Below are 72089 nucleotides of genomic sequence, written 5' to 3'. Positions count from 1 at the left end.
CAATCTCAAATTCGAGCTGTTTTGGGCGGTGTTCGAGCCGGTCGGCGAACACGAACAATTTGAGAAAAATTCGGATGTTCGAGGTTATGTTCGATAACTGTTCGTGCACCAAAATCATAACTGGATTTTTTCTCAGTAATGATGAAAATTAATGTTAATACGCAGTTTGAGTGTACAGCGGGGCGGGGGGAGGGGCAGGGGATGGATCTCTGCAGGAACAATGAAGATCTCCATTTTTTTTTCTCTTTCCCGCATTTGCAGTGGGGAGGTGCAATCTGTCAGCCTATCAGCAGCGCACACACGGAGCGAAGTGCTTTTTTTCACACAAGCAAGGGCATGTGTGATTGGCAGTGTATGTCACATGTCCTTGCCCTATAAGACCAAGCCATTTTCCCCGTCGCCACCATTTTCTCACTGCTGCAGCTGCGTGTTAGACGGCACCGCTGTTGCTGTGTGCGCTATACCTTGTTAATTTCAAGCCAATTTTCGCACAAATATACAGATAGCTTGGGAGTAGGGAATAGTTGTGATTGCAGTCCTTTTAAGGACTAGGTTACAGCATTTCCTACGACTTTTATCAGGCAGGTCTGTGCTCTTAAATAGATAGATTGTGGGAGTAAAGACTAATTGTAATTGGAGTCCTTTTCAGGACTAGGTTACATCAGTTCCTATCAGTTTTTGCCAGGCAGGTCTGTGCCAGTGCTGTGCAAGTTTTTTTCACAGCATTTGGCTGAATCTAGCAAAGCTAATCCTTTTTGGCCTATTGCAGAGTGTGTTAGTCAGTGGAGTAGCCTATCTGTGTTGCAAGATATACCACCTGTGTATAGATTACCAATTTTTTTACTGCACCTAGTGAAGTAAAATCTTTTGGGCATAGCATCATTCTATTAGTCCATCTATACTGACCTCCATCAGGTTGCAAACTGAATATAATTTTTTTCTGCATCTAGCTCTGAAAAAATATTTGGGCTTCTAGCGGTGTGTGGGACTTGGTCTATTAGTCCATCTATACTGACCTCCATCAGGTTGCAAATTAAAAATAATTTTTTTCTGCATCTAGCTCTGAAAAAATATTTGGGCTTCTAGCAGTGTGTGGGACTTGGTCTATTAGTCCATCTATACTGACCTCCATCAGGTTGCAAATTAAAAATAATTTTTTTCTGCATCTAGCTCTGAAAAAATATTTGGGCTTCTAGCAGTGTGTGGGACTTGGTCTATTAGTCCATCTATACTGACCTCCATCAGGTTGCAAATTAAAAATAATTTTTTTCTTCATTTATCTCTGAAAAAATATTTGGGCTTCTAGCAGCGTGTGGGACTTGTTCTATTAGTCCATCTATACTGACCTCCATCAGGTTGCAAATTAAAAATAATTTTTTTCTGCATCTAGCTCTGAAAAAATATTTGGGCTTCTAGCAGTGTGTGGGACTTGGTCTATTAGTCCATCTATACTGACCTCCATCAGGTTGCAAATTGAATAAAAAAATTTTCTGCATCTAGCTCTGAAAAAATATTTGGGCTTCTAGCAGTGTGTGGGACTTGGTCTATTAGTCCATCTATACTGACCTCCATCAGGTTGCAAATTGAATAAAAAAAATTTCTGCATCTAGCTCTGAAAAAATATTTGGGCTTCTAGCGGTGTGTGGGACTTGGTCTATTAGTCCATCTATACTGACCTCCATCAGGTTGCAAATTAAAAATATTTTTTTTCTGCATCTAGCTCTGAAAAAATATTTGGGCTTCTAGCAGTGTGTGGGACTTGGTCTATTAGTCCATCTATACTGACCTCCATCAGGTTGCAAATTAAAAATATTTTTTTTCTGCATCTAGCTCTGAAAAAATATTTGGGCTTCTAGCAGTGTGTGGGACTTGGTCTATTAGTCCATCTATACTGACCTCCATCAGGTTGCAAATTAAAAATAATTTTTTTCTTCATTTATCTCTGAAAAAATATTTGGGCTTCTAGCAGCGTGTGGGACTTGTTCTATTAGTCCATCTATACTGACCTCCATCAGGTTGCAAATTAAAAATAATTTTTTTCTGCATCTAGCTCTGAAAAAATATTTGGGCTTCTAGCAGTGTGTGGGACTTGGTCTATTAGTCCATCTATACTGACCTCCATCAGGTTGCAAATTGAATAAAAAAAATTTTCTGCATCTAGCTCTGAAAAAATATTTGGGCTTCTAGCAGTGTGTGGGACTTGGTCTATTAGTCCATCTATACTGACCTCCATCAGGTTGCAAATTGAATAAAAAAATTTTCTGCATCTAGCTCTGAAAAAATATTTGGGCTTCTAGCGGTGTGTGGGACTTGGTCTATTAGTCCATCTATACTGACCTCCATCAGGTTGCAAATTAAAAATAATTTTTTTCTGCATCTAGCTCTGAAAAAATATTTGGGCTTCTAGCAGTGTGTGGGACTTGGTCTATTAGTCCATCTATACTGACCTCCATCAGGTTGCAAATTAAAAATAATTTTTTTCTGCATCTAACTCTGAAAAAATATTTGGGCTTCTAGCAGTGTGTGGGACTTGGTCTATTAGTCCATCTATACTGACCTCCATCAGGTTGCAAATTAAAAATAATTTTTTTCTTCATTTATCTCTGAAAAAATATTTGGGCTTCTAGCAGCGTGTGGGACTTGTTCTATTAGTCCATCTATACTGACCTCCATCAGGTTGCAAATTAAAAATAATTTTTTTCTGCATCTAGCTCTGAAAAAATATTTGGGCTTCTAGCAGTGTGTGGGACTTGGTCTATTAGTCCATCTATACTGACCTCCATCAGGTTGCAAATTAAAAATATTTTTTTTCTGCATCTAGCTCTGAAAAAATATTTGGGCTTCTAGCAGTGTGTGGGACTTGGTCTATTAGTCCTTCTATACTGACCTCCATCAGGTTGCAAATTAAAAATAATTTTTTTCTTCATTTATCTCTGAAAAAATATTTGGGCTTCTAGCAGCGTGTGGGACTTGTTCTATTAGTCCATCTATACTGACCTCCATCAGGTTGCAAATTAAAAATATTTTTTTTCTGCATCTAGCTCTGAAAAAATATTTGGGCTTCTAGCAGTGTGTGGGACTTGGTCTATTAGTCCATCTATACTGACCTCCATCAGGTTGCAAATTAAAAATAATTTTTTTCTTCATTTATCTCTGAAAAAATATTTGGGCTTCTAGCAGCGTGTGGGACTTGTTCTATTAGTCCATCTATACTGACCTCCATCAGGTTGCAAATTAAAAATAATTTTTTTCTGCATCTAGCTCTGAAAAAATATTTGGGCTTCTAGCAGTGTGTGGGACTTGGTCTATTAGTCCATCTATACTGACCTCCATCAGGTTGCAAATTGAATAAAAAAATTTTCTGCATCTAGCTCTGAAAAAATATTTGGGCTTCTAGCAGTGTGTGGGACTTGGTCTATTAGTCCATCTATACTGACCTCCATCAGGTTGCAAATTGAATAAAAAAAATTTCTGCATCTAGCTCTGAAAAAATATTTGGGCTTCTAGCGGTGTGTGGGACTTGGTCTATTAGTCCATCTATACTGACCTCCATCAGGTTGCAAATTAAAAATAATTTTTTTCTGCATCTAGCTCTGAAAAAATATTTGGGCTTCTAGCAGTGTGTGGGACTTGGTCTATTAGTCCATCTATACTGACCTCCATCAGGTTGCAAATTAAAAATAATTTTTTTCTGCATCTAGCTCTGAAAAAATATTTGGGCTTCTAGCAGTGTGTGGGACTTGGTCTATTAGTCCATCTATACTGACCTCCATCAGGTTGCAAATTAAAAAAAATTTTTTTCTTCATTTATCTCTGAAAAAATATTTGGGCTTCTAGCAGCGTGTGGGACTTGTTCTATTAGTCCATCTATACTGACCTCCATCAGGTTGCAAATTAAAAATAATTTTTTTCTGCATCTAGCCCAGCCAATAGTTTTGGCCTAATACCACAGTTTGGCCACTCAGCTCTGCTCGGTTACCATCCATTGTTTTTTTGTGCAAACAACTCCAGAGTTGTGAATTAGTTAACCACCAAAATGAGTGGAAAAAGGCCTGCTGCTGGTGGAAAGGGGAATAGGCGTGTTGGGAAGGGGAAAAAAGGTTGTGTCCGTGGGGTAGGTGCAGAAGAAAGACCATCTTCCAGCCAAACTAAAATGTCTACTTCTTTTAGCGGACAATGTGATAAGATCCCTTTCTTACGGCCACGCCAATCGCTACAAATTCCAGATGAGGCACAAAAACAGCAGGTGCTTCAACGGATATCAAGTGCTCCTTTAAGTGGGCTCTCCTCCACATCAACTTCAACATCACAAATACTCCAGTCCTCAAAGGTGTCACCCAAATCGCACTTGCTTCCTCCCAGCTCCCAAATCTCCAGCTGCCCGTCTGAGTATGAGGTAGAACAGATGGTTGAGTCTGCAGAGCTGTTTACTCATACTATAGCCTGGGAATCAGAGGTCGACTCCAGCGCTTCTGTGAATCCAGACGAGGAAATGATCTGCACTGATGCCCAGAATCTTTATGAGTCGGATCCAGGACCAGACGCAGAAGGTTCTGACCATAATGTAGACCCTCATTCCCAAACTGTAACTCCTGTTGGTGGAGACAATGAGGAAGACGATGATAAGACTCAAATACCTGATTGGAGCGACAACTTTAGTTTTTTGTCAGGGCAGGAACAGGTTGGCTCTGAGGACGACGGGTGTGATAACGCACAGGGTGATGATGATGAGGTCGGAGATCCCACTTACTGTCAACCCACAGTCAGCCAAGAGATGAGGTCAGCAGAGGAGGTGGAGGAAGATGCTAGTGACGACGAGGTCAGGTTGCGCCTTCCTGGACAGAGACGTAGTACTGGAAGCACGTCAACAACTGCATCCTCAAACACAACTCTGCCTCTCACCACAAGTCGTGGTGGCTCTTCAGGTCGCATGGGTGCTAAGCCTTGCATAGCCTGGGCATTTTTTCAGATCGATAAAGATGACCCAACTCGTGTTATCTGTAACATTTGTCAGCAAAAGCTAAGTAGAGGCCAAAAAATACATAGTTTGAGTACTTCATGCATGAACCGGCACATGGACATGAAGCATAAGTTGCAGTGGGAAGCTCAGTGTGCTACAATGCGGCCTAGCCGGCCGGGCCAATCACCGTCTGCCATATCTTGTGCATCCGCGGCCTCTTCATCCTCTGTGACTGGGGGGACAGCAGTCACACCTGTTTTGGGGCGCAGACCTGCCACCTCTTTACCCGCAACAGCCAGCGTGATTGGCAGGTCATCATTTTCTTTGGAGGTGGTAACACCAGCTGGTGTTGAGCGCTGTCCGACATCGATAGCACCACCTTTGGATCAAGGCAACCTAACATGTCCGCCTGCATCTTCCTCACAGACCGGCAGTTTGCCGGGGACACCCTTATCAACCCCGTCTAAGCACAATAGCCAGCCCTCGGTCCCTCAGATGTGGACAAGTAAAAGACCATTTCCTCCTAGCCATGAGAAAGCTAAGAGGTTGAATTTCACCATCTGCAAGCTCTTGGCTACAGAAATGCTGCCTTTCCGCCTGGTGGACACAGAGGATTTTCGAGACCTTATGTCCGTCGCAGTGCCCCAGTACCAGATGCCCAGTCGGCACTACTTCTCAAAGAAAGGTGTGCCTGCGCTCCACCAGCATGTCGCACACAACATCACCGCTTCTTTGAGAAACTCTGTGTGTGACAGGGTGCATTTCACCACAGACACTTGGACGAGTAGGCATGGACAGGGGCGTTACATGTCGCTGACTGGGCACTGGGTAACTATGGTGACAGCAGGACAAGGGGCTGCTGTCCAAGTCTTGCCGTCCCCACGAGTTGTGCGTCAATCCTCTTTATGTCAAAGTTCCTCCACTGCTTCTGCCTCCTCAACCTCCTCTCGGTCTTCCACCTGCACCCAAAGCCTGTCTGGTCATGCCACAAGCTTTCTAACTGCGCAGAAGGGATCCTGCACACCTCCTTACTATGCTGGCAGTAGGGCTCAACGTCATCAGGCGGTTTTTACATTGAAATGTCTGGGAAATGTGAGTCACACAGCTGAGGAGTTGTGGTCAGCTCTGGAGAACCAATTTCATGAATGGTTGTCTCCACTGGACCTGAAACCAGGGAAGGCCGTGTGCGACAATGCTGCAAACCTGGGTGCGGCCCTTCGCCGGGGCAATGTCACACACGTGCCTTGTATGGCTCACGTGTTGAACCTGGTTGTCCAGCAATTTTTAGCCCACTATCCCAGACTAGATGGCCTTCTGCAGAGGGCATGGTCGCTGTGTGCTCACTTCCGCTGTTCGCATCCCGCAGCTCAGCGACTTACATCTCTACAGAAGTCGTTGGGCCTGCCACTTCACCGGCTAAAATGCGATGTGCCTACCCGGTGGAATTCAACTCTGCACATGTTGCAGCGACTGTGGCAGCACCGACAAGCCCTGGTGCAATACGTTCTGACGTATAGCCTGGGCCAACGAGATTCAGAGGTGGGGCAAATCACGCTGGAGGAGTGGTCTCAGATCAGGAACCTATGCACCCTTCTGCACAGTTTTGAAATGGCGACGAAGATGTTTAGTGCTGACGATGCCATTATCAGCATGACTATTCCGGTGATTTACATGCTGGAGCACATGTTAAACAGAATTCGGAGTCAGGTGGTGGCACAAGAGGAGGTGGAGGAAGTAGAGGAGGAGGAGTTGTATGCGGAAGGGCTAACATCTGCAAGGTCCAGACGGTCGGCAGCACCAAGGCGGCAGGCATGTGAGGGTGGGGGAGATGGTTTTACCAGGGCGCATGGTAGCAGCCAAACTAGTGAGGAAGGTGCAGGAGCCCAGGAAGAAGTGGAGGACGAACTGATGGAAGACTCATCAGATGAGGGAGACCTTGATCACATTTCTGTTGTGCGAGGTTGGGGGGAGAGGACAGAGGAAGGAAGCATGATTGTTACCTCGCCACCAACACAACAGGGACTTGGTGCTCCTGGATGCGCAACACACATGAGTGCCTTCTTGCTGCACTACCTGCAACATGACCCTCGAATTGTGAGAATTAGAAATAATCCTGACTACTGGGTTGCCACACTGTTAGATCCCCGGTACAAAAGTAAATTTGCAGAAATTATTCCTGCCATAGAAAGGGATGCACGCATGCAGGAGTATCAGCAGAGACTGTTGCAGAATCTTACATGTGCTTTTCCACAAAATACCAGTGGTGCACGTAGTGAATCTCACAGTTCCAACTTGCCAACCGTGGGACCGTCAAGTGTTCAGCACTCAAACCGTAACAGAACCACAGTATCTGCTGGTAACATCAATTTTGCGGAATCATTTCACCACTTTTTTAGCCCATCCTTTGCAAGGCCACAGGAGACAAGAAGTCTGACACATAGTCAACGCCTAGAGACGATGGTACAGGAGTATCTCCAAGTAAACATTGAAGCCACGACTGTGTCACTGGACCCTTGCTCTTTTTGGGCTTCCAATCTGGATAAATGGCCGGAGCTAGCCACTTACGCCTTGGAGATCTTGTCATGCCCCGCAGCCAGCGTTCTGTCTGAACGTGTGTTCAGCGCTGCTGGTGGTGTGCTGACAGATAAGCGCACGCGGCTCTCCACTGATAATGTAGACAGACTCACGTTCATAAAGATGAACAAATCATGGATCCGAAACGACTTTTCTACCCCTGTGTCATCCTGGGGAGAGTAAAAGCTTGATGATTGGTTAAAATCACCCTACCAACCGTTTTAAGCTTTCAAATTACTAATCATGTTTATCTGTATCTTGACTGGAAAATAATTTGGGCTTTGTAGCAGTGTGCAGCACTGATCCTATTAGGCCATCTATAATAAGCTTCACCAGATTTAAAATTAAAAATAATTTTTAGCTGCATCTAGCCCGGAAAATAATTTTGGGGCTCCGAGATGCGCAAGACACATAAGTGCCTTCTTGCTGCACTACCTGCAGCATGACCCTCATATTGTCAGAATTCGAAGTAATCATGACTACTGGGTTGCCACACTCTTAGATCCCCCAAACTTTTCGATCAACCTTTTCATTTTAATAAAGACCAAAAAAATGGTCATTTTTGAAATTATAAGCATTAGCAGGTTGTTAGAAACTGAAATCAAACAGTTTTCAACTCAAAACTTTATTCTAGGTGATGTTACATTTTCACATAGGACCCCTTGTTCGAAAGGAGCTTCTGAACTCTCTCGTCCATTGAATTTGTCAGGTTTTGGATGGTTTCTGCTTCAATTGTTTTGCATGAGGACAGAATACCCTCCCAGAGCTGTTGCTTAGATGTGAACTGCCTCCCGCCATCATAGACACTCCTTTTAATGATGCTCCAAAGGTTCTGAATGGGGTAGAGGTCAGGGGAGCATGGGGGTCACACCATAAGTTTGTCCCCTTTTATGCCCATATCAGCCAGAGATGCAGATGTTTTATGTGCAGCATGAGATGGTGCATTATCATGCAGAAAAATGATCTTGCTGTGAAATACACGGTTCTTCTTCTTGAACCATGGCAGGAAGTGCTGTTTGAGAAAATCCACATACATTATGGAGTTCATCTTTAGCGCCTTCAGGGATCCTAAAGGGGCCGACAATCTCTCTCCCCATGATTCCAGCCCAAAACATTACTCCACCTCCTCCTTGTTGGCGCTGTAGCCGTGTTTGCGTGGGGTGTCCATCAACCAGCCATCCTCCACTCCATTCATCTGGACCATCGAGCGCTGCACGGCACTCATCCGTGAACAAAACAGTTTTGAAATCAGTCTTCATGTAATGTTTGGCCCACTGGAGCCGTTTCTGCTTGTGTGAAGTGGATAGAGGAGGTCGACAGGATGGCATATGCACAGCTGCAAACCTCTGAAGGACCCTGCATCTTGTTGTTCGGGGGACGTTGGAGGCACAAGCAGCTTCAAAAACTTGTCTGCTGCTATGACAAGGCTTTTTTGCCGCTGCTGTTTCAACCTGACGTAATTGCCTGTAGGAAAGAGTCCTCAATTTGCCCTTATCAGCACGCACACGTGTGTACTGTGAATCAGCTACATACTTCTTGATTGCCAAGACACTTCATCCTGATCATCGCACAATGTTGATTGTAGTCATGCCTTGACCTAAACACTCCACAATTTGTTGCTTCTCAGCAGCCGACACATCCTTTCTCTTTCCCATTTTGGCAGAAAATGTAGGCTGCTTAATAATGTGAGAGAGCCTTCTTAAGTAGTCTTGCCTTTCATTGGACACACCTGCCAAACTAATTAGCACAGGTGTCTGCAATTGCTTACAGTGATATAAAGAGCCCTGACACACATCACCATCAATGAGTTTAACTGACAAACAAACAAATTCTTCCCTTATCACTCCTAAACACTTTTTGCATAATAATTTGGAACGCGGTGTACATGTGCTTTTCCACAAAACACCAGTGGTTCACGTAGTGAATCTTACAGTTCTAACTTGCCAACCGTGGTCTGTATGGAATTGTTCAATAAAGGGCCCAAAATTAAGATAACATAGATGGGAGAGGTCTCTATGAATAGGAATTCCTAAGTATTTGATACCCTGTGAGGGCCAGGCAAAGGGAAAGTTGGACTGGATGGAATCCTATATGGATTTAGGGAGGGAGACATCGAGGGCCTCAGACTTCGCTGCATTGATTTTAAAATTTTAGCATGTAACAAAGTGATCTATTTCAGCCATAACAGCAGGGATGGATATATGTGATTGAGTGATATATACTAGGACATCATCAGCAAATAGAGAGCACTTGTACTCGGTGCCTCCCACCTCAATCCACCTAATATTGGGGTTATGGCGAATTGATGAGAGCAGGTGCTCCGTCACTAGGATGTATAAGAGAGGGGACAGAGGACATCCCTGCCTTGTCCCATTGGTGATTGTGAAAGGTGATGAAAATGTTCTGACGCACCCCCTGGGCCTTGGGACACCCGGAGCCGGACACTTTTTGGTGGATGCTGGTGGTTGTAGTCTTCGTGGCGGCGATCCGGTTCCGTGGCTCAGGGCGGTCAAACCAGTGGCGGAACTATTTATGTGGTTTTGATGTTTAAATGTCCGACTACGCCACCCGTGGATTGCGGTCAGAGTGAACCACCGCTACAGGGCAGACCGCTAAGGCTGGTGTTGTGGGTGCAGCAGAGCGTAGCGTAACTCCCCACGGGAGGAGTATAGCCTCAGGGCAGTGTATGCGGAGGATGGGGGTGATGGTGCAGGGCAGCAGCAGTAACGACACGGAGTCAGTGATGCAGTTCAGGGCCTTTACTCACAGTTCTTATTATCCAGACCACGTCTGCAGGTAACGGCTGCCCACGTCGTACTGTGCTCACCAGGTGAGGGGCTCAGACAACTCCCAGATAACTTTGGAGCGCTTCACAGGACCCCCTTTGTGTGTCCTTTGTCTGGCCTTTCTTACCAACACTTCTGTCCGGCTGCCTCGGGCCTCCTCTTGGTAAACTTGGCGCCAGTTTCCCTGACCCTATGTGGTGCCTTCCTAGCGGGTGGAGCAAGGGGCTGCGCCACATAAAATGTCAGAGCCTCCGGTTTCTAGCTGAGGGTCGTTTCCTGCCTCCACTAGTTCAGGGACCGGTCTCCCCCTTTGGCCTGACCCCTCCACGCAGGTGGATTCGGGCGTGCGGTGGCGACTCGCCCGTCCGCACCCCTGGGATCCCTTCATTCCTCGTTCCTGGAGCCTTCTCCGCTCCTCTTCCTTCCTTCTCCCTCTTGCAGGCCTGGGCCTCTGTTACTAGGCCCGCCTCCGGAGCAGAGCTCATGCAGAGCCCCTGCTCCCTGCCACTTCTGCTCAGACTTCTCTGCACTGAACTAAGATGGTGCCCACCTTTTATACTCCCTTCTCAATGCACCCAGGAACTGCTTCCTCCCTGCTCCTGCACTGCAGGGTTCCCCTTCCTCAGTGTTCCCTCCCCCCACTCCAGCCAGGGACAGGGACTGTCGTGCCCATCTCAGGGGCATATTGGTCGCCCTGCCCCACGGCAATGTGGTGTAATGCATGCAGGTGTCGGGTCCTGATCCACACTCCATCCTTATCTGAGAGTGAGATATCACACCTCTGGGTGAGGTGCAATACGTCTGTAGCAACCGAGCCCTCGGTGCTACAGTTCCATTTATCTTCAGCCTAGGTGACGTATTGTGATACAGGGCCGTGATTTTGGCTATAAAAGGGTCCCCTAGACCCCTACCCCAAGCTTTTTAAGAGAATCATATATGGCGTGCCAGGAGACTCTATGGAATGCTTTCTCAGCATCCAACGAGAGTATCTACTTACAAATTTTTAACTGCATCTAGCCCAGGAAATACTTTGTGCCTAGTAGCAGTGTCTGCTAGTCAGCGGATTATCCCGGCTGTTAAGCAAGCTACACCACCTGTAGTTTGGACACTTAATTTTTTCAAAGGAAATGCTTCGGGACCACGGGATACTTAGTGAAGAGCATCAGGAGGCACCCCAAGGCATAGGGGCTGGGACTGGCACTAGGATGCCTTGCGGTGGACAGCCGAGCTCGATCCTTATAAAAGCTTTTTAACTGCAGCAGCTTTAGTGGACGCTACTGGAGCTGGAATTACGCGGCTGCTGGCATGAGACTTGCCCTCCAATAGATCCTTGTAAATGGATTTAAAGTGTATTCATTCAAATTAGAGGGACAATTTAAATTAAAAAGCTTAGAGCTGCCTCCACCACAGGGGGGCTCTCTCGACCCACCAGCGGACAGGCACCAGTATTGGGAGAGGGGGGCTGGCCGTCAGGGTTCACCGCGGCTCTGGCACAAACCCGGCGACACGGAGGTGGCACGGGCAGGAGCGGACTGGCCGTCTCGGCTTCTCACTTTTTGGATTTTAGAAGGGCATGACATGCCTATATCTGTGTCTCCCCCTCCTTTTACTCCTCCACCTCTTTTCTTTTCGCATGACTATATGTACTTGTCACTTTTCCATGTGTTAGTTGTGTCTTCTGAGCAGTTTGTCAGCTTTTGGACACCTTTGAAGGTGTTTTCTATGTGTTTCTATGTGTTTTTGTTTGCCTGCCATTGGTTTTAACGGTGTTCGAAGGTGTTCGACGAACAGTTCGACGAACAGTTCGGCGAACACACGGGTGTTCGACGAACCGAACCGAACTCGAACACTACGGGGGTGGCTCAACACTAGTAACTACGTCTTTCTCCTTCCCCCATGACGGCACCACGGAGAGAACGGAGACTCTGCAGCAGCACTACTTCTGCATGTCACGCTCTTCCCTCCTTTTTGAATGTCATCCTCGATATTCATCTTAATTGGGCAAAATGACCAATTCTGAGACAATGGTTGACTTTATATACAAATTGGCATTGTGAAATTGGTATAACATTCATAAACATTGATAACAACCTAATCTTACGACCTTTTTCTTGTAGAATGCCTGTAAGAAATAAACAATTAACACAAAACAATCAGCATCTAGTCAGCTGGAGCTTTTCGTACGTCTTCAACCAGCTCTCTCTCTATGCTTTAACAGTTCTTTGTTTCTACAAAGTCTTTTAAGGAAAATCAAAGCATGAAAGCAAGTCTTTCCACCAGGCAACATCTTCAATACTGCCCCTCGGTGGTGAATACCACTCAAGTGGGCTTACCTGGTCCGCAGGCAGAGATACCTGTTTCCAGTAGATAGTCCTTGGCACTTGACTCGGTCCACCAAGTGTTTCATACATTAGCATCACGGACCTCCTCACTTCTCCAGTCGACATCTTCCTGGTGGGTTGTTCCTCAGAGACCACAGGTTCTTCGGTCAGACGTTTCTTCCGCCGCACTCATTTCCTGTGCTTCCTCAGATTCTCTTGGAGCTGCCTCTGTAAGTTCCTGTACTTCTCCTGAGTTGCTTGTTTCCGCACGGTTGTTCTTCATCTGAACTTTCAATGTCACTATCCAACTCTGGAGCTTCAGTCTGTGGTGGTAACTTAGTCGATCTCGGACGATGTCTGTCTACTTCTGGGAAGTCTTGTTGTGGTGGGAGATAATCACAGGGTAGCAGTAAATTCCGATAGACTATTCTGATTTTCTTGTCTCCCGTTTCCAATAGTATTTCATACACTGGGCTGTCATCAGATTTTCTCCTTACGACCACATACACCTTGTCTTCCCAATACGAACAAAGTTTTCCTGGACCGCCTTTCTCGCATACGTTCTTGACTAGCACCTGGTTTCTCGGTGCCAATTCTGCTCCATAACATTTTCGATCATAGTACTCCTTACACTTTCTCTGTCCTTGCGTAACCACTTTGGACGCTATGTTGTATGCCTCTGCCATCCGTTCCTTCCGAACATACTCCGGATAAGTTCTGTAAGTCTCTGACACAGGAGTATCGAACATGATGTCGATTGGCAGTCTTGGCGATCGTCCATGCAATAGGAAAAAGGGTGAGTAACCCATTGCATTGCTCTTTGTACAGTTATAGGCATGTACCACTTTTGATAGGGAACTCTTCCAGTCTTTCTTCTCATCAGCTGTTAAAGTGCGCAACATCGACAATAATGTCCGGTTAAAGCGTTCCACTTGTCAATTACCCTCTGCGTGATAGGGAGTTGTGTGGGATCTCTGAATTCTACAGTACTTTCCTAGCTTGGCAAAAAGATTGTTCTCAAATTCTCTTCCTTGGTCGTGTTGTAACCGCATACCAAAATCATTGGAGATCTTCTCTGCCGTTGTTCGACCTGATTTATTGGTGGTGGCATATTCTTGAGCAAATCGAATGAAATTGTCCATCACCACCAAGATATATTCGTAACCACCCTTGCACATCTCGAGATGTAGAAAGTCTATTGAGACCATCTCAAACGCATATGTAGTTTGGATGTTGCCCATAGGTGCCCGGGTTGACGTGTTGGGACGTTTATCTTTCAGACACCCACACTCCCTGGTCACATACCTCTCAATATCTCTCTGCATGTACGGCCAGAAGAAACATTCACGGATCAAGTTTGTTGTACTTTCCACTCCCAGGTGTCCCATGTTTTCATGGAGTTCTTTGAGGACCAACCTACGGAATACTCTGGGTAGTACCAACTGCCGGTTTTGTCCTCCTTTACGATACAGGATACCGTCTTCATTGAGGTAGAGCTTCGTCCATTCTTTAACTAAAACAGATACTGCTGGTGACTCATTGTCTCTCTCCCTTTTACTTGGAAACCGATTTTGGTCCACATAAAGTAGTATTCTACCAAGTATCTGATCTTCCCGTTGTGCTCCACAGATTTTTCCTTTTGGTAATTGTTGAATAGACAGGGGGTGATCTTGTTCTCTTGCTGTTATGGTGGTTTCCACTGTCAATGGACACCACAATGGTGTGTCTTCCTCCTGATAAGCTTGTAGTGCTTGGTTAGTGCTCTCAATTGCTTCCAAATTGACTTCCTCCGAGCATTCTTGCATGAACTCCTCAGGCTCTAGTGACATTCTCGACAATCCGTCAGCATCCGCATTGCATTTTCCTGGCCTGTACTTGATACTGAAATTGAAGTCAGCTAGTTCAGCGACCCATCTCTGACCCGCTGCATTCAGTTTGGCTGTAGTAAGGACATGGGTCAAAGGATTGTTGTCAGTGTATACCTCAAACTCTTTGCTGTAGTAGAGATAATCTCTAAATCGTTCATAGCCCATTTCAATGCCAGGAACTCCAATTTTGCAGAATGTAGATGGTAATTCTTCTCGGCGTCTGTCAATGTTCTAGAACCATAACCGATGACTCTCATTTTTCCATCTTGAACCTGATACAGGGCAGCTCCCAGTCCAACTTGAGAAGCATCACAATGAAGAACAAATGGTAAATTGAAATCAGGATATCCCAAGATGGGTGGTTTTAACAGTTAGTCTACTAGTTCTTCCAATACCTCCTGGTAGTCTGCTGTCCAGAGAATGGGCTGTTGGGTTGAAATGGCGTTGTTTCTTTTAAACCCGGTCCTACCCGCGTTCTTCTTTTTCTCCGTGGGTGTTGTTGTCTCTGTTGTCCCCGTCCCCCCCCCCCAAGAGGAGGTATAGTGGGACGGCAATTCTGGAGAAGTTCCGAACGTAAGTACGATAGTAGGAGAGGAATCCCAAGATCTGCCTCAACTCCCTGACAGTAGAGGGCCGCTTATCTTTTAAGCCCAGTACCACAGCGATTTCTTCTAGGTCCATGGTATATCCTTCTCTGGAGACAATTTTCCCTAGAGATCAGACTTGTCTTTTGAACAGTTCACACTTCTTTGGGGTCAACTTAACTCTGTGTTGTTGATACCGTTGTAATACGGTCCTCACGTGTTCAACATGATCCCGGAAGGTTTTGCTGTGTACCACGTTGTCATCCAAGTACGGCTGTCAGATGTCATCCCTCAATCCTTCTAAACATGTCTCCATGCTCCTCTGGAATTCTGCTGGAGCTGAACTGAGCCAAAACGGTATGCGGATCCACTCATAAAATACCCCCAGTGTGATGAATGCTGTCAAGGGTCTACTGGACTCTTCGACAAACCCTTGGTGGTATGCCTTACTCTGATCGAGGACAGAGAACCAGGTGTTTCCTGATAGGCTATCCAGCATATCTTGGATCTTTGGAATCTGGTGTCGATCAGGTACTGACTTTTGGTTTAGTTCCCGGTAATCACAACAGAGTCTCAACGTATTGTCCTTCTTCCTAACACCGAAAATAGGAGAGGAATAAGACGACTTCAACTTTTGGACCCAAACCCTGTTGATTAGGTCTTGCACATACTCTTTCACTTCACAGTGTAATGGTTTTTGCACAGACATGTAACTTCTAGTTACTGGGGTCGTGTCTTTCAAATTGATTTTCAACTACAATGATGGGATACAGCCTATATCAGAGTCATCTTTGGAGAATGCATGACACTCTTCTCTCAGCATCTGTTTTGCTACGGCTCGATTTTCAGCACACAAGTGTTCCAGGGGTACTGGGGGATCCCAGGACTCCGAGCTGGGTTGTGCAATTTCTTCCCCTGGGCAATTCCTGTTCCATGGTGGGGAGATTGAATTCACGGTAGACCCCTTGGCGGGTCTCACACTGGCTGGATATACCGTTTTAACGGTTTCGATGTTACCTAACACAGTCTTTGGATTCAGTCTAATTTTGTGTCTCGTAGTATTCATCACCGGTACTGTCACTCGAGCAAACCCACCAGTAGGAATCGTAAGCAGTCTCACCTTGAACTATGCCTTCCAGAAGTTCTGAGGAGTCCTTTAGCACAAACAGTCTTTTCTGGACTTTTCTTCCCAGTTCTACCCAGACTCCACACCTCACCCCCACCATTTTGTTTGCAGGGATGATGGTTGGGTACAAGTATACCTTGACTTCTTTTAGGTCCATTGTATTCTGTGCTTTCTTTACTCTATGAATCACGTTTTTCGCCACGGCGTTGGGTATGGCGAGCGATGTGGCGATTGCATCCACCACCAGCGCCCCTGCCTTGTTTTTCGTGATGACCTCACTGATTACATTATAACTCAGGATATGATCCTCTGCCACGTTCTGATCATTGGTCACAAGAAAAGGTACTAAAAGCTCGATGGTGTTGCTGTTCTTCGTGGCCCTGAGTGGAAAGTCACTTCCACCCAACCTATGAAAGGGATCTTGGTCTGGTTGACGGCTTTGCCGTGGAGTTTCACTGGTCCCAAGAGATCTTTTAGTGACCGAAGGCAAGTGTGTGACAGGTAACACCTTCTCCATTCTTGATTTAAAAGGCCCGTTTGGGCTCCTGTGTCCCACAGTGCTTTTACTAGGAGTCCGTCTAGCTGCCACTGTATAAAGCACCTTTCACCGATTAGGCTGATGAGGATATCTTTACTGACCGTGGAATCCTCCTCCCAGGAGTACATCGTTTGACGTCCGCACTGGACATTAAGTAACTGATGCCCCTGTCTCTCTAGCAGCTGTTGTAGATGGGAACACACTTGAGGATAGTACTGATGCAGCCGTTTTACCTCATGCGCCGTTCTGAGGTTTAGTGAGATTTGGATTTGCTTCTGGGGCCTCCTCCGTGTCGTGGTTACCAGTCGTCCTGCACTGGCAACCTCCTGTCTTTTAACCCAAACAACCGTGACCATTGGCATTCCTTGGCATAATGTCCTTCCTCACCACATCTTAGACAGTGGACACACACCGTACTCTGATTTGATGAACGGCACGCTTCACAAGCCGGGTATCTTCTGTTTTGGAAACCACTCCTAGGTCTGAGGGATACAGGTTCTGGCCTGGAATGAATCAACTTTTTCACCTCAATCAACTCTGCTTGCAGTTCTCCTATTACTTTCTCCCAGTCCGCGCTGGCAGTTCTCTTTTGTTGGTGATTTAAGGCTCCCTCTCGGAGGTGGCACTGGAGGGTCTCCATGATGATCTTCGGACTGGCCACTGGGGGTCTCCAACTTCAGCTGACTCATTTTGGCGATTTTAGAAGCAGAGCCTTTCTTTAACTTCTGTTCGCTCTCTGACACCAAAATAGCTGCCTCATTCAGTTTTTCAATTAGGACTTTGTCCAGAATGCCAGGATCTTCTAGGTACTGTTTCAGCTGCAACTTGTTTGCTGATTAACCCCATTCCCAATGATCTAAAGAACTTCTTCTGGACTAGTTCAGCATCAAACTTCTCTTCCACTTCTACATCTCTGGATACAAACAGTCTATCCTTCAGTTCACTTGCTTTGAACAAGAAACTTTGGGGTGATTCATTATTTTTCTGTGAGAGGTTAATAAGTCGGTGGAACAATTCTGAAGTACTCTCTTCTTTATAGCGCCCTTTTTAAAATCATCTTCAGCTGTTGCAAGGTCAATTGACTTTTCATTTCTAGCATACTACGGAGGTTCAGTCCGGGGCTGATCGCTTTCACCACCCCCTCAACGATCTCATCTGGCTGGTAGCCTTTCTGTAAGCCTGCATCGATCTGGTGCAGCAAGTTCCGATGAGACAGTCTCTCTTTCTGTTCACACTCTCCAATCTGTCCCAGGATCTTGAATTCTTTCCTTATGGTGATTTGTGGTGTTGGAGAGGGCTGTCTCCCTGATTTATGTAACCCGAGCAGGTTAAAGGTCCTGTCTGAGTCTATCACTCATTCAGAGGTTTTGGTCAATTCCTGCAGGGCTGTTAGGGCTTTCATTGTTCTTTCAATTCCTGTAGTTCTGTCTGTGGACGGAGATTCCCGCTTTTGGTAATTGGTGCCGCCCCTCCATCCTCCAATTTCAACCTGGTTAGAAACTGTATTAGTTCCTGGAGGAATGTCCCCATGACGTCTTCAGTTTCTTTCTCCTCCAGCTCATCCATTTTTGCAATAATGCCAGCTAACAGTTGCCTGCGGTTGTGTGCTTTGGAAATCTGTTCTACTGACATCTTTATATGTTCTGCTACTGCTCTTAATTCTTCACAGGTTAACTGCAGAAGCAGCTCAATAATTCTGTCGATTTGTATTTCCACATCCATTGCTGCTAGTGAGTTTTTCTTTAGGGCTGGTCCCCTTTAACTGGTGTAGCAGAGTTGAGTTGAGGTGCTGTGCTGCAGTATTTTTCCAGACACATTTCCTCTTCTCCCTCTACACACTAATTGCTGCTCAGGATTCCCCGTACGGGCCACCAAAGTTACACGCACGCCGCTAGGTTCAGATAGGGGCAAGACAGGTTACATGAATTCTTTGACATCCTGGGGGAATTATTACTTAGTGCGACCATAGACCATATGCTGCAGCTTCTTTCAGGCACACAGGGGTATTGACCCTCAGGCACAGACCCATAGGTTGTTTCACTTGCTGACCAGACACACTTGACAAGAGTCCTCATAAACGGTAGAACAGTAGCATTTAATAAGAAGCCGCACAGCCAGAGCAAGTTAAGTCTTATGAGAAACAGGCTCCAGTGACAAACAGTACATTATCCTTAGCAGCACAGCAGTTCAGTCTTCCTAGTAGTACAGGACAGCACAGTTCTAATGCAAAGGCACATTAATGAACACAGCATTCTATACAGCACAGTGAGATGGAGGAGGGGGGATGGTTTGCTGAAGGAGATGATCCCTGTGACACCATTTCTTCCAGTCCATATCTTTCTGCCTGACAATACTCTGCACTGCTAGTTCAGGAACTCTACCTGACCGGTGCTTGGCTTCACTCCTGACTTGAATCCTTTTCACTTGCAGGGGCACTTCTGTGAGATACAGATCACACACACCACCTTTCTCTTCGGCTCCAGCCAAAGAGTAAACAACTTCCCCACAATCCCCCTGGGGCTCTGCTAAAACACTCCCCTTCTCCTGTGACTGTGTTAATCCCTCTAGTTGCTGGATGCTGCTGGAGCACAACACTTTCTGTCTCCTGTGCTTGTTACTTCTAATAGTTGCTGAATGCTTTTTAAGCAACAGCACTACTTCTGCATATCGCACTCTGCAACATCACTATTTCTGCATGTCACAAACACCTGAGCAAGTGTCTTAGCTTTTGAAAGTCCAGGCAATGCAACAAAATGAACCATTTTACTGAACCTATCTAATATCACCAAAACCACCATTTTGCCTGCAGAAACCGGTAGGTCAGTAATAAAATCCATGGAAAAGTGTGTCCATGGCCTACTAGGGATAGGTAGCAGAAGAAAAGTACCAGACGGATGGGTATGCGAAACCTTAGAACATGTGCAAATACTACAAGCAGCTACGTGTTCAATCACATCCCGATGCAACCCCGGCCACCAAAAACGACGAGAGAGGAGGTCGGCGGTTGCCTTACCACCTGGATGCCCAGCAAGCACAGAGTTATGATGTTCCTTAATTACTTTGTGGTGCAGATCAGATGGTACAAATAGCCTTCCTGAAGGGCAGGAGGCAGAGCGTCCCCCTGAGCCTCCAACACCTCACCCTCCAGTTCAGAAAACAGTGCCGAAATGACTACCCCTTCTGTAATATCGAGGCAGGGTTCTCATGATCACCACCACCAGGGAAGCTCCGGGACAAAGCATCAGAATTGACATTTTTGACCCCTGGATGAAAAGTGACAACAAAATTGAACCTAGTAAAAACAGGGACCATCTGGCTTGCCTAGGGTTGAAACGTTTAGCTGACTGGAGTTATGACAGGCTCTTATGGTCAGTAATAGCAGTAATAAGATGGACAGCCCCCTCCAACCAATGTCGCCATTCTACGAACGCCAATTTGATCACCAAAAGTTCCCTATTACCCACATCATAATTTCTCTCAGCCAAAGACCATTTTTTAGAAAAGAAGGCGCATGGACACCATTTACCAGGGGACGACCCTTTCTTAGTCATGTCAGTAAGGGGTTTCACAATAACAGTAATTTTGGATGAATTTCCGGTAAAAATTAGTAAAGCCAGGAAAATGTTGTAGAGCCTTCAGGTTCTCAGGACGATCCCAATCAAGGACTGCACGGATCTTCTCCGGATCCATCCGAAAACCTGAAGATGACGACAAGTTCCCCAAAAACTTCACCTTCTGAACAGCGAAAACACATTTTTCCAGTTTGGCATAAAGATTGTTATCCCTTAATAGCTGGACAACCTGCTTAACATGCCCCCAATGTGTCTTAAAATCAGGTGAGTAAACCAAAATATCGTCCCGATAGACCACTACAAACCTCCCCACCAAATGATGGAAAATATCATTTATGAAATGCTGGAATACCGCACTTGCATTTGGTCAAACCAAAAGGCATAACAAGACTCTCGAGATGTCCTTCCGGGGTATTAAACGCTATTTTCCATTCGTCCCCCTCTCTGATTCTAACCAGATTGTAGGCTCCTCTTAAATCCAACTTGGAAAATACCTTAGCTCCTACAACCTGGTTGAACAAATCAGGAATAAGAGGAAGAGGGTATGGATCACAGATGGTTATTTGATTTAATTCCTGGAAATCTAAACAGGGACGTAGACTGCCATCTTTTTTTTTCACAAAGAAGAACCCTGCCGCCACTGGCGAAGATGAGGGTCTGATATGTCCCTTTTCCAGACTTTCCGCAATGAAATCCTTCATGGCTTGTCTCTCAGGGCCAGAAAGGTTATACAGTCTGGACTTCGGTAGTTTAGCTCCGGGTGTCAAGTTAATAGGATAGTTATAAGCATGATGAGGCAAATCCTGACACCCCCTCTCAGAAAAAACGTTCTCAAAACCAGACAGAAAAGCAAGTAATATTTCCATAGAGACAGTAGCAAGGGAAATATCTAAACAGTTCTCATGGCAGTAAACTCCCCATTCAGTAATCTCCCCGATTTGCCAATCCACCATGGGATTTTGTTTAACAAGCCAAGGAATACCCAAAACAATAGGTGTGAGGTGTGGGAAGATTGATTGTCCAGGACATAGCAAGGGATTATTTCACAATGAACTGACCCCACCCTCTGTTTTACATTATGTACAATCTGAGTGAATGCTTTCTGTGCAAGTGGTGCCGAGTTAATGGCAAAGATGGAAATGGGTTCAGCTAAAGCACAGCAAGCAAAACCATGAGTTTTCACAAACTCAGCATCAACCATGTTGACTCCGGCTCCACTGTCAGCAAACACAGAAATTTTCCCAATTTTGCTCTCTAGCACCACCTCTGCTGACAGGACAAAGCAGGAACTGCAGGTTGGCATCAAATGAACCCCTTGTTTATCCAACTCCAGACTACCAAGAGTTAATCGAGTTTCCTTTTGTTTAGGAATTGAAGGACAGGTCCCAACAAAATGTTCCTTTTTCCCATAAAAAAAACATACGCCTTTTTTCCTGCGAATCTCCGGGGAGATATATGATGTAGAGACACCCCCTAACTGCATGGGTTCTTCTACGTCTCCCAGTACTGGTTCACCTCCAGACCACTCTCCCAGCAGAGGTGCACAACCCCTATAAGAAGGCCCCAGAGAAGGTGGTCTCCCCCTTCTATCCCGTAGGCATCTATCAAGATGTATGGCCAACGACATGGCAGCTTCCAAGGACTGAGGGGTTTCATATACTGCCAAGGCATCTTTCAACCTTTCAGTAAGCCCCTCACAAAATTGACTTCTAAGGGCTGAGTCATTCAATTTGGAATCTGTTGCTCATCTACGAACTGTACGTCTCCACTGACCGATTCCCCTGATGAAGGTGACATAGCCAAGGCAACACGGTCAGGGTCATCATAGATGAGGGCCAAAGCCCCGAAAAACCCCTCCACAGACTGGAGACAAACCCAGTCCTGTGGTAAGGAAAACGCTCATGACTGAGGATCTCCCTGCAATAGAGAGATCACAATACCAACCCGTTGCTCCTCATTTTCGGAGGAGTATGGATGAAGTTTACAATACAATTTGCATGCCTCCTTAAATACAAAAAACTTGTCCCTGCCTCCTGAAAACCTGTCCCGGAGGGCAACCTTGGCTTCAGGCTGGACAGGCCTGCCTGCAAAGACCCCCACATTGGTAAGCTGTAACCGCTGATGCTGCTGCTAAACCTCACAGTGGAGTCCATTCACCTCCAGTGACAGACGACGGAACTGTTCTGCGAGCTCCGCACATGAGCCCATACCAAGGGAGAAAGGAAAAAAAAAAAAGTCCACGCCCAAAAATGCACAGTGAAAAAAAACAAAGTGTCAGTTTTTTTTGTTTTTTTTCCTTTTCAAAATGTGCCCGACCGGCGATAATGTCACGCAAGGTGTGGGAAAGACTTAGTGCAACACAAAGGGTAGAAGGAAAGGGGGTAAAGTGGAGACCTCTTAGGCTGATCTAGCGTCACCCTGTCTCCCCTAACGTCCCTGTATTGGCTCTTAACCAATCGACGCACGCGTACCTCACCCTATCTTACCCTGGCGTTTGGCTCAAGCTAGGAAAGGGAAGAGATGAGCACTAGTCGATCTCCACTAAACACTATAGACAATGAGCAAGGACAAACAGGGGAAAAGTGCTTAGCTTTAGATGACTCCAGACAAATGCACAAACACGTCCTCAAGCTCCAGAGAGGAAAATGTACTGCTCTTTCTAAGTCATCACAAGGAATAATGAATATTGCCGGCACCTCCCTCTAGAATACACCATGCATTTATACATCCAGGCCAGGGAGTTAATTAGCTAGAGGGAGGTAGCCGCTGGGTCCTATAGACAGCCTCTAAGAAGATGTCTGTAATGCCAAATGTAGAGATCTCCTGCAACTAACTGCAGGGTGACAGTCTGTCACCTCTGACACACCCGTGACACATGCGCATAGAAATAGTTCGGGCTGTGAAATCCTGCTGACAGATTCCCTTTAAGGGTTAAACAGATGCTTTCATTACCATGCAAGATATTGCTGCAATGTGAGATGTGGTTACTATAAAATTGTTGTGGCTTATAACTAAAGATCATGTAATCTGTATTCATACATTGTATAGGAACTAACATGTAATGTACGGAGAATATTAGAACAGAGTTAGAACATGAAAGGCTGAAGTACAGTAAATGTAGGGAATGCTATGTGAGATTGGGCTAAATAATAAAGATGTTAAACAAGAAATGTTCTCATTTTAAACCACGTACATGAAACCACTTCCTGTACCATACAGATTCACAAACCACCCTACAGCACAGGAGGTAACTCTAGCTCTTTTTAAGGCCAGAGATATTGTCTGAGATGTTCTCTCATTGATCTAAATTCTGATAATTGTATAGTATGCATGGACTGAAATCTCTCAAATCTAAACTTTTTACATTATTCACCATCAATTAAAGTGGCCATAACCAGAACTTTTCTGGTGCAGCCAGTGATCAGCTGGGATGTGAGCCATGCTGGAGGAGATAACCTGGACTGTGAAAGTGTTAGGCTGCGTGCCCACAATGTGGATTTAATGCATTTCCGAGGCGGCATTTCCGCCGCGAAAACGCATTAAAAGCACATGTTAAGTCGTCTGCCATGTTCCCCAATGATAATCCGCATGCTGTGCACATGCGGCGGAAATTTCCGCTGCGGATTATCATTGCGGAAAAATCCGCAGCACTGCCATTAATTTTGCAGAATAGCGGCAAAATCGCCGCCATTGACTTGCGTTGAACTGCATAACATCCTCATGCATACAAGTATGCATGCGGATGTTATGAGATTCAATGCGCGTATGGTACCTGGGTCTGGAGAAGAGCAGACTCTCCTCCAGACCTGGGTACCATAGTACCTGTAGTTAAAAAGAATTAAAATAATAAAAAACATATACTTACCTTCTGATGGCCCCCTGTCTGCTCCCGGCGGCGCTGCTGGCTCTTCGACTGCTCGTGATGGTGTAAAAGGACCTTCCATGACATCATTTAGTCATGTGACATCGGCGGTTCGACTGCTGACATCGGCGGTTGCGTGACCTGTCACATGACTAAATAACGTCATGGAAGGTCCTTTTTAGAGCACCGCGAGCCGCCGAAGACATCGGACGCACCGGAGAAGGAGACTGGGGGCCATCGGAAGGTGAGTATAATGTTTTTTTATTTTTAAACATTTTTATTCTTTTTTTTTACTATTCATGCTGCATTTGCAGCATTGTAACTTGGTCACACAACATAAATCCAAGCCGGTTGCATGGATTTATGTTGTGTGACCACTAGTGTTGAGCATTCCGATACTGAAATATCGGGTATCGGCCGATATTCGATACTTAATTCCGATACTTTTGCAATATCGTATACCGGAATCGGAAGTTCCCATAATGCAATGAGCCATTTTCATTTTATTCAGCCAATGAGGATCCTAAGAAGTGTGGGCACATCCTGTTAGGCATGTAGGCATCTTAACTAATGGCATGGCTGTGATTGGCTGCTGAAATGATGTCATGATGCACTATAAAAGCCGCCGCCGCCATTTTGAGCTCACTCTGCTGTGAATTCAGTTAGGGATAGGATGCTGTTGTTCTGAGGGACAGTTTTAGCTACCTATTTGGTCTATTCTGCTTTACCCAAGCTACTTTATAAATCGCTGTGCCTTGCAGTGCTAGTGCACAGTTCTCTGTGCTGTTCACCGCTTTCTGCAAGGTCTGTGTGTGTGAGTGCAGCTCACCCTGTAGTGTGTGCTTCAGCCACGTCTGGTTATAGTGCACTCAGTGTGTGTCACTGCCTCATACATTGTCCTTTTTTGCCAATTCATAATTTTTCCTGATATCTCCTATTAGTGTGGTGGTTCCATCCGTATTCAGCTAAATTTGTTCCAAACACACTATATAGGAGTAGATAGAGAAATTTTTTTGGTCTTGCAGCGCTAGTGCACAGTGCTCTGCATCTGTACTGTTCACCGCTGTCTGCAAGGTCTGGTGTGTGAGTGCAGCTCACCCTGTAGTGTGTGCTTCAACCACGTCTGGTTGTAGTGCACTTAGTGTGTGTCACTGCCTCATACATTGTCCTTTTTTGCCAATTCATAATTTTTCCTGATATCTCCTATTAGTGTGGTGGTTCCATCCGTATTCAGCTAAATTGGTTCCAAACACGCTATATAGGAGTAGATAGAGAAATTTTTTTGGTCTTGCAGCGCTAGTGCACAGTGCTCTGCATCTGTATTGTTCACCGCTGTCTGCAAGGTCTGGTGTGTGAGTGCAGCTCACCCTGTAGTGTGTGCTTCAACCACGTCTGGTTGTAGTGCACTCAGTGTGTGTCACTGCCTCATACATTGTCCTTTTTTGCCAATTCATAATTTTTCCTGATTTCTCCTATTAGTGTGGTGGTTCCATCCGTATTCAGCTAAATTGGTTCCAAACACACTATATAGGAGTAGTTAGAGGAGCCTTTCTGCATCATTGGGCCCTGCAGCCCCAGCCAGATTAGTATTAGCCTATTTTTTGCAGCCTCATCTATTGCATTGTAGGTTACCTTCCTACATTGTAATAGCTACAAAAAGTTTGTGATACTATCGTTATTACATCTTTAGGCACATCCAGTGTCTTTTTGTGACAAAAAAAACCTAAATAAAGTTCACCAAACACTCCACTTTACAGTTGTGTAGGCTACATTAGCTCATATTAAAGTCTAGTCCACACTTTATAAAATTAGTGTTTCTTATACCTGTTAGCAGCTGTTCAGGATTAAGCACACTAAGCCCTTAGTACTTTTCTGCCTATCTTTATCAGTCTACCAAGATGAAGAAGGCAGGGAGTAAGGCATGTGGTCGTGGGCGTGGGCGTGGAGTTTCTGCAGGAAGAGGACGTGAGGATTCTGTGCCTGCAGGGAGAGGACGTGGGGATTCTGTGCCTGCTGCGGGCACCAGTGACTCAGCATCCCCCAGTTTTACCAGGGAACAGTCCTTTATGCGCAGCTTTGTAGGAGCTACCCGTACCCCACTGCTGCGGGAGGACCAAATTGAAGCCGTTGTCGGATGGATGGCAGCTAACGCATCGACTTCAATTAGTTCCAGATCCTCTCAGGTCCTGAGCACTGAAGAGCACCCATTTGTCTCTTCACCACCTGCCAAATTGCCCAGGCAGTCAGAGAGCCCTGGACAGGAGCCATCTCTACTTCTGTTCTCTGAATCTCTTGGCTTGGAAAGAGGGGGCCAGCCAAGCAGAATTCGAGAATTTGAAGAAGAGGTAGTATGCAGTGATGCGCAACCGTTTTGTCTCTCTGAATCTGAAGAGGCGGGTGGGCCAGTGCCTATGGTCAGCAGCACACCTCAGTACGCATCTGATGATGAGACTCAGGTGCCACTTTCTGGTGCGTACTGTGCTGTCGAGACTACCCAGGAGAAGCAGTTGTTTGAAGAGGGTGGTGTAGATGATGAGGTCCTTGACCCATCATGGCGTGAGGGACAGGAAGGTGGTGGGAGCAGCTCTGAGGAAGAGATTCCCCGAACAGCCCAAAAAGGAGGGAGAGGGAGGGGGCAGACTTGGTTGCCTGTAGCCTCCACCTCGGCACCCATTAGGAGCATGGCTCTTCCAAAATCCAAAGCGGGCGCTCCCAAGACTTGCAGTGCCTGGTCCTTTTTTGACACAGTTGCAGATGACATTTGCTTTGTCAAATGCAAGCTGTGTAATCAGAAGGTGAAAAGAGGGAAAAGTGTCAGCAACCTCAATACCACAAATATGTGGAAACATGTGCGGACCAAGCACGTGGTGGAGTTACAAAAACACACTGAAGACCTAGGCCAACCTACAGCACCACCTACCACCTCTTCAGCTCGTGTTGTAGCCTCTTCCTCCAGCTCACACACAGCTGGTTCGGCTTCCTCACAGGATCGCCATGGAAGAATCTCTGGCACTGTTGTACAGAGACACAGTGTAATTCCACCCACAGCACCACTTTCCCAGTCATCCTCACACTCCCAGGCCAGTCTACAGCCATCGTTAGCACAGGCATGGGAGAAAAGGCGCCCATACTCGGCAAACCACCCCCGAGCACAGGCTCTGAATTCTGGCATTGCTAAACTACTGGCCCTTGAAATGCTATCATTCAGGCTGGTGGAGACTGACACATTCCGTAACTTTATGGCATTGGCAGTCCCACAATACAACGTGCCCAGCCGATTTTATTTCAGCAGGCAAGCCGTCCCTGCCCTGCAACATCATGTGGAGGGAAAAATTAAACATGCGCTACAAAACGCCGTCAGTAGCAAGGTCCACCTGACCACCGATGCGTGGACCAGTAAGCATGGACAGGGACGATACCTTTCCCTCACTGCCCATTGGGTAAATGTTGTGGAGCCGGGTACAGATCTTGAGAGTGGCGCTGTACGTGTTCTGCCAACTCCAAGGATTGCAGGAATCCAGTCTGTACACATTGACTCCTCCTCATACTCCAGTTCCTCTGAATCAGCGCTGCAGGAGCCGTCACGGTCTACCTCCACATCGACCCGTGAACGATTACCTGTTATGGTGACCAATATGAGCACAGCCATGGCCAAACGTCAACAGGCCATATTAAAATTAATTTCTTTGGGGAATCGAAGCCACACAGCGCAGGAGCTCTGGAATGCCATCAAGCAGCAGAGCGACGTGTGGTTTGTGCCAGCGAATCTCCAACCAGGCATGGTAGTGTGTGACAATGGCCGAAATCTGGTGGCAGCTCTGGGCCTAGGCAACCTCACTCACATCCCATGTCTGGCACATGTGCTCAACTTGGTCGTGCAGAGTTTTTTGAGGGACTATCCGGATCTTGATGCACTGCTTCACAAGGTCCGCATAGAGTGCGCTCACATGTGGCGTTCCAGCAATGCAAGATCACGCATTGCAGCTCTGCAGCGCCGATTACGTCTTCCGGAACATCGCATCATATGTGACCTACCCACCAGGTGGAATTCAACGTTACATATGTTGGAGAGGTTGTGTGAGCAGCAGGCAGCAGTAATGGAGTACCAGCTGCAGCAGGCGCAAACAAGTCGCAGTGCGCGCCGTTCACACTTCACCACCACTGAGTGGGCCTCTATGAAGGATATTTGCCACGTTTTGCGTGCCTTCGGTTATTCCACGCAGATGTCGAGTGCAGATGATGCACTAGTCAGCATGACTATCCCCCTTATCTGCCTGCTTGAAAAAACACTGCAAGCACTAAGGGACGAGGTTTTGGAAGAGGTGGAGGATGAGGAGTCACAAATGCCATCTGCTTCTCTACAGTCTGCGCAACGTGGTTCCTCACAAAGGCCTAGGCAGGGGACACTTTGTGAGGAGGATGAGGAGGAGTCAATGGATGAGGAAGACATCTGTCCAGAGGAGGGAGGTACACAATGCTCTAGTAGTCAGTATCTAGAGCGAGGGTGGGGTGATGCAGAGCAGGCAGAGATCACGCCTCAAGCAGGGGACAGCGTTTCTTGGCCAGTTGGCCGTCTGCAGCACATGGTTGATTTCATGCTGCAGTGCCTGAGAAACGACCGCCGCATCGCCCACATTCTCAACACGGCTGATTATTGGGTGTCCACCCTCCTAGATCCTCGCTACCGGGACAACTTACAAAGCCTCATAACACCGTTGAACCGGGAGCGTAAAATGCGGGAGTACCAAGACGCACTGGTGCATTCCATCATGTTCTCCATTCCAACCGAGAGCAGTGCTGCTAGTGCTTTACAAAGCAGCTCAGTGCGTCGAGGCAGTGGAGGAAGCTCTGCCCAAAGAGGGAGCAGAAGCAGCGCCTCAGCACAAGGCAAGACCAGTATGGCCGAAATGTGGCAAAGTTTTGTGTCCCCGCCGCCACAAATGTCTACACCATCACAGACGGCTCCAGTCAGCAGGAGGCAACGTTTCCGTCAGATGGTGACCGACTACATGTCTTGCCCTCTTAGTGTACTCCCAGACGGCTCTTCTCCCTTCAAGTTTTGGGTCTGTAAGCCAGATACATGGCCAGAGTCAGTATGCATTGGAGGTGCTAGCTTGCCCTGCTGCTAGTGTATTATCGGAACGCGTCTTTAGTGCCGCAGGTGGTGTACTAACAGACCGTCGCATGCGACTATCCTCCGATAACGTTGACCGGCTTACTTTTCTCAAAATGAACAAGGCCTGGATCTCTCATGAATTTGCCAGTCCTCTTCCAGAATAAATAATTGTTGGCAAAAGTATCCAGGTCTCCTGTTCTGTTCATGTTTCTACCACCTGAACTGTAATCCCTGAGCTCCAACATCGCCAGTTGGCGCTCGGAAGTGCCGTCTGCACAGTCAACACTTGCAGCCATGTTATTGGGGTTCAGTAACGTCAGCTGTTCCCCTGCTGTGCGGACGGCAATTTCTCCTGCTCTGTCCACATTCTCACTACTACAGATTTTAAAGTTGCTCCAATTACACCTCTGGCTCCTCTGTTTTCAGTATTATCCCTGAGCTCCAACACCGCCAGTTGGCGCTCGGAAGTGCCGTCTGCATAGTCAACACTTGCTGCCGTGTCATTGGGGTTCAGTAACGTCAGCTGTTCCCCTGCTGTGCGGACGGCAATTTCTCCTGCTCTGTCCACATTCTCACTACTACAGATTTTAAAGTTGCTCCAATTACACCTCTGACTCCTCTGTTTTCAGTATTATCCCTGAGCTCCAACACCGCCAGTTGGCGCTCGGAAGTGCCGTCTGCACAGTCAACACTTGCTGCCGTGTCATTGGGGTTCAGTAACATCAGCTGTTCCCCTGCTGTGCGGACGGCAATTTCTCCTGCTCTGTCCACATTCTCACAACTACAGATTTTAAAGTTGCTCCAATTACACCTCTGGCTCCTCTGTTTTCAGTATTATCCCTGAGCTCCAACACCGCCAGTTGGCGCTCGGAAGTGCCGTCTGCACAGTCAACACTTGCTGCCGTGTTATTGGGGTTCAGTAACATCAGCTGTTCCCCTGCTGTGCGGACGGCAATTTCTCCTGCTCTGTCCACATCCACTGTACTACTGATTTAAAACCTCCTCCAAATACACCTCTGGCTCCTCTGTTTTTAGTATTTACCCTGGGCTCCAATACCGCTAGTTGCTGCTCAGAAGTGCCGTCTGCACAGTCAACGCTTGCTCCAGTGTTATTGGGGTTCAGTAACGTCAGCTTTTCCCCTGCTGTGTGTCCGGCAAATTCTCCTGCTTTGTCCACATCCACTGTACTACTGATTTAAAACTTGCTCCAATTACACCTCTGGCTCCACTCTGTTTTTAGTATTTACCCTGGGTTCCAGCACCGCCAGCTGGTTCTCGGTAGTTCCATTTGCTCTTGTACCTTCTACTACCCATCCGGGTTCCAGTACCGTCAGCTGGTTCTCGGCAGTGCCTTTGGATTAGGTGCCTCCTTCTCGGTATCCAAGTTCCACAAATGTCTGCTGGTTCTTGGTAGTGCTTTCTGGCACAGGTACCTCCTGCTTAGTAACCGAGTTCCAGTACCGTCAGCTGGTCTTCAGCAGTTCCATTGGCTCTTGTACCTTCTGCTACCCATCCGGGTTCCAGTACCGTCAGCTGGTCCTCGGTAGTTCAATTTGCTCTTGTACCTTCTACTACCCATCCGGGTTCCAGTACCGTCAGCTGGTTCTCGGCAGTGACTTTGGCACGGGTACTCCCTCCTGCCCAGACTGGTTCCAGCACGCCAGCTGTTTCCGGGTAGTGTCAACGTCACTTTGCCTCCAATGCGTTGTCCTGTTGTGTTGCGGTTGGGTTAGCCGACTCTATGGTGCCTGCAGTTTAGGTGACTCCTATGTGGGCTGCGGGATCTGGCAATGAAGGCTGGTTCCATAGTGCCAATAGGACAAGCACCCCCTGTAGGACTGTGGGTTTTGGTAACTGCGGCCGGCTCGCGGCCTTGAACTTTTTTTTACATGGGTACCTTCTGCTACCCATCCGGGTTCCAGTACCGTCAGCTGGTTCTCGGCAGTGCCTTTGGATTAGGTGCCTCCTTCTCGGTATCCAAGTTCCACCAACGTCTGCTGGTCCTTGGTAGTGCTTTCTGGCACAGGTACCTCCTGCTTAGTAACCGAGTTCCAGTACCGTCAGCTGGTCTTCGGCAGTTCCATTGGCTCTTGTACCTTCTGCTACCCATCCGGGTTCCAGTACCGTCAGCTGGTTCTCGGTAGTTCCTCAGCTTTCTTGTATCTTCTGCTACATTTCCAAGTTCAAGCTTTTTGAAATGGTTCTTGGTAATCACTCTGGATCTCCCTGACGAGGACCCTGAAGACGAGGACCCTGAAGACCAACCCTAAGAAGACGAGGACCCCGAAGACAACGACCCTGAAGACGAGGACCCTGAAGACCACCCCGAAGAAGACGAGGACCCTGAAGACCACCCCGAAGAAGACGAGGACCCTGAAGACCACCCCGAAGATGACGAGGACCCCGAAGACGAGGACCCAGAAGACCAACCCGAAGAAGACGAGGACCCCGAAGACGAGGACCCCCGAAGACGACGACCCTGAAGACCACCCCGAAGAAGACCAAGAAGATGACCCTGAAGAAGTTGACCAAGAGGACAAAGAAGAGAAGACAAGCACCAAGATACAGAAGAACAAGAGACAGAAAACCAAGAAGCAGAAATACAAGAAGCTGCAGAACAAAAAGCAGAAGAACATTAAGCATAAGACTAAAAATCAGAGCAAAAGATAATATCTAAATTATAAGCAGAGGATGACTAAGCAGTGGATGGGGGTGAGTCCGTTCCTCCTCGTGGTGCCCCTGGAAAAGACCTGCTGCTGCAGGCCAAACTGAACGCGGACAAATCCTGTTGTAAATCTTTTGTGACGGGCAGAACGAAAGGTGTAATGTCCACCCTTTTATAGATAACAACTACAAGAATGCCTGTCACAAATAAGAATATAATGAAGAAGAAGAATATGAAGAAGATGAAGAAGTAGAATATGAAGAATGTAAAAAAAAAGAATAATACGAAGAAGGTGAAGAAGAAGAAGATGAAGAAGGTGAAGAAGAGGATGAAAAAGATGCTGAGGATGATGAAGGAGAAAGTGTGGGAGAAGTAAAAAAGAAGGTGAAGAGCATGGAAGCAGTGAAACATAAATATCTGACAAAATATAAAAATACTTAACATAGTCAATATTTCCGTAACTCAGAACGTCTTAAAAAAAATATTAATTCCTGCTATTCCATTTGATTGGGCAAAACCTCTATGCCTTTATTGTCTCCCCCACCTCCCCCAATACATTCTACATTATTCTTAGTTGTTTTCCTTCATGTAGAATTAACCTACAAGGAAAGAAAGGGTTTATTTTCATTCCGATATTTCTGTCCCATTGACTTGCATTGGTTTCCGGTATCAGAATCGGCGATATCCGATACTTTTTCGGTATCGGTCCGATCCAATCCGATCCGATATTTCCCGATATCGGAAGGTATCGCTCAACACTAGTGACCACGTTATCAAGCACTTTTCCAAGTGATGCTAAAATCGCTTGGAAAAGTGATTGGCAACCCGCATGTGAAATTGCATGTTCAAAACGCTTCACAAACGCTTCTACCTGGCAGAAAAAAACGCATGTAAAATCAGCATGCGTTTTTCCTGCCAGGGAGAAGCAGAAATGCTCCGCAGCTTTTCTGCATCGTGGGCACTTAGTCTTACAGTGAACAATGCCCCCCTACAATAGCTAGCCATCAAGACCTGGATGTGACATCCAATATCTCACCAAACACCAGTGGTGGCGAACTGCAGTAATTGTCCTATCACATATGACATTACTATTATACAGAAATAAATGGTGTTATAAAGACTTGCATACAATCATCTAGTGTTTGAAACATATGCACATTACACTGCTATATTTTCAAGGTTACAAAAGCATGTTGCCTTCACCACCTGTAAAAGAATAGAAGTCCTATGTTAGTACAATAGACTATACGTGTAGTCTGTACAACATTACAAAGTAAATGTCACATAAAGAATAGGCATAAAACATATCTTATTTACATGTTACATACTACCATATTTGATATATTTTTATTAAGTGAAATACTATAATCCATATTTGTAGATGCTACTGGCAAGGAATATGCATCTGTATTACTGTGATGGCTGTACCTTTAAAAGTACAGCCATCACAGCAAATAACCCCTACATCCCCTACTTCTTATTGCTTCCCATCCCATCATTAGTTTCCCATCATAGCAGTGTAGGATGCAAGAAGCAATGACAGGAAGAACTTGTGAAAAGCCCTTGGTCAAAACCGTAGCACTGGCCAAATGCTACTAGTGTTGGTGTTCCTATGTGCCAATACAGAGGTACAGGAGACACATGTAGTATCCCCCCACTTTACTTATTGTGCTATGCTTATATAATGCCATCATATTCTGCAGCGCTTTACAGACCTTATCATCACAGTCGAAATTCCCTCTCAGTATGTCTTTGGGGTGTGGGAGGAAACCAGAGTACTTGTAGGAAACCCATATAAACATGGGGAGAAGATACAGACTCCTTGCAGATGTTGTCCTTAGGCTTCGGCCCCACTATCAGTATTTGGTCAACATTTTTTCTCAGGAGTGGTAGCCAAAACCAGGAGTGGGTGATAAATGCAGAATTGGTGGCTTGTTTCTATTATACCTTTTTTCTGATTGTTTCTCACCTGGTTTTGACCCCTACTCCCAAGTAAAAATACTGACAGTGAAGCCATGGCCTTAGTGGGATTTGAACCCAGGACCCCAGCATTGCAAAGCAACAGCGTTAACCACTGAGCCACCATGCTGCCATAGCTTATCCTTTTAATGAACAGAATACAAAATAGATTCTGTACCTATTGATGGACACAATGTATTAAAGGATTTTCAAATACTAAATCCTCTATTAACATACTGTTGGCCACAGCAAAAAGTGAGACTTGAAAAAACAGATTGAGAGCATGTACCGGGTGTGTGGGAAAATACTGACAATTTGCCATGTGACAGTTTCAGTATAATATGAAAATAACCAATAAAAAAACATCCTATCCACCTGTATATAAGGAAGATATTCAGTATAATAGTGTCTGACTTTAATAGGGCTAAGGAGAGAGCGAACTTCAGTTTGGAAGCCTAAATTCATTATCGCAGTATTACCAGTGTGAATTTCTGAAAATCACGGATCCATCTTTGTCAAACTCAGCATCCATAAAGTTAAAGAAGTTTATAAAACATTGCTAAATACTGTATACTGGAACTTTTCAGGTCCCCCATGCCCTCCAACTCCCTATGCATTACTAAATTCCCTGCCTAGCCAGCCTTTTATTATGTTATTCACTTAAATCCATCCATGTTTAAAAAAAAGTATTTATAACATCCACTTTTGTATGTGAAGATGTACATGAGCCGTCTTCTGCACTTCCGGTCATTCGCAGTGCGCCTCTGAGGCCAGGAAGCGCACACTCAGCTTTAAAGGCTTAATGACGCTGCAGAATAGAGCTGTGCACATGCGCGAGATTTGTGGGGAGCTGACGATGGCGCTGGCTCTTCAGATCATGTTATCATGCCCACTGGGATGTGATAACATGCAAAGAGGGCCGACTAGTCTGGGGAATGTAACGCCCCATCCACTAGTCAAAGGCATATATTAGCATAGAGAAAACGAAGCTTATAAATACTTTTTGTTTAAACATAGATGTAAGTGTAAAATATTATACAGAACTGGTTAATAAGGGAATTTAGTCATATGTATGTGACTGCCACAGGCAATTTTAATTCCAGCAGGATCTTATTATCCCACACATAAGCAGACGGATGTCTCTTAGAAAAGTATTCACATTGATAGGGTCCTGGTATTTTGAGAAACACCTTATCGCGGCTACCAGGTACACGTGAATTGGCCAATTTCTGCAGTAAGATTACTCATTTCTATTTTCCACAGCAGCAATGCTATTCATACTTCATATATTTCATGTTTGCATACTTAGCGTTACAGAATGCTACTTTGTTTGTTAGTTGTATATGGAGATGGCTGCTCCTAGTAAGCACCTGTTCACACCTATTTCTTGTTTTGGAAGTGCCGGTCAGTTTTTTTCTGTTTCTATGTATAAGCTTTGACTGAGCACTCCGCCTCTATGCCACAGGCGATTTTAATTACAGCAGGATCTTATTATCCCACACATAAGCAGACTGATGTCTCTTAGAGAGGTATTCACATTGGTAGGGTCCTGGTATTTAGAGAAACGCCAAATATTGATTTGATTTAGATTTCCCTTTTGTTTATTCATTTTGCATTTTTTAATTGATAAAAATAAGCAACACTTTAATTTTTGAAAGCATTCTTACCTTGCAGCATTTATATCACTGCTGATAAAAACTTTTGTACAGTACCATATATCCAGCTGTGCATCATTGTTTCCATAAGGCATTTAAATAAAATGCTGTGTGACAATGGATGGAGGAACTGATCCCATTGTTTGATGACAGGGGAATAATGTCATTGCAGTTTAATTGTATCAGACAGGTGCAGGCGCCGGTCCGGTGTCTTCGTCACAACCTTTCATGTACCATTCTGATCCAGTCCCAGACCAGCACCTAGGAATAAATGGGAGGGGGGGTAGCCTGATGGCAACTCATGTATTTTGCATCAGTTGGGAACCGGCTGAACCAAATGTAACGGATGTATGTGAACCCAGCCTGAGAAGGACAATTTCAGAGAATGCCTGATCTCTTGGGAAACATAAAGGAGAATTCTTTATAAATTCCTTATAATTTTTTATTGACCTTGAATTTATGTTTCTCAGGAGATTGTGTTATCATCATCAGACAGTGCCGCACAAGAAACAAAACATCACAGATTCAGTTCTGCAACTAATTGGCATCTTACAATTCTAGAAAAGCATTGAAGGCATATTAAACTATTTTTTTGAGAAATGCAGTGTTTGTAGCTTAATAAAGTCTTATTCGTGGCTATCTTTTTTAGAATTATCTATCAGTTCCTGCATAGTATCCAGTTTACAGTGGTGCCTGTATCATGTTTCCGTCAGTATTGCTTTTCAACATCACATAAGAAGACTGTCTTGTTTTTTTCTGTATTACTAAATCCAAATCTAAAAAAAAAAAAAAAGTACACTTTGAAAAGTAGACAAAAGGAAAGAAATCATATTTTTTTTATCATGATAGAAAAACCAAGAATGTTCAACAGTTTGAAAAACCCGTAATGTGAACTAAGCTTTACCTAACAGCAGATGGCGCTGCTACACCTAGCAGCATTATGTAGATGACTTCTTGCTGTATAATTGAGCTGTAACAAGCATTTAGAAAGTGCACAAGTATGTGTACCGCAAAGTGAAAAAATTGTTTAGTTATGATTAACCAGTCAAGGGTGTTAAGTGTAATTATAACAGTTAAGAAAATTAAATTAGAGTGTTTAATTAGCATGACTAATGCTATAATATCAAGAAAGCACAGTAGAAGGTATATAATCTAGGTAATATGGTCAGTGTAACCTCTTAGTATTCATGTAATTATGTTATTTATATTGCACATCACTTGTTTTTAATAATTTGCAGGAAAATAACAAATATCATTGCTAAATTAAATGCATACAGTCATTTCTTATGAAAATTCATTTACCCAAGACTTAGCATTACAGATGTAGCATTATTTAAGCTAGCACATAACTATACCATATTACCGAAAAATATCATGATGCAGAAAACTGTAACATGACACTTAACACAGCACAGGCCAATAAACATGTCAACTTAGTAGTGAAATTAGTCTATTGGCACACGTTGAGTATATGTAGCAGATTTTTCTGCCACAAAAACCAGAGTGTTGGCAGGAAAAATGCTGTGTAAGATATATTTGCTTTTTAAATGTTGAATTTGTATAAAACATTTCAGAAACGCAGAAAGAAGTGACATGCTGTGGTTATGAAAAAACACTTTGATGGTTCAACTTCGCAATAAAATAATTGAGAGCATGTGCGTGAGATTTTGAAAATGTCATTTCATTTTCTGGTATTGTAAAATGTTGCATATTTTCCACAACAAAAATGTGCAAAAAAACATGGCAAAAACGCTGCTTGTGAACAAGCAGTTATAGTTTTCTACATCAAGATGTAGAAAACAAAAAGACAAACGTGAACAGGTGCAAGCTAAGAGAGACACTTCTATATTAGGCTAGGTTCCCAACAAAGAAGGTCGCTTTGTCGTTGGCTGTTAGGCATACGTGAATTGGCCAATTTATGTGCTAAGTATCTTCATTTTTAACTTATTTTGTATAGCAGTAATGCAATTCCAATTTCATATATTCTATGTTTGCATACTATAGCATTACAGAGTGTTAGTTACATATGGAAGTGGCTCTCTTAGCTTGCACATATTCACATTTGTCTTTTTGTTTGGAAGTGATGGTCAATCTTTTAATATTTAGAGATTGCAATCACATCCGGGCCCTGGAGTCTAGGGGGCCTAAAAGGTCTCTCTGGTTCATATGCAAAGACTATTACTATTATTATTACAGATCTGCTTTGGGCTCTTTGCGTGATTTTGCATAGGGACCCACAGGCTTCATGTTACGCCACTGTTGCTATCTCATGGTGTGTTTCTTGATTTTTAGTTTCCCTCAGAAATGATGTTCTTGATTTTTCAGTGTTGAAATGGATAATGCACACGTTTGCTCTCAAGTCCGCTAAACAAGTCCTTTTACAATAATTTAGATAATGTTCTGTTAAATATTTAATTTCTGCTCTAACTCTATATGTAAAGGATGGTGGTCAAGACACAGTTGCTTATGGCCAGCAATTCATGTATTATGTTTCTCAATATAAATAAATTTCTGAACTTCTAAATAAAAAAACATTCACAATTAATCAAATTATTGTTATTGCCTATAAAGGGAAAGGTTATCATTTTTTTGTATACTTTTCATATAAATTACTTATTTCAATATTTTTTCACAGATTTTGTTTACTTCCAGTAGATAGAAATCTTTCACGGTTGTGTAATGAACATTCAGTTCAGTCTCATTTTAGGCAGGCCATTTTGAGATCCAGACCAGTCGTGGATTTGCGATGCAAATTCTGCACTGCATTTACAGTAAGCATTTACTGTACATTACATGGGGACCAGTTCTCAATACCCTATACAATCGTAGACAAAAAAAAATCCTGAAATATAAGTTTGCTGCAGATTTTGAAATCTGCTGCAGAAAAGCTGAGGATTTTATCCTTTGAAATGCACAACAAAATCTGCTACAAAATTCATAAGTGAAACATGCAGATTTGCAGCAAAGTGTGCTCTGGAATATGTGTGCTACATGTGGACATACAGTATATGTGTCTGAGCTATGTCGAGTGGTGTAATGCTCCTATGTATCAGACACATGACCAGGGCAGATTTTTATCTCCAGAAAGTAAAATAAAAATCAATTTTAAGATATGATGCAGAAATTTCTGTAACAGAAAAATGTCTCCCTGCATTTAAGTTGGGTAATTGGTGCAGCATAGGAGTATATTTCTGATAGCGCCATTCAAAGAAACAGGAGGTCTCCGAGAATTTTCCTTATAAATTTGTTACATGTAATAATAATAATTTTATTCATATAATGCCAATATATTCAGCACTTTACAATTAAGTCTTCCCTTTACACGTGAATATACGAAAGCAAGCAGAGATCTAGAAAACTGTGATGAATTAATTAATGCATATTGAAAAATGTTACATTTTTTATCACACAGAGAATACCATTTATTTAATGAAACCAGAAACCATGTCCTTTCTTATTAAATGTTACTAACTATACACTCTCATATGGATAAGCCCGCTCAACCGCAGGTCTCTTCATCAGGCATAGACTACATGTTCACCGTTTTATTCTCTGCCTGATGAAGAGACCTGAGTAGTCTTGAAAGCTTGCAATTTGTTACCATCTTTTTAGTTAGTCATTAAAAGGTATCAATCACTGAGGACTCTCAATATTTTAATATTTTTGTTTACTGGCTAACACGGTACAAAGATAGATATATATATAAATATATATATATATATATATTTCCTCTACAGAGAAGCTTTGTAATTTTAAACCATTCTTCACCTAGTAAAGGAATAAGGCTGTGTGCCCACGTAGCATTTTTCAAGCGTATATGCTGCGGAATTTCCGCAGCGTAAACGCTTGAAAAACGCATGTATATCCGCACCCCATGGTCCCCAATGGGATTCCGCAAGTTCTATGCACATGCTGCGGATTTTTCCGCAGCGTTTATGCCGCGTTCAAAAATCCGCAGCATGTCATTTAATTTTGCGTTTCCGCAAGCGGAATTGCCTTTGTCCAATGCATAAAAAACGCAAGGCAATTCCGCATGTGGAAAACGCGTGATAAACGCGCGAAAAATGCGCGATAAACGCGTGCGGAATTCCGCATGCGTTTTTTCCGGGAGAGGACTTGCATTTATGCAGCAGAAATTTTCTGCTTCATAAATGCAACGTGGGCACATAGCCTAAAGGTAAAAGTGAAGGTTAGATGGATTTTCACAGCTGGTACCGTCCTACACTGCATTGACATGCTAGCGATTTATTGGCTATAAAATAGAAAATCTCTAAAAAACTTTCCATGAACACACCCTGTACATCTTTACAACGTTTACATGTATGGTAAAAATGATCTGGATAATGTCTGCTGCAGATAATATTTAGATTATATTTAATGTATTTAAAAATCATCTACCGTAATTAAAAAAAATGTTAGAACAATAGAAGAATGAAATATTTTAACTAGAACGTGTACATTGTTTTATATTTTGTGATGAGGATGCAGTTTTCATTGTGACTTGGATTATGCATATACTGCGATGTATTATTTGCAAGTGGATCCTTCGCACTTGTCCATCATCTCTTGATGACAACATTTCATAGAACGTTCTGATTCTGCTTAAGATTAGCATCTGGGAGTAAATAGACAAAAAGCAACTGACACATTTTTTTGCATTAATTTTGCCATTAGCTCTGATCTAACATCAGGCACAATTGTATATATGTGAAATTTTTGAAAACTGATGCCTAGTCATTATTTACCACATTCGACTCTTCAAGTAGCAGATTGGTTATGGTGCCAAAATTCAGACCCCCTCTGGTGTAATATTGATGGCTTGTCCTATGGATAGATCATCAATTATAAAGAATTGAATAACCCTGTCAGCAACAATAATGTTATCACCTATACATTTACATTTTTTAATGAGCATTGTAGTGGAACCACTGTGCAGTGGACCGAGGAGAGCCTGGAGGGACGTAACTAGGCGAACACCTGACTCTTCACTAGAGCCCCTGAAGGTGTGGTTAGACTTGGCTCCAGATGGACGCAAGGTGCTACTCCAGGACAGACATCGGTAACACGGCAGCTGACCCTCAAAGGTGTAGGAAGCAGGAACGGCCAGGAATGGGTGGGCACGGCAGGTACGGCAGATATACAGGAAGGCACGATTGGTGATGGCGGGCACGACTGGTATACAGGAAAGCAGAGCAGGTGTAGGCAGCTACGGCTGGTAAACAGGAAAGCACGGCAGGTACGGCTGATTTACAGGAAAGCATGGCAGGTGCTGGTGGGTACAGGCTGGTGCTTACAGGAACAGGCAGGTATACTATGACAGGGTAATTGACAACTAACAAGTGTGCAGAAAACTGACAGAACACATTGCTCAGGCATAAATAATAAGAGTCTCCCAGCCATTGGCTGGTGACACTTTAGGATGGTTCGTGCTGTCTCTTTAAGAGACTGGGAGCGTGCCCTAAGCACAGTGCCTGGGAATCTGCCAGACGTGCACAGACCCCGGGAGACCGCAGCAGCAGGAGGAAGCACGGGCCAAGGACCAGGACAGTGGGTAACTCGGCGCCCCTGCCGGGGGAGAGGAGGATGGGGATCACACAGGGACGCTTGTGCTACACACACTAACTTAGTATCTACGATTGATCCCTTAAAACATAAACGTTATTTGGATATAACTAATAATTTTTTATCTTTTTGACATCTATTGATTAATCAGTTTTTAAATCTAACTTCACTTTAGAATATGATTGTACTATATAAATATAGAATTACATTTAGATTCATATCACTAGGAGGTGGATGTACAGTACCCAGCCGTGTCCACTATCAGAAGACGGAGTAGCTCAGTGATTGAGCATTTCTGGTTGGCGGCCGCCGCCACCGAGAGCAGCTGATCGGCGGGGTGCCGGATGTCGGACCCCGATCAATCAGATATTGATGACCTATTCTAAGTATAGGTCATCAGTGATAAAGTAGTGGACAACCTCTTTAATGCTGGTTAGCCTTCACACAATGTGGTTACATCATGTATTTGGGGATCCTTGCTTTTGAAGGGGTTCATTTTTCCCAGAATTTCTCCAATAAATAATTAGTAATTTTTTGGACAGTCACTGTGAATTTATCATATACCCACAGAAATTGTAACCTCCCCCTCTCTTTTTAATGCACAAATTATTTCTCATATATATTTTTTGCACTATTTTTTATTTTGTTTTCCGCTATGTCCATTGTTCATTTGCTAGATGCACAGAACATCATTCAGACCTGAAGCCTTTTGTCCCGAGCTTTTTATTTTGCAATGTGCTTGTAAACTCTTCATCTCCCAGGTGTGATTTAAAAAGCATTTTTGTCATGTTATCCTGCACTTTTCCAAAGCTTGATGTCAAAGCGGAACATTTCATACTGTGCATATGGTAAAACAGGAAGACAACACATAGAAAATGTACCTTATTACATCTCTTTCCAGACCGCCTTCATTTTCCCTTTTGCCAGGCTTACATGCTCGCTTCTTCCACTGATATATTTCTATATTGAGTTGAATACTAAATGTATGTGTGTCACATTTGGTAGTTTCTATAGTTACTGCAGTTAGCAGAGCCTTTCTACTTCTGTACCTCTGACAGCTTAAAGGATTATTAAATCCATCAGAGTTTACGGCAAGTTAAAGGGGTGTCCAGATTCGGTATGCAGTTCATAAAGGATGTTTATAGCGGCAAGCGACTACTAGTTAGGAGCAAGACATAGCTGTCATCGGATAATGCTACATCATTTCCAGTCAATTTAAGATTTCATAAAAAGGGACAAAACAAAAATATGTGGTAAATCCCATAGGGACACTCTAAGTCATGTGTACTGTTTTCTGACTGATGACTGACCTGAATATTAAGGTGCATGGAAAGCCAACTAATATTCTTCAAGCTATCCAAAAAGTATTTACATACATGGTTAACCTTATTTATAATATATTAACTATATAATATATTATTATTGTCCAGTGTAAGGGTTCCTGCAGACGACCATATTTTTAGTTCAAGTGCAAACCAGCAAAACATTGGATCGCACTCGGACCAATGTTAGTCTATGGGGCCGTGCACGTGTCCGATTTTTCCTCAGACAGAGTCTGTCCAAGGAAAAATACAGCATGTCTAAGTTTGATCCAATATTCGGATCGCACTCGACCATGCAAATCAGTGAGTGCATTGAAACACCTGACTGCACTCGGATGACATCTGAGTGCAGTCCAATTTCCAATGACTGACAGAATGGAGAAGATGGAGAAATGTTTTTCTTCATCTTCTCCTCATTTGTGATTAGCATGATTGTCCCAAATCTCTCAGATCAGAGAATGTACACTCGTCTGCACCTACCCTTAATGTACAAAATGGTTGACAGAATGAGAATAATACAATTTTTGTCATTTACCAAAGTTGATGGTGCATGCATAAAAATCTTCCTTACCATTAGTGTATTGGTAAATGTAAATGTAGCTCCTCCAACCTTTTCAATATATATACTTTTAGAACTTGTTTAAAAAAATGGTGACAAATGTACAATTATACCAAATATATGTATAGATTGAAGAAAGGCAAGAGATACCAGTGCATGTATCATCTTTTGCTTCATCTCCACAATTTGAAATCTATATTTGGCTGGAACTTTTCTATAGTTTTCTTCAGATGATGTTTCAATCATATTTTTTTAACATAGAATGACATCCAGAGCAAAGCCTCACCGGACCTTAGACTAGATGATATCCTATTTCTGAACCTGCTCATTCAGTTTTAGAGACTGTGCTGACATCATAAAAAAGTAATCAGAGCAGTGTATAGAGACTATCGCTTCCCAATAATGCCACAGAATTCATGTTAGTAGCTAGAAAAAATTGTAAAGAAATAAAATGTCGGTGATATTCTATTCAGCTCATGAAATTTATGAAAAGTATGTGCTATTGTTTAATTTACATTGTTATAAGGATATTAGAAGTCATCAACGTCCTTCTGAAATCATTCACAGGACATAAGCATTGATCTTATCAATAAATATTCTTCTTTCTTTTTCCCTATTTATCAGTCTTCCATGTTCATCTTTTCCCTTTTTATTATGTCTTTCTCCTCTTGCATACGAGCAAGGAAGTATCTGCCATAAATGACCCCTGTAGAGAGGGTAGTCCAACCTTGGTCTCATATTGGGTGATGAGAACATGTGCAGGACTCCCGACACTAGAGGAACTATATTGTTAGCAAATGCCCCAAATGAATGAAAAATAAATGAAGGAGAAGAAAATTTCAGGTCCTTTTTCCTTGGATTGCACCATAAGGGTATGTGCACACGATGCAGAAATGCTCAGGATTTTTTCCTGAGCGTTTCTGCATCTCTCTGGCAGGAAAAAACGCATGCGGATTGTACATGCGGTTTCCTGCCAGGGACATGCGGAAATGAAGCGGTCTTCACTTTCATTTCCGCATGCGGGTTGACAAGCGCTTCCCAAGCGATTTTAGCATCACTTGGAAAGTGCTTGTCAACTTCACACTATATAAATCCATGCAACCGGCATGGATTTATATAGTGTGTGAATGTCAAAAAATAAAAAATAAATCTATACGTTACCATCTGATGGCCCCCGGTGTCCTGCTTCATCGGTCCCGGCTGCCGGCAGTGAAGACTGTAGGACCTTCCGACGACAGCGTCACGTGACCCTTCACATGACTCTGACGTCAGCGAAGGTCCTTCATTCAACCGCGAAGTGCGCGGGAAGCCGGCAGGACGCAGCGCGGGCCGTCAGAAGGTGAGAATATATATTTTTTATTTTATTCTTTTTTTTTTAATGGTACCTGGGTCTGGATGCGAGTCCTCTCATCCACACCCGGGTACCATCATGAAAAGCGCATCAACATATACAGTGATGCGGATTCCATGCGGTCTAATGCAAGTCAATGGCGGCAAAAGAGCAGCGTTTCCGCAAAATTAATTGACATGCTGCGGATTTTTGACCGCAGCGTTTACGCTGCGGAAAAATCCGCATCATGGGCACAGCACATGAGGATTTCCATTGGGGAACATTGCTGCCCTTCTACCATGCGTTTTTCATGCGTTTCCGCGGCGTTTACGCAACTGCAAAAACGCCGCGGAAACGCATGAAAAACGCATCGTGTGAACTGAGCCTAAAGCACAATAATGGGGGCTCAATACTCCGCTCTGTGGGTAGACTGTCTATTGCGCCTGAACACCACTCTGTATGCACATTCAGGTAGCATGCTGCAGAGTAGCAGTCTTACCGATCTGTGAGGGTCTCAAGACTCGGACCCCCACTTATTTACTACATATATTCGGTAGTACCTATCATTTGAAAAAAAAAAAAACTTTACATTTTGCTCAATATTTTACAATGAATGACAGCTTTCATTTTCTTGCATATTTTAGTAATTGAAATATCAAATATCTGCAGACAATAGAGCAAATTTTAAGTGAGGTACTTATTTCAGCGCTCAGTGCAGCATCCATAACTGCTAAATTGTGTCTTCAGGAAAACATCCTCAGGCCATGTTCACACGTTGGTCAGTATTTTACCTCAGTATTTGTAAGATAAAACCAGGAGAGGAACAATCAGAGGGAAAGTATAATAGAAACAAGTCACCACTTCTGGATTCATCACCTAATTTTGTCTGACTGAAAATACTGACCAAATACTGAACGTGTGAATGTGGCCTTAAAGCAACACTCCACCTTCATATTAAAGAGGACCTTTAAACATTTTTTCATGTTGAACTATATACTTGATGTAATGGTGGCTGCAGAGAGGAATAAAACTTTATATATTTTTATTTTGCCTCTCCATTGCGGAGATATTAGCATCTATGAGTTGCTTCTGATAACTTTATTTTTTAAGTCCAAGTGGGTGATAACTCATTAGATGAGAAATACTTTTAATGCAATATCGCCACAACGTAGAGGCGATATTAAAAAAAAAAAAAGCAAAAATATTTTATTTTGCTTTGCAGTCACTATTACATCCTGCGTCCAGTTCAGCATGAAAAATTTGGTGAAAGGTCCTCTTTAAATTTTTGATACAGTATGTAGTTAAAATACATAATGTGCTCCATTATGATGCAACTGTCTCTCTTTCCTCGGTATGCTTTCTCTCCATCAGGGTGGCATGGGGAGTGCTATCTGAGCCATGCTTCCCTTGTCCTTCCTGTGCTTTGCTGTTGGATGGACAATGCTAATAAGGATAGTGCTGTGTCCATCCTACGTCAGAGACCGGGCATGGTTCAGATTAAACACAGTACACCCTATCCCTATACCACTTTGATAGCCAGTTCAGAGAAAAAGAATAAAGGGCAGGGCGAGAGGAACAGCATAACACTAAGCATTAGTTATGTCTGTCTTAGGGTACGTACACACGTCACATTTTCGCCATGCAGCATTTTACAAAGGGAATGAGATTTCTAAAACCTCATGCACATGTTGCTCATTTTTTCCTTGAAGATTTGAAGCAGTTTCAAATTTGTAACATGTCAATTCTTTCAGCGTTCTTCACCCATTCTAATGAATGAAAAAAAAAATTATTAAAAGAACACATGCGAGAACATGACAAAAATGTGCGTTTAGGGGGTCTAGTTTCCAAAATGGGGTCACTTGTGGGGGAGCTCCAATGTTTGGGCACACAGGGGCTCTCCAAACGCAACATGGTGTCCGCTAACAATTTGAGCCGATTTTCCATTCAATTTGTTAGTGATACCATGTTGCATTTGGAGAGTCCCTGTGTGCCCAAACAATGGAGCTCCCCCACAAGTGACTCCATTTTGGAAACTAGACCCACCTAGGCACCTATCTAGATGCATAGTGAGCACTTGGAACGCCTAGGTGCTTAACAAATTGATTCGTAAAAATGAAAAAGTGAAAAAAAAACACTTTTTCATCTTTACGAATCAATTTGTGAAGCACCTGGGGGTTCCAAGTGCTCACTATGCACCTAGATAGGTGCCTTGGGGGGTCTAGTTTCCAAAATGGGTTCACTTGTGGGGGAGCTCCAATGTTTGGGCACACAGGGGCACTCCAAACACAACATGGCGTCCGCTAATTGTTCAAGCAAATTTTACAATCAAAAAGTCAAATGGCGCTCCTTCCCTTCCGAGCCCTGCCGTGCGCCCAAACAGTGTTTTTTCCCCAAATATTGGGTATCTGCGTGCCCAGGGGAAATTGCACAACAAACTTTGGGGTCCATTTTTTCTTGTTACCCCTGTGAAAATAAAAAAAATTGGATCTAAAGTAACATTTTTGTGAAAAACGTTAAATGTTCATTTTTTTCTTCCACATTCAAAAAATTCCTGTGAAGCACCTGAAGGGTTAATAAAGTTCTTGAATGTGGTTTTGAGCACCTTGAGGGGTGCAGTTTTTAGAATGGTGTCACTTTTGGGTATTTTCTGTCATAAAGACCTCTCAAAGTGACTTCAAATATGATGTGGTCCCTAAAAAAATGGTTTTGTAAATTTTGTTGGAAAAATGAGAAATCGCTTGTCAACTTTTAACCCTTATAGCTCCCTAACAAAAAAAAATTTTGGTTCCAAAATTGTGCTGATGTGAAGTAGACATGTGGGAAATGTTATTTATTAACTCTTTTGTGTGACATATCTCTCTGATTTAAGGGCATAAAAATAAAAATTTTGAAAATTGCTAAATTTTCAAAATTTTCACCAAATTTCCATTTTTTTCACAAATAAATGCAAGTGATATCGAAGAAATTTTACCACAATCATGAAGTACAATATGTCACGAAAAAACAGTCTCAGAATCAGGGGGATCCGTTGAAGCGTTCCAGAGTAATTACCTCATAAAGTGACAGTGGTCAGAATTGTAAAAATTGGCCTGGTCATTAACGTGCAAACCACCCTTGGGGCTTAAGGGGTTAATAGTGATCTGAAGCTGCCCAGTGCCCACACTGAAAGCCCCAATGCCACTAGGAAATTAACTTTATTCCTCTTGGCGGCCTCGAGCTTTCAGACATAGGGTTGGGCCGGCACATCTTCAGTTATCGCTTAGTGCATAGTGAGCTGTTCCTGTAACCACTCCCCAGGCACTGACTGACATGCCCGAGCTGGCTGTCAGTCAGTGAGTCACTGCCGGGCTTGGTTACAGCCGTCAATCACTATGCACTAAGCAATGACTGAAGCCCTGCCGGCCCAACCCTATGTCTGAAAGCCCAAGGCCGCTGGGAGGTATAAAGTACATTTACTCCTAGCAAGGGGGCTTCCAGTGCCGGCACTGGGTAGCTTCTGAACACAACCAGCATATTAACCCCATATCTGAAAGATAATAGCGTTTTTTTTTTACATAACAGTTTCTCTTTAAACCAAATGACCAGACACTAGTGATATATGGAAACCAAGACTAACATACACTTTTCTTTATTTGTTCCTAAACACAAATGTTACCTTTGTGTGAAATATCAGCAAGTTACTGTAAAGATAGATGTGGGTCTCATACAGTTACATTATCAATATATTATGTAGCTAAATGTTGTCATATACAGCATATAACCACAAAGCCCTGGCTTCAGTCTTCTGACTTGTTGTAACTTGCCTGGAAAAGTTTGGTAACTTTATGAGTCAACTTGTTTCACAGTATCTGCACTCTGCACATTTGTATTCTGTGCAAGATGAAAGCACCTTGTGACTTCTTTCTGGCTTATTTATTCATCTGTTTATTCTGTTTTCTAATTCTGTCTAGAAGATATTATCATATAGACATGGGACTTGTACTTTTTCATAGAGAAAGCGCCTTTATTTAGCTGTAATTCTTTGACTAAGTGCCCACAATGCAGAAATGCTGCATATTTTTTCCGCTTCTCCCTGGCAGGAAAAACGCATGCGGATTTTACAAGCGTTTTTCCGGCCAGGTAGAAGCGTTTGTAAAGTTTTTTTGCATGCATTTCTGCATTCGGGATATCAAGCGCTTTTCCAAGCGATTTTAGCATCACTTGGAAAAGTGCTTGACAACTTGGTCACACTGTATAAATCCATGCAACCGGCATGGATTTATATAGTGTGACCAAGTTAATAGTTAAAAAAAGAATAAATATGATAAAAAATAAAAAAAAACATTACACCACGTGCAGAATTATTAGGCAAATGCATATTTTGATCACTTTGATACTTTTATACATGTTGTCCTACTCCAAGCTGCATAGGCTTGAGAGCCAACTACCAATTAAGTAAATCTGGTGATGTGCATCTCTGTAATGAGGAGGGGTGTTGACTAATGACATCAACACCCTATATAAGGTGTGCTTAATTATTAGGCAACTTCCTTTCCTTTGGCAAAATGGGTCAGAAGAGAGATTTGACGGGCTCTGAAAAGTCCAAAATTGTGAGATGTCTTGCAGAGGGATGCAGCAGTCTTGATATTTCCAAACTTTTGAAGCGTGATCACCGAACAATCAAGCGTTTCATGGCAAATAGCCAACAGGGTCGCAAGAAGCGTGTTGGCCAAAAAAAGGCGCAAAATAACTGCCCATGAATTGAGGAAAATCAAGCGTGAAGCTGCCAAGATGCCATTCGCCACCAGTTTTGCCATATTTCAGAGCTGCAACATTACTGGAGTATCAAAAAGCACAAGGTGTGCGATACTCAGGTCATGGCCAAGGTAAGGAAGGCTGAAAAAGGACCACCTTTGAACAAGAAACATAAGATAAAACGTCAAGAATGGGTCAAGAAATATCTTAAGACTGATTTTTCAAAGGTTTTATGGACTGATGAAATGAGAGTGACTCTTGATGGGCCAGATGGATGGGCCAGAGGCTGGATCAATAAAGGACAGAGAGCTCCACTCCGACTCAGACGCCAGCAAGGTGGAGGTGGGGTACTGGTATGGGCTGGTATCATCAAAGATGAACCTGTGGGACCTTTTCGGGTTGAGGATGGAGTGAAGCTCAACACCCAGACCTACTGCCAGTTTCTGGAAGACAACTTCTTCATGTTCTCCATCACATGCATCCAACTACTCCACAGCGTGGCTGGCAAATAAAGGTCTAAAAGAACAAAAAATAATGACATGGCCACCTTGTTCACCTGATCTGAACCCCATAGAGAACCTGTGGTCCATCATAAAATGTGAGATCTACAGGGAGGGAAAACAGTACACCTCTTGGAACAGTGTCTGGGAGGCTGTGGTGGCTGCTGCACGCAATGTTGATCGAAAACAGATCAAGCAACTGACAGAATCTATGGATGGAAGGCTGTTGAGTGTCATCATAAAGAAAGGTGGCTATAATGATCACTAATTTTTTGTTTTTTGTTTTTGCATGTCAGAAATGTTTATTTCTAAATTGTGTGCACTGATTTTGGTTTACCTGGTGAAAATAAACAAGTGAGATGGGATTATATTTGGTTTTTATTAAGTTGCCTAATAATTCCACACAGTAATAGTTACCTGCACAAACAGATATCCTCCTAAGATAGCCAAATCTAAAAAAAAAAACACTCCAACTTCCAAAAATATTAAGCTTGAATATTTATGAGTCTTTTGGGTTGATTGAGAACATAGTTGTTGATCAATAATAAAAATAATCCTCTAAAATACAACTTGCCTAATAATTCTGCACACAGTGTATACTCCCCTTCTGAAGGCCCTCGGTCTTCTCTCTTGTGCGTCCGGTCTCTTGTACGGCTCGCAGTGGGGTAAAATGACCTTCCATGACGTCATTTAGTCATGTGACAGGTCACGCGACCGCCGACGTCAGCGGTCGCGTGACCTGTCACATGACTAAATGACATCATGAAAGGTCCTTTCACACCATCGCGAGCTGCCGGGGAGCCAGGACGCATCATACAGGAGACCGGGGGCCATCAGAAGGTGCGTATAATGTATATTTTTTATTTTAAATTATTTTTTTTAACAGGTACTATGGTACCTGGGTCTGGAGGAGAGTCTCCTCTTCTCCAGACCCGGGTACCATCCACACATTGAATTGCTTAATATCCGCATGTGCACATGTAGTCATGCGGACATTAAGCGATTCAATGCAAGTCAATGGCAGCAATTACGCCGCGTATCCGCAAAAATAATGGACATGCTGCGGATTTTTCCGCAATGATAATAAGCAGCGAAAATTTCCGAGGCATGTGCACAGCACATGCGGATTAACATTGGGGATCATGGGGCACGTATTGCCAAGCATTTTTTAAGCGTTTTCGCTGCAGAAATTCCGCGGCAAAAACGCTTGAAAAACGCATAGTGGGCAGGCAGCCTTTAATAAACTTTAAATGTAGCTACAGTAATTCTTTATGCAACAGAATAGCGTCTCGTGTTTGTGAAATAGGTTGCAGAACAACATAAGAACATGAAGTATACTGCTTGCCTAGTATTTAAAGATGTTGATCCATGTTCTGTATGGATAAAATTGTTAAAATAAGCAACTCTGTAATTTACCTTTTTATTAAGCTTCTCCGTTCTCAACAAAGCAGGGATTTTTAATATTACACAGGAGATAAACGCCCTCAGCAGCCAGGTAGCCATGCAGCGATGTGCTCCTGAAGACAGAAGATTAGAAGAATCCCTCTATAGACTGGAGCTCAAGTAAATAAATTACACATATTATTAATATATGCTGTTTCTAAAATGCCACCATGTATTAAAGAAGTCGTCCACTACTTAGAGAACCCCTGTTCATGCCCCTTGCTTGGTCCCCATTAAATAATAAAGCCTAATAAAGCCTATACTCACCTCCCGTGCTGGCACAATTCCCGCGGTGTTGACATTTTAACCAAGAATGGGTTGTCCTAGTAGTGGACAACCCCTTTAAGTATCTTTTTCTTTGTTAATCAACCATGCTACCGTAAAATAGGGGTATTATTTTTTAAGGCATAGTCCAGTTTAAGCAAATAAGTGTTTTATTTTTTATGCTGAAAAGTATTAAATTTTTCTGAATTTTCTGTAACAATTGCTCATTTTGTTTTTTAATATTTTTGCTTGCTATCATTCAATGGGGATTTTCATTGTTCACTCCCATGGGATAAACATCTGTCCAGGACAAGTGATGGACACATAGATGCACAGCTTAATACAAAATGCCCCTGTTATAGCTGTATTCACTGAGAATAGATCAGAGAGACATGTGCATTCCCATAGGTAATACTGTATGGGATATGAAGGCTGATCAGATGAATAAAAGGTGCAATGCATTGTTAGCAATTCAGCAAGCATAGCATTATTGGACTGCTGCTACTCCTTGCAGACCACCAAATGCGTCCAAGATAAATGATAGACGCCAAGAAGAAAATATCTTACTTTTGGTATTTTAATCACTACTTTTTATACTGGTTTTAAACTAAATTAAATAAACATAGAGGTTTTTACCTCGTTCTGCACAAACTCTATTTTTCTTCCTTATGTTTAATCACAAGAACAAGAGAGGTTTTTTTTATTTAACCCAATAACCTTTTAAATAATTGGCTTTAAAAATGTTTTTTTTAATCCAAATATAAAAAAGGAAAAGTAAGCCAAGTTTTTTTTTATTTTCAATCTAAAATAGTGAGGCTAAAAACAATGGGTTAAACTGATATATTGTAAAAGTTTTTTATTCATCTTTCAACAAAAAAAAAGGTGTTCCAGGAAAGTCTTGACCCCTAGATGCAATTTTTATGAACAGCCAAGTGACCTACTTATCTTTTACATGGGTCCTCAGTGATCAAGGGACTGGTGATTGGAAATCATGCTCCTGTTTCATTGCACAATGTAGAAGTAATTTGTAATTTGTAACGGTATTGTTTTGTGTAATTCTATCATATCTCAACCTAGAGTAAAAATGGAAATTGTCTAATTCTACAGAAGTCACCTCAGTAAAGACACTTAGGTAATCCTATTGAAAAAAAAGAAAAAAAATGGCATGTGAAGAAAAAAATCAAAGCAACAATATAAAGGCTGCCCTACAATATGTGAAGCCATATATTTGCCATAATTCAAACTACATTAAAGGGGTGGCCGGTCTTAAACTACAAGTCTGCAGTCACTCATTTGTGACTGCAGACTTGTGAATCTTCACATCACGCTTACTGAGCGCTGCGAGGATCCTCTGGTGCCGGAAATGTCGGTCGGTCATGTGACCGCAACTATGTGCTATGCATACTCCCGGCCATTCCGACTAGATGTACACGGCCTTGCTCAATGCAAGTGAATTGAGTGAGTGCAGAAAAAGTCTAGTCGGAATGTGGCCAAGAATATGCATATAGTGTACTGAGGGTAACATGACCACCGTTCCCGACGCCGGCATCAGAGAATCCTCACAGCGCTCACTGCACTCGATGTGAAGGTTCACAAGTCTGCAGTCACATAGAATTGAATTTCATGTGGTCTCTTTTCTGGTACTTTTTTTCCTTTTGAGCTTGATGGAGCCCTTGATAAAGGTTCATGCATCATATCAGCTTATTCATACCAAAAATAAGAAACCACACATAACAACACAAGTTGAGTTTGAGTTTTTTCCCCATGTATACACAGTATTTATTGCATAACAATAGGATCTGCCATAAATGTTTGATTCAGGAGTGGACATACCATTGGTTCAACCTGTGTAGCCACCAGGGGCCTAAGAGGTAAGGGACACCCATCTACCTTCAAACAGGTGGAATTATGAATAATGATGAGTAATTGCACTGAAAAGGGCCCATTTACTGTTCTTTCACAGGGGCCTCTTCTTTCTGCATTCACCCCTGGATTGAACCATGGGATTTAAATACTCACTAAGGGCTCGCTCACACTGCCGAAAATTCTCTCTTACGAGTGAATCGAGCAGACTATGCTAATGACACTCAGCTCAAACTCTGTCAGAGTTTGAGCCGAGTGTCATCTGAGTGTGATCCGATTCGCTCTGATGAAAGAATAGCAGCACAGGTGCGGAGAAGATAGAGAACTAATTTTTCCATCTTCTCAATTGCCTGTGTCCGCTGTAATCAGACTGCACTTGGATGGCACCTGAGTGCAGTCAATTATTTCACAGGCACCCATAGACTTGTAAGGGTTCATATGATCCAAATATTGGAGCCACACGCAGCACGCTGCAATTGTTTTCTCATGCAAAACTGGCATGAGAAAATAAGCGTAGATCATAGTATAATATTGGGAAGAGTGCTATAAAACATCGGATAGCACTCGGCCGTGTTATACACCACTGTGAGCGAGCCCGTACTGAGAGAATGTCCTAAAAATTCTTTCTCTATTATACTCTATGACGGATAATAAAATAACTTCAACTTATCCTAAAGAAATAAGCACAAGTGTTATCTATATTGGTTAAATAACTTAAATAGCCTCTAGCACACAATAATAGAATTATACTTCCACGGTAAGGATAGAAGTATATTAAAGCCTTGCATTTTGAAATACGCAGCACCTACACACAATACACAAATATGCATTATATATTAATATATTATTTGTTCCATTGTACAAGGTTGATCTCCAAGGTCTTGCATGCAAATTGCTTCCATTCCTGAAGCATTTAGAATCATTTTCATACTTGACAACTGTATGACAAGCAGGTGAAGCATGCAGTAATACATAGATATTACATACTGTAAAATAGCAGAACCACAGATAATGTAAAGACAACAATAATAATTATATCTAATGCTATAACTAGAACTGTCCAATAACTCAATGAGTTTCATTGGTTAGTTTTCCATGGCATTCACATTAGAAGAATATACATTTTACAAGCAGTCACTGATTGAGTTCTCATTGTTCCCTGTACATCTAGCAGTAATATGCTATGCATTTTCTGGCAGCTCACTATGGTACTCATTAGTGATAAGTAAATAGCAAGCAAATTGTAGGATTGACAGCGTCTTATTAAAGAAGCCCTTCCATGTTTCCTCTTATTTCTGTGTGTATATGTATGTAGTATAGAGTGAGTGTGTTAAAAAAGCATTCCCACCACAATGTTTATCCTCTTAATATATTGCAGTCATCATATAGCACTGTGTACTTACAATTGCTAATTTTGCCCTTCTACACAGCTAATGTTTTCCATTAGGTCTGTGACATTACAGTGATTAAAAACAGACTAGCTGAATCCTTCTAAGCTCTATGTAGAAACAGGAGGTCAATTTTCCCTGTATGACCCATGAGTCACTGTAAAATTCTGTGGTAGGTGGGAGGAGGGAGCAGCTGAGTCAGGAGCTGAAGAGGGAAATGATAAATGCAGGGACAAGAGACTTCCTGTGTCTACATAGAGCAGAGAAAAGAGAAGAATTACTGGGTAGAAAGGCAAAATGAGCAATAGTAAGTTCACATAGCTATATAATATGATGATTGCAGTGGATAAAAACATTGATGGGAGTGCTCCTTTAACACATCAGCTGTTAGGGGAAATTTGGAAGACCCCATACACATGAGATGGTCGGCTGGTCCTTCCAAAATCTAATTTTTGTGCAGAAGACATTATCCGTTTTCCTGTGCCAGAGAAAGTGATGCCTAGTTAGGGTATGTGCCCACAATCAGGAGCCGCTGCGGGTTTGAAGCTGTGTGTTTATGCAGCGTTGAACCTACAGCGTCCAGATGTTACAGCATAGTGGATGCTATTTCTAGAAATCCCAGGTCCACTATACTATGCGTGCATCTGAGCCTGTGGATCACCCGTGGAAACTGACATTCTGCTCGTCTTTCAGATCCGCGCATGTCAATTTCTCTTGTGGATCCACATGTGGACTTTCCCCATAGACTTGCATCAATGAGGAAAGTCCACATGTGAAAAAAAAAAATAATCGCGGCAGCTCATTTGCATAATGAGGGCGGAAGTGGTGCGGCTATTCTGCAGCGTCAGGGCCGCAGTGGTTCCTGATCATACCTTTACATATCTATCTAGGTATATATCACACACCTTTAGTATATCAATAGAAGAAGCAAGACTGATATCCACAGATGGAAATAATATGATGGGTGGTTTCAGCAAGTACAGAAAAAAATTCTCTATTTTGTGTTCTTCCTAATATGCACTTGGTATATGTGAAAAATTAGCTTAGTGCAACTGTATTACATAGCATAGAATAAAAGCGAGGTCATCATAATGTCTACCAATATTTTTCCAGTTCTGCTCTCTGGTACTAACAAAATGGTTGACTTTTGAAGGCATTGTACAATATAGGTAATTGCTGTACATGCTTTCCCCAACATAATAAAACGGGATCATCATTTGTCATTATTCTAAATATACATGCTTTCAATCCAATATAAATAATAGAAATGTCGGAAAGCATACTCTTTGACATAAATATGATTGAAGAGGAGTTCTGGTTTTCTGTACAATTGTATGTACTTTCCTAAGATAGAGACTTACTTATAAAATACACTGCAGGGACCAACTGTCCTACATTATTATAGTCAGGCGAGTTTTAGAGATTATATATAAATCCTTCCTATGGATTAATTCACCATAGCAACGAAAACCACATTTCACTTATCAGAAACTGTGAGAAATATAAGAACTTTGTGGGATAAAGAAAAATGGTCGACTCTCCTTCAGAGCTGCAGTAACTGCAATGTCTGTTGTGTGGATAACAGAAAAGAGGATTTCTGGCCAAAACTGAAATAGTTGTAGGTTTGTAAACTGGGTTTCACAATGAAAGCAAAATGTTTTTAATTATGCATTTTACTTACAGCTACAAATACTATATTACTGCAATATCCCTTAAGCACATAACTCAGCTGCTGTAGCACCTCTTTTGAAAAGTAAAGGGAAGCTTCCTGAAGACCATTGATTGATCCACACAAGACCTCTTTGTTTTGAAGAAAAGAAGGCCTGCAGCATTTACGGTGTGCAGGGGTGGATTAAGAGTAGCCAGGGCCCCGGGCCGTTTAGAAGGCGTGGCCCCCCCCCCCCAGGTACCACATGTATCACATGACATGTCACATGATCTTCATTTGATAGATCATGTGAGTAACACACAGAAGTTCTGATCACATCTATAGACGGAAAATGGCGGAATTTTTTTTCCATTATGTACAACCCTATACATAACATAGCACTATATATAGCAGAGCAGGGGTGGGAGATTAATATTCCAAAGGGGCCACATGAGAGACCATGACTGTTGTGGAAGCCGAACCAATAGGCTAAAATGAATTCTGCTCAATATTAATATTAACAAAATAATAAAATTATATTAATTGTATGATTTAATTTTGAGCAGAATGAACTATGCTGACATCACCCTATATACAGTGAGTCCCCACAAAGCCCCTAGATACAGTATGAGTCCCCACATAACTCCCTATGCACAGTATAAGCCCCACATAGCTCCTTATATACAGTATGAGCCCCACTTAGCTCCCTATATACAGTTTGAGCCCCCAAATAGCCTCCTATATACAGTATGAGCCCCGCATAGCTCCCTATATACAGTATGAGCCCCATATAGCTCCCTATATACAGTATGAGCCCCTAATAGCCTCCTATATACAGAATGAGCCCCCGCATAGCTCCTTATATACAGTATGAGCCCCCGCATAACTCCCAATATACAGTATGAGCCGCCATAACCTCCCTATATACATTATGAGCCCCCCACATAGCTCTTTATATACAGTATGAGCCCCACATAGCCTCCCTATATACAGTATGAGCCCCCGCATAGCTCTTTGTATACAGTATGACCCCCACATAGCTCCCTATATACAGTATGAACCCCACATAGCCTCCCTATATACAGTATGAGCCCCACATAGCCTCCTATATACAGTATCATTCCCCCCACATAGCCTCCTATATACAGTATGAGTCCCCAACATAGCCTCCTATATGCAGTATAAACCCCTCACTTAGCTCCTTATATACAATATGAGCCCCAACATAGCCTCCTATATACAGTATGAGCCCCACTTAGCCTCCCTATATACAGTATGAGCCCCATATAGCCTCCCTATATAGAGTATGAGCCCCACATAGCCTCCTATATACAGTATCATCCCCCCACATAGCCTCCTATATACAGTATCATCCCCCCACGTAACCTCCTATATACAGTATAAGCCCCCCACATAGCCTCCTATATACAATATGAGCCCATCACATAGCTCCTTATATACAATATAAGCCCCAAAATAGCCTCATATATACAGTATGAGCCCCCAAATAGCTCCTTATATACAATATGAGCCTGTACATGGCTCCCTTCTCTGATCGACTGTCGGTTCCACAGCCAGCTCAGAGAATGATCGAATTCCACTCTGGGGGTGGCAAAATGCAGCTGCCTGGTTGACACCTCTGACCACTACATGAGGTGGCCCGAAGCCACCCCCCTGACGGCTGTACCCAGGTCACCTGCCTCTCCCCTTCCCCTAGGTACTGCCCTATACAGTCTATATGAGAAAACATGTAAAACAAAGAAAGGGTGGGGGGAGAAGCGCTGTGCCTGTGTGAACCTGATAGATAATGAACTGGCTGTGCAAATAATGGTAGGCTGCTCACCTTAGGGGGGTTGTGCAAACCGCACAACCCAGGTGTGAAAGCCTCTGGTATACAAGGTGGTAGCTGCCGCTTATGGTGCGTGGCCTCTGATGACCGCTGTCTGCTGCCATACATAGTACATAGTTTGTAAAGCCGAATAAAGACTTGCGTCCATCAAGTTCGACCTGTAAGTTCTGTAGTTGCTAAAGTTGATCCAGAGGAGGGCAAAAACCCCAAATGATTTAGCCAATCTTCACCTGAGGAAAAATTCCCTCCCGACTCTGAAACCAGCAGTCAGAATAAATCCCTGTATCAACCTACTATTTTATTCTATTTTTAAGTATATGCAGAAATCTGCCTGGTATCTAGAAATGCATCCAGTCCCCGCTTGAACTGGTGTAGTGAATCCGACATTACCGTCTCCTCACTCAGTGAATTCCATATTCTCACTGCTCTTACCGTAAAGAACCCCTTCCTATGCTGGTGCTGAAACCTTTTCTCTTCCAGTCTTAGTGAGTGCCCTCTTGTTACCGTAATATCCCTCCTCTTGAACAAATCCCGGGCAAGATCTCTATACTGTCCCCTAACATATTTGTACACATTTATTATGTCCCCCCTCAACCTTCTCTTTTCCAGGCTGAATAGTCCTAGTTTTGCCAACCTCTCTGGGTATTGCAGTCCCTCCATTCCCTTTATTAATTTTGTTGCCCTCCTTTGTACCTTTTCAAGCTCATTTATATCCTTTCTATATATTGGGGCCCATAACTGAGCACAGTATTCCAAGTGTGGTCTGACCAGTGCTTTGTACAGTGGAAGAACAATGTTCTCATCCTTTGCAGCTATACCTCTTCTGATACATCCCATTACCCTGTTTGCCCTTACAGCAGCGGCCTGACTTTGGGCACTCCAATTTAGTTTGCTATCAATCAAGATGCCCAAGTCCTTCTCCATCTCTGAATTCCCCAATGATTTCCCATTCAGTGAGTACTGGTGACTTCCATTTTTCCTTCCCATATGTATGACCTTACATTTCTCCTCGTTAAACCTCATTTGCCATTTAATGCTCCACCTACCCAGCTTATCCAAATCCCTCTGAAGGTCTTCACTATCCTCTTTTGTATTAATTGTTTTACATAACTTTGTGTCATCTGCAAATATTGATATTTTACTATTTATCCCGTTGACTATGTCGTTAATAAAGATATTAAATAACATTGGGCCTAGTACAGACCCCTGTGGTACCCCACTAGTGACGCTTACCCAATCTGAGTATATTCCATTTATAACCACCCTCTGCCTTCTATCCTTAAGCCAGTTAGCTACCCACTTGCAGACATTTTCCCCCAGCCCCATCATTCTCATTTTGTATACCAACCTATTATGTGGCACGCTATCGAACGCTTTTGAGAAGTCGAGATACACGACATCCACTGGTTCCCCCTGATCTACTTCAGAGCTAACCTCCTCGTAGAAGTCAATCAGGTTTGTTTGGCAGGAGCGATTCCTCATGAATCCATGTTGGTTCGGGGTTAATAGATTATTAGCGTCAAGATGCTCCATGATTGCCTCATTAATAAAGCCTTCAAAAATTTTGCCCACAACGGACGTCAGACTCACCGGCCGATAGTTTCCGGCGTCACTTTTTGCTCCCTTTTTGAATATTGGCACTACATTCGCCTGTCGCCAATCAAGTGGTACAGACCCAGTCTCAACAGAGTCCTTAAATATAAGATATAACGGTCTGTCTATCACATTACTTAGTTCCCTTAGTACCCGTGGGTGTATGCCATCAGGTCCTGGTGATTTGTTTATTTTAATGTTACTGAGGCGTTTCTGTACCCCAGCTTGGGTTAGATTTGTCATACTTAGTGGAGGATTAAGCTTGTCACTTCTCATTTCGCCTGTTAGTTCTTTTTCCTTTGTGAAAGTTGACGAAAAAAATTTATTTAATAGATTAGCTTTATCCTCATCTTTCTCTATGATTTTGCCTTCATCACTTTTTATCGGTCCAATATTATTCGATTTAATCCTTTTACTATTTATATACGTAAAGAACAGTTTGGGATTTGATCTACTTTCCCTAGCAATACGTCTCTCTGTTTCCTCCTTTGCTATTTTTATTTGTTTTTTGCAGGTTCTCGTTTTTTCCTTGTAACACATTAGTGCCTCCTTGCTGTTTTCCTGTTTTAATCTCTTGAATGCCTCTTTTTTGCTATTTAACGCCCCTTTTACGTTCTTATTCAACCATATTGGTTTCCTCTTATTTCTGGCCCTTTTATTCCCATACGGTATATACCTCTCGCACTGAGTATTCAGAATTCTTTTGAAGGTTTCCCATTTACTATTCGTATTTCCTTGATTAAGAACTTTGTCCCAGTCTATAAGTTGAAGGTTTTCTTTCAGCTGATCAAACTTCGCCCTCCTAAAGTTTAATGTTTTAGTTGTTCCCTTATTGATAACCCTACTGAAGGGCATTTTGAAATTGATAATATTATGATCGCTATTACCTAGGTGCCCCCCTATCTGTACCTCAGTTATTCTATCAGGCCTATTAGTCAATATTAAGTCCAACACTGCCTTCCCTCTCGTTGGTTCCTGCACTAGTTGGGAGAGATAATTATCCTTGATATTTGTCAAGAACCTTTTTTCCTTTCTGCGATCTACAGGTTTCTGTTTCCCAGTCAATATCCGGGTAGTTGAAATCCCCCATTACAATCACCTCATTATGTTTTGCTACTTTGTCTATTTGTCCTAATAGCAGTTTCTCATTCTCCTCTGTTATATTGGGTGGCTTATAGCAGACCCCCAGTAATATTTTATTATTATTTTTTGCCCCCTCTATCTCTACCCACATGGACTCGACCCCCTCTTCTCCCTCTCCTATATCTTCCCTTAGTCTGGGCTTTAGACGTGACTTTACATATAAGCAGACTCCTCCGCCCTTCCCCTGTTTCCGGTCCCTTCTAAATAAACTATAATCTGTTAAATTTACCGCCCAGTCGTAGCTATCGTCTAGCCAAGTCTCTGTTATACCTACGATGTCATACCTCTCCTCCGATATAAGCGCCCGCAGCTCATCCGCCTTATTGGTCAGGCTTCTTGCGTTGGTCAGCATGCAAGATAAAACTTTGGGGTTATTTAGCATCCTATTCTTCTCTAACGATCTAACTGTACTATCCCCACCCCCCTCTCCACCCTCATTATATTCACTTCTCCCCTTCCCCCTTGCTTGCCTCACATCCCACCTATTTCCTTGGTTTCCCCCCCCCGTCTCTAGTTTAAAAACTCCTCCAACCTATTAGCCATCTTCTTCCCCAGCACCGCTGCACCCTCCCCATTGAGGTGCAGCCCGTCCCTACGGTAGAGCCTGTAGCTGACAGCGAAGTCGGCCCAGTTCTCCATGAACCCAAACCCTTCTGCCTTGCACCAACTCTTTAGCCACTTATTCACCTCCCTAACCTCCCGTTGGCGCTCCTGTGTGGCTCGCGGGATTGGTAGTATTTCTGAGAAAACTACCTTGGAGGTCCTTGCCCTAAGCTTCCTACCTAGATCCCTGAAATCATTTTTAAGGACCCTCCATCTACCACTCACTTTGTCATTGGTGCCAATGTGGACCATGACCGCTGGCTCTTCGCCAGCCCCACCCAGTAACCTGTCAACCCGATCCGCGATGTGCCGGACTCGAGCGCCAGGGAGGCAGCACACCGTTCGGCGATCCCGGTCTTTGTGACAGATTGCCCTGTCTGTCCCCCTAATAATAGAGTCACCCACTACCAGGACCTGTCTAGACTGCCCTACACTTCCCCCCTCCCCCTCATTACTGGAGCATACACTCCCCCGGCGGTCAGAGGATCTGTCGTGCTCCAATAATGCCGGTTCTGAACCAGCCTTCCTATACTTCTTCCCTCTATCCCTTCTAACCGTTACCCAGCTCCCTGCCTGTTCAGCCTGCGCTTCCCCACTAAGCTCCACCCCCAGTGTTGACCCATTGAGTGTCTGCTCGGTGAGCAGCAAACTCCGTTCCATGTTGTCGATGCTCCTCAGTACCGCTATCTGAGCACTTAGATCCAGGATTTGGGCTTCCAAGTGCAAGATATGCTCACATCTCTCGCAGCAGTATGGATCCCTGAGCGGTAGCTCAGGGAATGCATACATTGCGCAAGATGTACACTGCACGGCTCCGGCCAACATGGACGTCATTCTAAATATGGGGATACAGTCAGTATATATGTATATATGTCAGTATATATGTACAAGTACAAAACACAATTATTATACAAAACACAATTATTTATATATAGGTGTATGGACGGGGATCAATTAGGGATGTGCAAGTGTATCGATTAGATATCGGCGCGGGATCAGTTAAGTATGGACGGGGGATCAATTAAGTATCAATTAAGTATGGACGGGGGATCAGCTGAGTGGGTCAGGTGGATTAATTAAGTGTGGACGGTGTGTCAATTAACTATGGACTGGGATCAATAAGTATGGACTGGGGAAATAATTAATTGTGGACTAGGGATTCAATCAATTAATTATGGACAGGGGGTTTAATTAAATAGGATGGGGGGTAAAGCAAAAAAATAGGTATGGACGGTGGGTCAATTAACTAAGGACTGGGGATCAATAAGTATCAATAATATCAATAAATATGGACTGGGGAAATAATTAATTGTGGTCTGGGGAATCAATCAATTAATTATGGACAGGGGTTAATTAAATATGGTGGGGGATAAGGCAAATAGATAGGGACTGGGGATGAGTAAAAGTGGACAAGGGGAATCTATTAAATAGGACAAGGGGGATCAATCAATTATGGGCTGGGGGGGTCAATCATTTAAATGTGGTCAGGGGGATCACTTTAATATGGACGGGGGGTGGTCGGGGATCAATTAAATGAGGACGGGGGGGTCAATTTAATGTGGTCAGAGGGATCAGTTAAATATGGACGGGGGTGTTCAGGGGAATCAATTTAAATATGGACGGGGGGGTAATCAATTAAATATGGACTAGGGAATACAATACAATTACAATACAGATACAAATACAATACAGTACAGTACACACTTGGGTTCAGTAGGGCCGCTTATCGCGGCCTCCTGCCCCTCACTCACCTCCTCTAGGGACGCTGCACGCTATCACAGCGCGCTTGTCCCTCCGGTCGCCTCTTACCGGTCCTCCTGATCACCTCCTGGTAACCACCACCTGGCACCCTCCGCTGGCCGGCACTGCACGCTGCCACAGCGCTCTCTTGCGCTCGTCCCTCCGGTCGCCTCCTACTGGTCCTCCCGGTCCGCTCGGTCACCTCCGCCTGGCTCTCCTCCCTACCCAGTCAGGTGGTACTGGGTATGAATCATGTGATGGTGACGTCATCAAGGTCCTGGTTCCAGAAAGCACATACAGTTCCCTGCAGCTCCGAGCCACAAATCCCCTCGGGGAATGCAGAAATAGTATAGATAGATTGTGGTCAAATTCGGGCGCCAGGAACTGGATAAAGACGACTGGAAGGATATTTAAAAGAAAACGAACCTCTTTATTCGACAAAGTGGGCATAACATTGTCGAATAAAGAGGTTCGTTTTCTTTTAAATATCCTTCCAGTCGTCTTTATCCAGTTCCTGGCGCCCGAATTTGACCACAATCTATCTATACTATATGAGAATACATGACTGGTATCTATAATATAATCCGAGATGTGTCCGTCTGTTCGAAGCCTTTATAGACTATGCACGCAATGTGCCTGCACAGTCTGGCCAGAGACAGAAGAACACATCAGACATTACAGGTGAGAGGCAGGAGGACGAGGATAAAGGATTGTGATGCCAGAGATCATGGTATGCGTAAGAGCTGACTGCATACTGCTATCTCCGGCGCCATTAGGACACATACCTCGATCTCCATTTTGTTGAAGACACTGTGTGCAAATTTGTCTTCAACAAAATGGATCCGGAGATCGCATTTAGTGTTGAGCGAATTTGTTCGGCATTTCAAATTTGGGTTCATATTCGGGGTTGCGGCTTGTTTGCGCCAAAAAAATCGTCTCCGCCCACGAACATCCCTGATTTTCCATGCTGTCACGCAAATAACTAATCGCAATATGTCCAGGCACGAACTTTGGCGCCACACTCCTTCAGCCTCGCCGGAGATCCGGAGATCGAGGACGCGCTGCAAGGGGGAGGGGAAAAGGTGAGTTGGAGTGTTTTTTTGTTTTTTTATGGATGGAAGAACAGCAGAACAGGCAGGATGGGGGAGCATATACCAGGATGGGAGACCTGGATGGGGGAGCATATACCAGGATGGAGGAGCATGTACCAGGATGGGAGACCTGGATGTGGGAGCATGGACCAGGATGGGGGACCTGGATAAGGGGACCATATACCAGGATGGGGAGGAGCATGTACCAGGATGGGGGATCTGAATGTGGGAGCATGGACCAGGATGGGGGACCCGGATAAGGGGACCATATACCAGGATGGTGGAAAGCATGTACCAGGATGGGGGACCTGGATAAAGGGACCATATACCAGAATGAGGGGAGCATATACCAGGATGGGGGACCTGGATGTGGGAGCATGGACCAGGATGGGGGACCCTGATAAGGGGACCATATACCAGGATGGTGGGGAGCATGTACCTGGATGGGGGACCTGGATAAAGGGACCATATACCAGGATGGGGGGAGCATATACCAGGATGGGAGCCCTGGATGGAGGAGCATATACCAGGATGGGGGAGCATACACCGGGATGGGGGAGCATTTGGTTTCAGTCATGGGATCTGGTCCGGCGCCGGTTCAGTCATTGCTTTGAGAATACAGAGCAGCTGATGTAACCCTGGCCCTGACTGACAGCCGGCCTCAATGTAGAGCCAGTATCAGTCAGTGCTGGGGGAGCGGTTATAGGGGATGCTCTGTATACTCAGTGGTGACCGAACCTGCACCGTCCCGCCCCCATTACTGAAACAGAATGCTGGCGAGGAGAATAAAGTTCATTTTCTCCCCGCTGCATTCAGCTGCTGGACAGCATAATGTTGTTAACCTGCAGATTAACTGTTATATCTGCAGGTTAATAGCGTTATTTCTGATGAAAGAATCCCTTTAATTTTGTAGCACAATATTTCAATGAAATGGTGCCGGTGTCAGTGCATGCGCATAACACGCTATCCGGCACCATTTTATTGAAGACACTGTGTATGCAAATTTGCATACAGTATTATTAAAAAAAAAAGGCGCCGTAAATGTACTAAGAAAAAAGCTTGCCACCCAGGTGTAGAACGAGTTCAATAGCTAGTACGATATACTGTGGTACAGACATCAGATGTTATATACTATACACATTGTTATATCCTATCTGACGTCTGTACCACAGTATACCATACAGTAATCTGTATACTGGATATGACATTCTTTGTACAGGGATATACACTGTACTGATCACATCTGGACCTGCACACAGGGCCTCACATATCATATATGGAGCAGTATAATATGTGACGTCCTGTAGGTCCAGGGTTGATCAGTCAGTGTAGGATCCTGTCTGCTGATGTCCATGGTCGCTCTGCTGGGGCTCACTGTGATTTATTGCAGGACTCTGAATTTTCCTGCAGATCTGGTGATGCTGGAGCCGATGAGATGACCCAGAGTGACCTAATCTGCAGCAAAGGTCAGAGTCCTGCAATAAATCACACAGAGCCCCAGCAGAGCGGCCACTGACCAGACACTATGGAATCCTCTGTGCACTTATCAGGAGAGGAGCAGCGTCCTGCAGCCCCCACCTCACTCCAGACATCCTGCCCTGGGCCAGACCTCATTTACCGCCATCCACTGAGGTCCAATGCACGAGCTCCTCTCTGGCAGGATGATGCAGCTCCAGGTGCCGCTGTGTGACATCAGTCTTGGACACACAGCCAGTGCAGTGCAGGGGGCGTGTCAGCCTCCCTGTGATGTGACTGGCCGGCGTCTAACAGGATGTAGGTACAGTGCGATCCCCCTGCCTCTGCCCTGCAGGAAACATTATAATGAGGACAATCTGGCCATGGGCCCCACGGAGCCTCGGGCCCCAGGCGGTAGTCCAGATCGTCCTCATTATAATTCGCCTATGACGGTGTGCATAAAGATGTATTTCAGTAGCAGGGGCACTGTAAAAAACTATAAAATCATGCATTTTAAATACATGGCTGGGCTAATGGCAGGCCAGAGGTAAACCTTCCCAAAGCAGTACATGAACATCCTTTGTTGGGTGCTGGCTCTGGAGCTGAACCTGCTTCATACTGAAGGCTGTGTTATACAGTCAGAATCTGCCTCTTACAGAAACAATCAGAGCTTGCTTGGATCATTGCTGTGTAATCAGTTAAATATAGCTGTCAATCTCTGACAGCTGCATTTAAATCAAAGTATAGTTTAATTGGTTATAATACCAATTCAAAGGCAAGAAAATGCAGGTAAATGTAGAGCAGAGGAAAAATGCAAGAAGAATGCAGAGAAAAGAGGGGGTAAAGAAAGAATAAAGAGGGAAGGTGATGTGGAAAAGAAGAGCAGAAAAGAGAAAAAGGAAGGGATGGGGAGAAAATGGAGGAGAGTAAGGAATAGGACAGAAGATAAGAATGGGGGGAGGAAGAGGATAATGATGAATGGGAAATACAGAAGAAAAAGTGGGATAAAGAATTATAAAGCAGAGAAATAATCAAGTAATTGCTTGTAAATTATTTTAAAGTCTATGTACATCTTTGCCCAGATTTTTTTTATTGATTTGTTTACTAAATGTAAAGTTAAATAACTTTCTAAAAAGTTTTCCCTTGTTGTTCCCTCTGTAAAAGTACTGTAAGCACTGTGATGAAAAAAAAACCAAACTTCTGAAATGCAATTTTTTGATCACTGCTCCTCCTTAAAAAATGTAATGCAAAATGGTTAAAGCATTGTATGTACCCCAAATGGAACTAAGAAAAATTATACAGTGGCATGTTAAAGTTTGGGCACTCCTGGTCAAAATTACTGTTATTCTGAATAGTTAAGCAAGTTGAAGATGAAATAATCTCTAAAAGGCCTAAAGTTAAAGATGACACATTTCCTTTGTATTTCAGGCAAAAAAATACACACGTGGTCAAAATTGTTGGTACCCCTTGTTTATTGAAAGAAAAACCCACAATGGTCACAGAAATAACTTGAATCTGACTAAAGTAATAATAAATTAAAAATCTATGAAAATTAACAAATGAAAGTCAGACATTTCTTTTCAACCCTGATTACACAGAATTAAAAAAAAAGGAAACTCATGAAATAGGCCTGGACAGAAATGATGGTACCCCTGAAAATAATGTGACAAAAGGAACATGTTAAATCAAGTTGTGTCCACTAATTAGCATCACAGGTGTCTACAATCTCGTAATCAGTCAGTTGGCCTGTATATAGGGCTACAGATACTCACTGTGCTGTTTGGTGACATGTTGTGTACCACACTTAGCATGGACCAGAGAAAGCAAAGGAAAGAGTTGTCTCAGGAGATTAGAAAGAAAATTATAGACAAGCATGTTAAAGGTAAAGGTTATAAGACCATCTCCAAGCAGCTTGATGTTCTTGTCACTACAGTTGCACATATTATTCAGAAATTTAAGATCCATCGGACTGCAGCCAACCTTCCTGGACGTAACCGCAGGAGGAAAATTGATGAAAAATCAAAGAGACGGATAATACGAATTGTAACAAAAGAGCCCAGGAAAACTTCTAAATAGATTAAAAGTGAACTTCAAGCTCAAGGAACATCGGTGTTAGATCGCACCATCCGTCGTTGTTTGATCCAAAGTGAACTTCATGGGAGATGACCAAGGAGAACACCACTGTTAAAAAAAAAATCATAAAAAAGCCAGACTGCAATTTGCCAAACTACATGTTGACAAGCCACAAAGCTTCTGAGAGAATGTCCTATGGTCAGATGAGACAAAAATGGAAGTTTTTGGCAAGGCACATCAGCTCTATGTTCACAGACGGAAAAATGAAGCATATCAGGAAAAGAACACTGTCCCTACTGTGAAACATAGAGGAGGTTCTGTTATGTTCTGGGGCTGCTTTGCTGTATCTGGCACAGGGTGTCTTGAATCTGTGCAGGGTACAATGAAATCTCAAGACTATCAAGGGATTCTAAAGAGAAATGTGCTGCCCAGTATCAGAAAGCTTGGTCTCAGTCGCAGGTCATGCGTCTTGCAACAGGATAATGACCCAAAACACACAGCTAAAAACACGCAAGAATGGCTAAGAGGAAAACATTGGACTATTCTGAAGTGGCCTTCTATGAGCCCTGACCTAAATCCTATTGAGCATTTTTGGAAAAAGCTGAAACATGCCATCTGGAAAAGGCAACCTTCAAACACGAGACAACTGGAGCAGTTTGCTCATGAGGAGTGGGCCAAAATACCTGTCGAGAGGTGCAGAAGTCTCATTGACAGTTACAGTAATTGTTTGATTGCAGTGATTGCCTCAAAAGGTTTTTCAAAAAAATATTAAGTTAAGAGTACCATCATTTCTGTCCAGGCCTATTTCATGAGTTTAATTTTTTTTTTAAATCTGTGGAACCAGGGTTGAAAAGCAATGTCTGACTTTCATTTGTTCATTTTCATAGATTTTTAATTTATTATTACTTTTGTCAGATTCAAGTTATTTCTGTGACCATTGTGGGTTTTTCTTTCATTAAACGAGAGGTACCAACAATTTTGACCACGTGTGTATATATTTTCATCTTTAACTAAGGAAAGGGCAACTTGAAAACACTTTGCTATCTTCTTATAGCCTTTTCCTGCTTTGTGGTCCTCCACCATAATGGGCATTATATAATACTCCATACAGAATAATGGGCCCCATACAGGGTCGGACTGGCCTGGTGGGATAGTGGGAAAATTCCCGGTGGTCCCCGATGAGAGAGGGAGAGAATTGGTAGCGGGGGGCCTTTAAAAGTGCAGCCAAAGAAAATGTAGTGTTGCGTGTGGCGCACATACTATTAAGTGGTTAAAGCTTGTGACGCGCATACTCACATGACAGGATGACATGTTGACATGCACCGCGCTCTGCTTTCCCGCTTGTGGATGCCGGTGGTGTGGTGTCAGGTGACACGCTGATGTCGCGCTCTGCTCTCCCTGCTCCCCGGCTGGCTTATGATATGCCAGTCCCAGCTCCTGCTCCCTTGGAATTGGCCTTGTAACATCGGCACCCGTCCGGGTGTGTAACACCGCACAAGCACCGCGCACCACCATCTTCTCTCCTGCTCTCTTGGCTCCTGGGCTGAGTATGTGGTGACCTGCACTCTGCTCTTTCACCATCACCCTGGAAACAAGGCTGCAGGCCTACAGCTCTCTCTGCTTCAACTGCAAGTCAAGTGCAATATCCACGTTTTTCTGGGTGAGTGTTCCAAGCATTGGCCATCATGCATATATGGGGGGGGGGGGCAGGTTGGACACATAGGGCCTAGGATGGACACATGGGGTGGGGGGGGGCAGGATGGACACATGGGGACCTGGATTGACACATGGGGGTAAGGGGGGCAGGCTGAACACATGGGGACCTGGATGGACACATGGGGGTCAGGGGGGCAGGTTGGACACATAGGGACCTGGATGGACACATGGGGGTGAGGGGGGCAGGCTGGACACATGGGGACCTGGATGGACACATGGGGATGAGGTGGGTATTGGACACATGGGGACCTGGATGGATACATGGGGGTGAGGGGGGCAGGTTGGACACATGGGGACCTGGATGGACACATGGGGGTGAGGGGGGCAGGTTGGACACATGGGGACCTGGATGGACACATGGGGGTGAGGGGGGCAGGTTGGACACATGGGGACCTGGATGGATACATGGGGGTGATGGGGGGCAGGTTGGACACATGGGGACCTGGATTGATACATGGAGGTGAGGGGGCAGGCTGGACACAAATGGGACCTGGATGAACATATGGGGGTGAGGGGGGCAGGTTGGACACATGGGGACATGGATGGACATATTGGGGTGAGGGGGGCAGGTTGCACATATGGGGACCTGGATGGACACATGGGGGTGATGGGGGACAAGTTGGACACATGGGGACCTGGATGGACACATGGGGGTGATGGGGGACAGGTTGGACACATGGGGACCTGTATGGACACATGGGGGTCAGGGGGACAGACTGGACACATGGTGACCTGGATGGGCACATGGATGTGAGGGGGCAGGCTGGACACATGGGGACCTGGGTGGATACATGGGGCTGAGGGGGGAGCATGCAGCACACATGGGGCCTAGGATGGATACATGGTGGTGAAGGGGGAGCAGGCTGGACACATGGGGCTGAGGATGGATAAGTGGGGGTGAGGGGGGGCAGGCTGGACACATGGGGACATGGATGAATACATGGGGGTGAGGGGGGCAGGCTGGACACATGAGGACCTGGATGGACACATAGGGGTGAAGGGGGCAGGTTGGATACATGGGGACCTGGATGGATACATGGGGGTGATGGGGGACAGGTTGGACACATGGGGACCTGGATGGACACATGGGTGTGAGGGGCCAGGCAGGATACATGGTGACCTGGATGGACACATGGGTGTGAGGGGGGCAGGCTGGACACATGGGGACATGGATGGACACATGGGGGTGAGGGGGGGCAGGCTGGACACATGTGGACCTGGATGGATACATGGGGGTGAGGGGGGAGCCGGCTGTACATATGGGGCCTAGGATGGATACATGGGGGTGAGGGGGGAGCAGGCTGGACACATGGGGCCTAGGATGGATACATGGGGGTGAGAGGGGGCAGGGTGGACACATGGGGACCTGGATGGATACATGGGGGTGAGGGGGGGCAGGTTGGACACAAGGGGCCTAGAATGGATACATGGGGGTGAGGGGGGGCAGGCTGGACACATGGGTACCTGGATGGACACATTGGGGTGAGGGGGTTAGGTTGGATACATGGGGACCTGGATGGATACATTGGGACCTGGATGGATACATGGGGGTGAGGGGGGAGCAGGCTGGACACAAGGGGCCTAGGATGAATACATGGGGGTGAGGGGGGAGCAGGCTGAACACATGGGGCCTAGGATGGATACATGGGGGTGAGGGGGGAACACTGGACACATGGGGACCTGGATGGACACATGTGGGTGAGGGGGCAGGCTGGACACATGGGGACCTGGATGGACACGTGTGGGTGAGGGGGGGCAGGCTGGACACATGGAGACCTGGATGGACACATGGAGATGAGGGGGGCAGGCTGGACACATGGGGATCTGGATGGATACATAGTTTTGAGGGGGGACAGGCTGGACACAAATAGGACCTGGATGGACACATTGGGATGAGGAGGGGCAGGCTGGACACATGGGGACATGGATGGACACATGGGGGTGAGGGGGGGCAGGCTAGACACATGGGGACATGGATGGACACATGGGGTTGAGAGGGGCAGACAAGACACATGGTGACCTGGATGGATACATGGGGGTGATGGGGGGTAGGCTGGATACATAGAGACTTGGATGGATACATGGGGGTGATGGGGGGAAGGCTGGACACATGGGAGCTTGGATGGATATATGGGGTGGGGCAGGCTGGACACATGTGGGACAGGATGGATATATGAGGGGGGCTAAGATGGATATATGGGGGTGGGCAGGTTAGTCACATGGGGGCTAGGATGGATATATGGGTGGGGGCAGGCTGGACACATGGAGGCCAGGATGGATATATGGGGGGGCAGGCTGGACACATGGAGGCCAGGATGGATATATGGGGGGTGTCAGGATGGATAGATGGGGGGCCATGCTGGACAAGGGACTTAATTACTGTTTGGGGGCCAGATTGAGGAACTTTATTAGTTTATGGTCGCAAGTGGGGAACATTATTACTTTAGAGTCCAATTAGGGACATTATTACTTCTGTAATGTAATTTACTTTTTAGGAAACTGTTTTCCATGGGAGGGGACAAAAGGAGGGTCCTGTTACTGTGCACGGTGCCACTGTGTCGCTTTATTTCTTCAACTGGTGTGGTGTAGAAGCCCGGGGAAAAGTGGGAATGTGCTCTAAAATAGAT

The 72089-nt window shown here is 44.1% G+C and overlaps 1 long non-coding RNA gene across 1 annotated transcript; it reads right to left on the bottom strand.

The window, feature by feature from the left end:
* Positions 1-35776: 35776 nt before the first annotated feature.
* Positions 35777-42158, bottom strand: LOC141165099 (uncharacterized). The gene is made up of 3 exons (XR_012251057.1): positions 42030-42158; positions 40332-40410; positions 35777-36362 (listed from the first exon to the last, which is right to left on the bottom strand). It is a non-coding gene; the product is annotated as an uncharacterized lncRNA (long non-coding RNA).
* Between the last annotated feature and the right edge of the window lie 29931 nt (positions 42159-72089).

This window comes from Phyllobates terribilis, unplaced genomic scaffold (genome assembly GCF_046119375.1).
Source record: "Phyllobates terribilis strain yellow unplaced genomic scaffold, ASM4611937v1 Scaffold_11__3_contigs__length_659146591, whole genome shotgun sequence".
Taxonomy (NCBI): Eukaryota; Metazoa; Chordata; class Amphibia; order Anura; family Dendrobatidae; genus Phyllobates; species Phyllobates terribilis.
The sequence above is the reverse complement of the archived record's forward strand: the minus strand, read 5'-3'. Positions and strand labels throughout refer to the sequence as shown.